The sequence below is a fragment of the Cyanistes caeruleus genome, chromosome 3 (assembly GCF_971803275.1).
Source record: "Cyanistes caeruleus chromosome 3, bCyaCae1.hap1.1, whole genome shotgun sequence".
In the NCBI taxonomy this organism is placed as follows: domain Eukaryota; kingdom Metazoa; phylum Chordata; class Aves; order Passeriformes; family Paridae; genus Cyanistes; species Cyanistes caeruleus.
This window is the reverse complement of record NC_141703.1, coordinates 47,248,621-47,320,709: the sequence shown is the minus strand read 5'-3', so window position 1 is coordinate 47,320,709 and position 72,089 is coordinate 47,248,621. Positions and strand designations below refer to the sequence as shown.

General features: G+C 37.4%; 1 protein-coding gene and 2 long non-coding RNA genes across 4 annotated transcripts in view; 1 reads left to right on the top strand and 2 right to left on the bottom strand.

Moving 5' to 3' along the window:
• Nucleotides 1–31,279: 31,279 nt before the first annotated feature.
• On the bottom strand, nucleotides 31,280–47,955 carry LOC147654135 (uncharacterized). Its single transcript, XR_015284512.1, has 4 exons — nucleotides 47,763–47,955; nucleotides 45,433–45,505; nucleotides 36,249–36,296; nucleotides 31,280–35,679 (listed from the first exon to the last, which is right to left on the bottom strand). It is a non-coding gene; the product is annotated as an uncharacterized LOC147654135 (long non-coding RNA).
• LOC111926378 (uncharacterized) lies at nucleotides 47,509–49,558 on the top strand. The gene is made up of 3 exons (XR_002862899.2): nucleotides 47,509–48,176; nucleotides 48,364–48,569; nucleotides 48,679–49,558. It is a non-coding gene; the product is annotated as an uncharacterized LOC111926378 (long non-coding RNA).
• Nucleotides 49,559–71,077: 21,519 nt separating this feature from the next.
• SPRY2 (sprouty RTK signaling antagonist 2) overlaps nucleotides 71,078–72,089 on the bottom strand; it is a 6,670-nt gene continuing 5,658 nt past the window's right edge. For both annotated transcript variants that reach the window (XM_023922668.2, XM_023922730.2), the window contains exon 2: nucleotides 71,078–72,089. This exon is cut by the window's right edge and continues 765 nt beyond it. In XM_023922668.2, coding sequence (XP_023778436.1) covers nucleotides 71,868–72,089 — 222 coding nt within the window. In that variant the 3' untranslated portion in view covers nucleotides 71,078–71,867.

Genomic DNA, 72,089 nt, shown 5'->3' with positions numbered 1-72,089 from the left:
ACATTAGAAAATAGCTGCACACATTTTATATGATTTTTTAGAGGATTTGCTCTTTGATAGCAATGGAGATATTAATCAAAAGGAGCAGACAGACTTTAACTGCAGGCATGAAGGGAAGCACTTAACAGGGTATTTTTCCATTCTGCAGCTCTGTGGTTGCATGAAAGCAAAATGTGATACTTGGTGAGATCAGAAAATCAGAACCTGAATCAATAATACTGCAGTTGTTTCGGGGAGGGCCAGTTTAAAGAAACAGCACTAAATTAAGATTTAATGGAGTTAAGGGAGAAAAACTGCATTGTATTTATAAGAAAAGGTTATTTTATTGTTAGTAAGCATCCTTTACTAATCATTTGGGAGAAAACAGATAGATTTTATCTAAGTGTAAATGCTGCAATATTTCTAAATGCTATAAAACAGTTACTTAAGAAAAAATAGGTTTCTCTAAAACCTCCTTGAAACAGATTTCTCTAAAGATTACTCTAAAATAAAGTAAATTTGTTTACTGAACTCTACAAATAATGAGGAAAGCACACAGGCAAAAAAAGGGGGTGGGCAGAGAAAGAGAGTAAAAATTTCTAGAAGTGAAATTCAATTTTACTTTCACATTAAAAACCTTATTATCTAATTCTTTGGCCACCTCTATGCAGAAATCAGTCTAGTGGGGGAAAAAAAGGGCTGTATTTTAAACTTCACAAACAGTCATCCTGAGATATATCTTCCAGGCTAATGGGAATACCACATTCACTCAAGGTGCAAATGGTCTCTGACAGAAGTGCCACTCCTTGCTGTGGGTCACCCTCTGCCAGACAAGCTGGTGGTACAGGGTGTGCTTTGCCTCCTGTTCTGGTCACCAGTGGAAAGGTTTGAAATGGGAAGGTATTGCCTTTGATGTTAAGATGATGAGAAATGGAGCAAGAGTGGTGTCCCCTTTTACCAGCTCTGGCTGTGGGAGACCAATATCCAACAGCTTCAGGCCTGAGCAACTTCTCAGTGAGTCACTGCTGGAGATGATTGGTAAGACCAGACAAACCAGACAGAGTTGTTGCTTGTGGTCAGTGGTTTCTGCCAGAGATTCGCTGACATCCTGGGACCTTAACCTCTGTTTCAGTCTGCAGACGGCAGTGTGTGCAGAGGATGGAATTTTCTGCCCCATCCCTACCAGCTATCTTCCTGTCCCTGTGATCTTTTCACATTTTGCTACCTTGTGCTTCACCTAAATAGACTAATTGTTACAGTATTTCCCCACTGGTCCATTCACCTGTCCCCACCCCACCTTCAGTTTTTAATTTTTTTTCCCTCCCTGAGCAATTTCCATTTTTCTCTAATGAGACCTTAGTTTGTCAATCTATCCTGATTCTCATAATAATGGAAGCTAAAGTATTAAAGGTCTATTTATCACTTGCGGACCTTTAGCATTTAGCATCTCATATTCGAGGTCATCCTTAAAAACTTAATTGTGCTTTTCTCTGTGTTTTAGGAGCAGGTCTTTAGTGTGGGATGCTGAAGAAATGCAAGAGCTGTAGGCTCTTTCTTTACTTCTTTGTGAGCCATTTCTATTTATCCACAAAGGATAACATGAGGTGACTACATTGAAAACTAAAGAAAATAATATTTATATGAAAGGAAAAATGTTTCTGTCTATAATAGGACATCATAATTAGAGAAATACAGTTTGAATTATGATATTATCTCTTTCCTGGACTTTCTGGTGACAGTTTTGTTTTAAAATCTTTTGATAATGATGAGACACTATCAGGTTTTAAAGTGTGAAGAAAAGGAGTTATCTGAACACAATGATCAATAATAAATTACTAAACTGTATTAAAAATGAGCTGAAATATTAAATGACTGGTTAACTAGCATTAGCAGCAATTTGTGTTTACAAAGTGCTGTTTCAGGAAATGAGGCAAAAGTTTAGATAACAAATCACTAGTGATCTATCTGCATAGGCTTTGATTCAACCATTACTCTTTCAGCTTTCCCATATACCCTTCACATCTCTGTCCTCTCCAGTTTTCTATGGTCATTTCCCTTGTTCCCCTCCCATTTTCACTGAAACCAAGAAAGCAACAAAATTTATTAGTAACTCAGTGTTATTTAAGTTACCTAGGACAGGTAGATACAGTGCAGAAATATGAGGAGCTTTAATCACTCCAGGATAAGCAACACAGCTGAAAATTACATTTCATGGTAAACAAACAAACAAATAAATAAATAAAATCTAACTATGCACTTTCTGGAGAAATACTCCATTGTTAAGGCCTTCAAGTTTGCATGTTTCCAGAAGAGTTGGTGGTGTCTGAGTAGGCAGCGTATGATCACAGTGCTCAATGTCTGTTTTAAAAAAAGATGGGGGTCAAAATTGGGTTGAGGATGTGAAAAATTGAAATGGAAAGGCCCAAGCAAATACAATATGACATACTGCTGAATAGAGTACTAGTCAGAAAATTCAATTAATTCTAGGTAACAAAAAGGGGTTCTGTCTATTGCAAACTATTTCTGTGGTCCAGTCACTGCTTCACAGTGTGGGGCAGTGGGTTGATGGTTCAGGGTAGCGTTTGCAGTTGGGTTTTCTTATATATAGATAGCTTCATGTTTTATATCCAGTAGAAATTTAGGATAAGAAAACAGAAACATTTTTATTAAGAGGAACTAGACAACATAGAACTTCCTTAAAATTTTGTTTCCCCTAAAAAAGGGATGTTCCAGAGCCAAGCTCTTCCTTACCTGCTGCTTTTCTGGCTCTGTGACTTGTACATTCCTGTACATGTTCTCACACACAATCTTGTTGGTTCAGATTTTCAGGGTACCTGAGAAACAGCTTTGGGCAAACACCCCTGGCTGCAGATCTTTCCTCTTAAACAGTTATTTGAACAACTAGGATATTATATATATGCACACATACATACATACTGAGACACACACACATCTATATCTATATATACACACGCTCCTTCCTTCACCTTGAGAATACCTTGTCCAGCCATGAGCATTAGTCTGGAGATGTTAGGGTGCCTAATTCATTGGTTTGATTTCACATAAGATTTTTGAGTTTTTCATCTATAAACATACCATCTCCAAGTTTTATTAAAAACAGCAAGGTGCACTGACCCTTCTGTTTGTGCAAACTGAGAATGTTATGTAGTAGAGAAAATCAGAAACAATACACCTCCTTCTGTCTCCAGCCCTCTGACATGCTCAGAGATCTCAGTGACATGAAGAATGTATAATTAATCAACAACCACTCTCTGAATACACTTTCAGCATGTTTGCCAATGGGAGTCTGCAACCTACTACTAAGCAATTTCTCATGGCAAGGTCAGGGATCAAATAACAGGTGGCTTAAATGATACAGCAGTCAGATTAGAAGACTTGCTTCAAAAGGACACGCTACTTCTTTCCCTGTATCTCTAGCTGTGTTGACAGAACAGCTTATTTGATGAAGAAAAGCTTATAAAGGTGACCTGATGAAAAATTTATTGGGACAATCATCTTCAGGGCAAGAGTTTTATCTGAAAATATTTTCCTATTTGATTTATAGAAAATAAAATGGATATATCTCTTGATAGAGATAGAGATAGAGATAGAGATAGAGATAGAGATAGAGATAGAGATAGATAGAGATAGAGATAGAGATAGAGATAGAGAGATAGAGATAGAGATAGAGATAGAGATAGAGATAGAGATAGAGATAGACAGAGATAGAGATAGAGATAGAGATAGACAGAGATAGAGATAGAGATAGAGATAGAGATAGAGATAGAGATGATAGAGATAGAGATAGAGATATGAATGATGATTTTATGATATTTTTCTTTCCTTTCAAACACATGTATAGTCTGTTTTCCAGTGAAACACAGTCTTAGAAAATGAGGGCTCTGTATTGAAATCATATCCATACTAGTAAGGTTATTTATTGAGGTTTAAAGTATGTTAAGTCTAAGATCACATCTTCAACAGTAGCTGGGACCTTCTAGTGACCTCCCAAGAGGTCCTCCACCAGAAACCCAGTTATGCCTTTCTTTGAGCCCCAAGATGATAGAAGGATGTGCCTCATTCATCTCAGCCCATGGAGAGCCCACACTAGTGCAGGGAGAGAATGTGAGTGGGCAGGAGCAGAAGAGAGAAACTGCTGTGCACTGACCATACCCACCTCTTGCCTGGACCTGTGGCACTTGGGGAAGATAGAGGGGGGCTGATGCTGAGTCTGGGAACAGGATAAAGAAGAGATTTTTAATGTTTGTCTTTGGTTCTCACTACCCAAATCCATCTTTGTTATATCTTGCCACTGAGTGGCTGAGCCTGTGGACAGCTGAAATAGCACTCTTAGTAAAGGAAAATAAAGAGGGTCCTCAGCTCCCTGAGGAGCTGGTATCCAGGATCTGCTCAGCTTGGAAGAAGAGAGCATTGGAAAGGCAGTTTTGTAATAATGGAGTATGTGTTGGAGACAGACTATGCAATCCTAAGCCAAACACTTTAACAATTTCTATAAGGTCCATATTTTCTTCACTTGGCTCAGATATACAGTCAGGCACTGGCTTGGAGCAATTAAACCTTTATACACAAATTGGGAATCAGTGGGAAAATTGCCTAGTAAAGGTTGCTTGAGAGAAGAAGTATAAGGAAACAGGAAATATAAAATAACAGTATTCCATTTCTGCAGTTAAGGGATTTCCTGAGTCAGAGGACAAGCATCCGTCCTCCACAACTTTTTTTTAACAGTTGCATCCAACTGCACATTTTCCTCCTTGTCTTCTTGTGGTGATGGAGAATGGAAAGGGGAAGGGGAAGGGGAAGGGGAAGGGGAAATATTTTTTAATATTTTTCCTTGTATTTCATAATATTAAAATTACATTTCCATAGCCACTAATACTTAAAAATTATTTTAAATCTGTCTGTAATGACTTCAGTGTCTTCCTGGGTGATAATATGTAGTTGAAAGTGTATATTTAGTTAGGGTTATTTTTCTCCTTCTATATTTCTTTCTGCTTACTCAGATGGAATTTCACCTGATGTTTTGCTCCTCAGAAACCCTATTACCCTGTGATCCTGCTACATTTCTACTCAGTCAGCTTTGACTGTCCTCAATAATTTTGTGTCATTGGCAGCAGACTGTTACCTGACTGTTCATCCACTTTTTCTGTCAGTCCTGAATATACAAAAATACAACACACCACTGAGTTGATCCTCTATTTACACCAAGTGTATCCAAGTTCCTGAGTGGTTAGGGATCTATCTGGTAGGGGTCTGAGTTGTGTGAAAGGTATTTCAGCTTTGCCATTGTTAGACTTCTAATAACTTTAGAGGCTTCTCATATTTTGTCTGGAATTAGTGACAATCTTGGAAGCATTTTCTATGCCCTTAGTCATGTGAATATTAATTTTATAGCAAACACTGCCTCCACTTACAGCTCTTGAGCAGGACACTATTCTGGTTGACATGAGAAGCAGTTCTCTTGTGTAGTTTGCCAAAAATCTAAAGAAGAGAAGAAATCTAAGACATTAATGCACGCATATATTTATGCATGCATACCTTTATTTTTAGTTGTTTGGTTTTTTTTTCCAAAACATATGGTTTATCCTTTTGAGGCACCTAAGTGACTGTGTCCCCACATCCCAGAAGGAGAGAGATTGAAATATTTTCTCTTTAGATACATAGAAACAATGGAAAATCAATGTACCTCAAGACCTTCACTAGGGACAGCTTTATTCTCTAGTACAGGCAGTATAGTAAAAACAGGAGAAAAGGGATTTTTGTGGTGGCTAAACAATGTCTAAGAAAATTATAGTCACTTTTTTCCAAGATACTGCAGCTTGGTGTATTGCTAAAGTAAGAGTCTTTAATTTGTGGAAGCTGGCATATGTAAGAATCTATCCCAGGACTTGTGGCATTCACCCGCACGTAATTGGGCCTGTAAGTATTAGTGAAAGATTTATTTTTGAACATTTAAAATTAAAGGTCCTGTCTTCCCTGAAAATTATCAGAGTAAACTATGTTCTTCCCAGAATATGCACATTGTAGATACAGAACTTCCTGAAAGGAAATATTTTATAATAACTATTACCAAAATTGTAATTCTGTGCTTTCATGGAGCAAGAGAGTACTGGAAAGAAACCAGTTTACGTATTGAGATATTTTTCACACTCACCAAGGCTGAATTTTTTATTTATTTTAAATGTATATATTTTTATTAATTGTGAGCATTAACTTGTGAGAAGGTAAAAATCTTCACTGCCTTTTGTAAATTAAGGAAACTCGGAGCTGCTCAGCAATTTGCAGATTTGGATTCCAGTTATGTGGAGTATTACATAGACAGCTACTGAGCTGAAAAGGCTTGTTTAGCTGAAAGACCAAGCTGAAAGAAAAGACTTGTTTAGAGGATGCCAAAGAGGTAAAATGAGGAGAGGTTTTGAGGAAGAGATTATGGATGGGTATAATTAGGTGAAATATCAGGAAAACGCTTTCTAATTGTGAGCATTATTAACCTACAGAACAGTGTCTCAAGGGAACCAATTCAGAGGCAAAGGAATATATTAGCTGAAATAAAAGACTTAGTCTTTGCTTTCCCTATGATTTGTCTTCCTTACCCTTTAAAAATGTGGGTTTTGCATAAACTGGCTTTCTATTTAAAATATTTTATATATATAAATAGATAATATAAAAATACCTGTATATATGCCTTTAGTCTTGTCTTCCCCTCCCCCCCCCCCACAAAAAAAAACAACAACCCAAAAAACAGAAGCTACAGCATTTTATTTCTGCTCACTGTGAGCAGAAGTGGGACAAGATCAGTGCTGGATGGTCTTGACCATGCAAACATACTCACATAGTTTAGCTTACTCTTACACTCAGCCCAGTTACTCCTTGTAGGAATCATCAATGTGTGTGGAAGTCCCAGTTTTGTGGTTGTGATTGTTAAGAGCACCAAGCTCTAATATTGCATTTTATACTGATTAATTAAGGGACCTGTGGGCTTGGAACTGCAGTCAGCCATACTAGAACTGCTTCTGTCATATTTTATTCTTGTGACAGAATCCTCCAACAGCTTCTGGGCCTGATTGGAGAGCTAGAAACTCCCACAGGTGAGGGACTGAGTTTTAAAGAATTGAGTTTTAAAGAATCTTGGCTTCAGAGTCAAGGAATGACCCTGATGTTTCCAATTTACAATTAGTCAGTCTTTAGTTTTGAAATCAGTTAGATTACAAAGCTTTTTAGTTTACAGAAATGCTTATTTGCTATCACTTGTATCAAAGATATTTTGTCTTCTTTGCTACTGAAGTTAATACTTCAGAAAAAGATTATTCACTAATACTGAGTCCCTTTTTTCAGGGCTAAGTAAATTTTCAGGGTGGAAAGCTTTCATAGTGATGATCTGTTTTCTCAGAATTCACTTGATGAGTTTCTAAACTAAGTTTATGTGTAAGACCAGACCATGAGATTACTAATAAGCCTCAAATAAAGTATATGGCAAATGGAATTAATTTGACTATAATAATTCCAAGAGAAAACCAGCAATTTTCTGTTTATCTGTTTAATTTCAGCACCATTTCTTTAAAATTTTCAACCAGTTTTCCTTCTTAATGTAAAGAAATTCCTACACGAACCTACATGATTCCTACAATTCCAATGCCAATTCCTAACAATTTTTTGTGAATGCATCCTGACAGTTGTCCATTCATGGACAGATTGTCAAAGACATGTTATTGTTGACTTGTCTTGGAGTGAGAGTCCACAGGAAGAATTTTATTTGTTTTTTCCACCTTCTGTATCATTCTGACTCATTAATTATTCTTCTTTTATGGAGGTAAAGCCACTCTTCTGTGTTTACTTCCACTTCTGTGAGTTTTGTTCACTGTTTTCTCACTGATACCACCCATGTCCTGAAGACAAAGACCTAAAAGTAAAAATAATTTAATGTTTGGTGGGATTTGTAGTCTTTACATTTAGTATTTTAAATTTAAGATACCTAATGTGAATGTCAGCTGATAAAATGTAGTCATATACAGGGCAGACTAGTTTTCAAGATTCCAGTTATATAATTCTTTCACATGATTAATTTTGTTTTAGAGAACATATCTAAAGCAGGCCAGATGGATTGAGTCTAAAAAGTGGTTACTTCTCTCTCAGGTGATGATATCACCAGCTGGACTTACATAACTGTTATTCATTATACACACAACTTATTCTACCTTCTTTTCTGTGGTAAGTCAATAACTGAGTGAAGCACTCTTGTCTAGCTTTGACACTGACCAGGGTGGGATAAATTGTCCTGTTGAGATCCTTGTTCCTCTCTGCTGACAATTAGTGATTAAAGTGAGTGGAGATCAATGCACCTGAGACCCTCAATCCTGTGTCCAGGATGCAGTGATCACTTTTTCCATGGGAAGAGAGAAGAGACAGCACAGAGGAGGTTTTCATCCTTCAGGTTTTGCACAGCTATTGCTCTGATCACACACATGCACATCAGCTGGCCTCACTGAGCTGATGTCCTGATGTGATAATCCATGTGATCTCTACACTGGAGCTGTGGGGTCCTCTTGGATTGAAACCTGCTTTCAGCCCCCTAGTTGTGCTGTGAGAACCCTCAAATCCTGTCTTACATAAGTGGTGTATTGCAAGTGTTGGCGAGCTTTATCTGAGGGGATAGCTGCCACTGCTTTTAAACAATGTGCTGGATTTCAAGGCTGTCTCTTGTCAACCTATCACTTCATACAGTGCTGAAAATCCCTCCTCTATAAATGGGACCTCTTTAAATCTTTAGCAATAACACACAGTTTTCAGTTCTTACTTATTTGTCCTTTTTCTGTATTTGTCTTGTCTCTGGTGCACGCTCCCTCCAATGTAATAACACATTCTTCAGGTGTGGATTCTGGGCCTGGACTCAGTGTTGCAGTAACAGATGCACCAGAGGTAATTTGATCCCCTTACAGCTACTTCATATTTACTGTTCATGAATTCCAGAATCATTTTAGGTCTTATTGTGGTCCTTTCTCAGATGACAATGACTAAAATTATTTCTCGTCCTTAAATAGTGGCCTGAATTGTTTGCCCTGGTATTTCATAATATATATTATTTCTGCTTGACTTCTATCAAAGGAGACAGGGGACACTTTAGATGAACTGTACTGACATTGACCATTTTGTTGGCTTTTTTTTTTTTGACCTACAAAATTCATTAACAAACACTTGACTTTTTTTACAAATTATTATAAAAATATTTACTGCTATATCGTACAGAAACATTTTCTTTGGAATCTCATTTTAAAAATTCTCATTAATGATTTTTTATTACAGTTGCATTTAATTATGGAAGAAATTATGAAAATAAATTTCTTTTTTTTCATGGAACTTCCCATTTTTTATTTCAACACAATCTCATTAGAAAAAATCATCCTACCTGAACTAAATAATCGATTAATGCCAATAGAATGAGCAACATAAGACTCTTTCTTCCTGTATTTGATGTGCCATTTTTATCTAAGTTGGCATTTTCTGAGTTTATAAGTTGAAATATAAAAGGCAAATTTGAATAAGAAAAATATAAGGTATACTAATTTTCAGAACTTGGTTAAATTAGCTCACAGCTGGTGGAGGATATTCCATAGCAAAAACAGATTAAATCCATGTGGCAGTTAAAGAACAACCATACTAACATAGACCTGTTCATCATGACAGCAAATGTCATCCTGGTCAGAACATGGTGCAAATAACACCAAGGTTGTGGGCTCAATCCCTGTATGGGTCCTTTACTTAAAATATGGACTTGGCCAAGTGGATCCCTTCCAAATCAGAATATTTTGTGAAATCACCAAGCAGATTCATCTTGGGAAAACAGAGAGAGTCTAAAAATACTTTTCTACATGCCCAAAGTACTGTCAGTAACTATTTTGTTTGCAAATATACTGGCTCTTTCCTGGCACTGATGCATTTTCCAACACAATTCTGCTGACTTTGTAGCATTCAGTTGCAAATGGACATTAAGATATTATTGTTATTGCTATTGTTATTTTATTATGCAGGTAAATATAACTCTGAATTTATAGATATAAATCTTACATGCTGAGGAAATCATGTTTTTGTACATATAATTGCAGTTAATTGAAGAAAGATGCATTTCAGTCTTCTCAGACAGTGCTAGCCATAAAACATAGCAGAAAAGCTATAGTGTTATTGATCCACTTACTGCTTGAGATACAAGCTTGTGGGTGAATTTTGAATTCAAAATCTGACCCTATTCTCCATTCCTTGAGTGACTTCTCTCTGTTCTCTTCCTCTTTAAGTATATAGACATAGTATATACTGCATTCCAGAACTTTTACTCTACACATTCCCCATGAATGGCTATTATATTTCTGTAACGACCCTGAGACAAACTGATCTTTTTCAAAATGATTTTATTAAATTCCCAGTTTGATCTAGATATCTAGTATGAGTCATAAAAAAAAATGAAATTACTAGTTTTAGTGTTCATAGCATAATTCTCCAAGAACGCAAACGAAACAACACAGAAAACAAGTCCCGTAAAAAGAACATTAAAAAATATTACTTCTTGCTGGAAGCTCAAATGAATGATTCACTTGGATTCCTAGGGATTTTCGTAGTATAAATGTCATGGGTTTAGTCTAAACTTTTTTAAAGCAAGAAATCACAGTGATGCCAAATGTGACTACAAAAGCTCTGTTCTTTATGGAGAAATAATTATTCACATTTACTATCTCCCTTCTCAAAAGAGGAAGAAAATAAAGAAAAAAAAGTACCACAAAAAAAGCCTTGTGAGAAGTCCAAGGCAGAATGCCAAAGACAGCATTCAAAATTAGAATTAGTTAAAATGAGAGGGACTGAAGTTGCATAAGTAGAGACTTAGCAGCATGACAGGTCACCCTACAGGCACATGTGTCACTATTTTTTTTCCCTCCTAAATATAGAAAAGAAATAAGGAGAGTAATTATGGTTTTGTGGCTTGAGTATTGACCTGGGTTTGGTTCCTGTTCTGCTTCCAGTATTACTTTGAAGAAATCACTGAGGGTCAAACCACATTTGATGTTAATGCAGCACAGTCAATAAAGTCATGCTGCTTTAATCCTTCTGAAAATCCTGTTGGTAATTTTTCTGTGCCTCAGCTCCTTACTTGTGGCATTATAGCCAATACTATTTCCTTTCTCCATCCGTTTGTGAATCTTGCTTATTTATACAAAAGGAAAAAAAGAAACCAAGTAAAAAGCCCTGTACAGGAATACACTACACTTTCATTAGCAGCTGAACAGATAAAGTCTAAACCCTGAAAGGCGTGGAAGCTTTGTAGGTATTTTCTTCCTTTCATATCTCCCATGGTGCAGGCTGAGCATCCAGCTGATCACTGCAGTCATGATTTGCAGTCTTTAGGAGGTTTGAGGTACCTTGCACTCTCCTTGACCTCTACAGAGCCAGATCCAGGTTTATAGACAACCATTGCGCAGTTCCGAATGTCTGTTTTTCAAGTTCCTTTGTGATTCAGCTTCCAGGGATTTTCTCATTGCTTTTCTTCACTGAAGTAGTCTAGTGATGCACATACCAAACAACTGAGGTTGTAATTTCTACCCCCACCATAAATAGTTCTGTTTTCTTGAATTCTGAATGAATACATCAAGGAAACAGCCTTCTCACAGGTGGTTTGGTTGGTGACTTTGTTTGTTTTATGAGAATGTTGTTGGTTTGAGGTTTGTTTTTTTTTTTCTTGTTTATATTTGGGCTTTTTAGTTTGTTGTTTGTTGTTGTTTTTTTTCTCCAGTTCTACTTCCATCTAGGAAGTAGATGTACAAAGGTAGTGGAAATCAGATGGAGTTTTGTTCAGTTTCATTAATGTAACTCACTTCCAAGAGAAGGAATATCCCTCTCACTAGGCAGAATGGAGGAAGACAAAAGGTATAGAAATGTATTCAGAGCACTTACATAAAACCTGCATATTCTTCCCTAGGAAAAATTCTTTGAATTCTTTACAGTTTTTGTAAAACGCAAAGGAACTGATGGACTGCTTTCTTCAGATCTAATTGTATTGGCTACCAGAATATAATTTCTTATCAAAAGTAAAGATTTCACAGTAGCTGGTCTGTTTTTAAAATTTTATTTATTTTGTTTGCTTGTTTGTTTTAATACAATGACGGAAGTTCCTTGTCTAGAGAATGCAAAATTAATTTTCTAACAAGTGACAAGTAAATATAAGGAGAAAAAAAGATCTCCATTCATTAGAAAAACTATAGACTGTACTGCACCACAGTAGTCAGCTGTGCCAGTAATTTTGACATTCCTTTGCAAATTAGCCAGGCTTTGTGAGTACAGGTCTACTTTACTGCACAGGGGGGCTTTCAGCTCTTGGAATCTGGCAGGGGTTCAAGATCAAAGTGTTGCTTTGAACCCACTTGTTAGCCATGCAGAATAAACACAATTTACCTTGCAATAAAAAGCATCAGCGAGGAAAAAAAAAAAAAAGAAAAGAAAAGAAAATAACATTTTTGAAAAACCTTCAAATGCAAATTCAATACTTATACTATTGCTACTGACTTAGAATAAGGAGAAAAATTACTAAAATATTGTAAAAAGTGATCTGCAGGTAAAAGTCTTCTACAAGGAATGAGAGTGAGTTTGTTTGTTTTTTTTCAGGATCACAATTGCAGACAATGCTTTAAAGCACAGAGAGCATCCTGATGTTGCCATAAAAAGTTCCATGGCTAATTATTTGCCAGTACAAATGTTCACTTCCTGTAGTGGATTTATGCTAAATCCTGTTATTAGTCTTGCTCTGCAATTGCCATTGTCTGTGACTGGAAGCAAGGCTCAAAGGCTACAGTCAGCCTTTTATTACAAAACATGTGAATGGAGATTTGACCCAATGTTCGACTACTTCCCCTTTTGGTTTGATGTAAGCTGCTGAGCCTTTCCCTATAAATCACGATGTTGAAATGAACTTTTACTCTTGTTCTTCTCTTGCAGCCCTGTTGAGTTTGGGGTTTTGGTTTGTGTGTGGGTTTTTTGGTTTTTGGTGGGTTTTTTTGTCTGTTTTTTCTTTCAAAATGTCATCTTATTTCATTTATATTTATCTTTTTTTTTTGTTTTTTCTTTTTATAATAAAATTTGAATTGTTTAATTACAATCCATCAACAAGGTTTTCCTACATTATGGGGAAAATACCAAATGCTTCATGTCTTGAGAACAATGCAGTTCTTGAATCCTTTTGAATTTAAAAAATAAGCAAAAGCCCTCCCTTCTAAGCATACATTGTTTAAAGCATAATTTTAAAAATAGTTTACTGTACAAAAGAAAAACTCCCTGTCATAATACTGGCTACATATTTCTCTGTGGTATTTTATACTTTATGTGTTCAAGCAATATTTGGCATACTTTTTTTATTGGACAATAAAAGTTTGTAATGTAACTATATAGAGATACAGGGATGTAAACTAGCTGTGAGACTGAAAAATATCTGAGACATTCAGTCATTAGAGATGGAGGACCTAGTCCTGAAGACATCACTCAGAATAAAATTCTCATTAAACTGATAGAGTTTAATGAGAAGCACTCAGTAAAGGCAAAAGTAGATTTACTTCTGTAACTATGTCCAAGGTACCTGTTTTTGTTGGCGCTTGAGTCACACAACTGTTGTTCTTTTTCATTAAAATTAAAATTAATATTAAAATTAAAATTAAATTATTTAAATTAAATAAGCTTTTAGAACTAAAACTTACAGTAAGTATTATTTGCATCTTTTTTCTCCTCTAACTGATATAAATTGGAAAACTCTAACTTAAATTAATGTGATTGAAATCTCTTTTTCTCTAGTTGTATTCATGGAGATTTTCCACTGACTGCAAGAAAAGTAAACCCAAACTTGCAAACAACTGAAATAGAGGTGGATTCAGGGAACCGTCATTCTAATTCCCATTTCCAAAAAAGTAAAGGAAATCTTCCAATGATATCTAAAATACTTTTTACTGATTTGGTAAGCAGTTGCTAACAAATAATACGGTAATAAGTTGTGGGGCTTTTAAAAAAAAATGCTAGTGAGAGCTCTAGCTCTCCAGTGGAAAAAAATTAATAGCTAATGGCTATTATGCCAACATGAATAAAGTGGCAAGCTGTGAGCACTTCCATCCAACTTATTTCCCCTAGCAAAATAGCTTCTTTCTTTTAGATCCAAAATCTGAAGCACCTTGTGCATGTTCTTACAGAATGCAACACCTTTGTGAAGGCTGTAGGATGGATTTATCTGTATTTGTTCACCCAGATGACCACTAAGTGTGCCTCTGACAGGAGACAAGTTCATATTCACCCTCCAAACTCTAAACACCCCGGGAGCCGAGAGTTCAAACTGCTAAGTTAGTGTTCATGAGGAGTTTATTAATAGTTGGCTACTACTGGGATTAACAGTTAATTTGTCATGTTAATCCACTCATGCATCCTGTTGAGCCAAATCCTGTCTTCCCTGACCCAAGCCTAAGGAACTGGGTTTTGCTCAGGAACATGACTCAGGCAGCAGGAGGGTTTGATTGCTTTTTTTTTTTTCCTCTCTTTGCCACAATGAGGTATTGAAAATGCCGTGTCTATTGCCACCACTATAATATCCCCACTAATTTTTCTGTGGGCAAAGCCCACCTCCCAGCAGAAAGAGGAGCAGGACATTTCCCTTTCTTTTTTTTTTTTTGTAAGTTCTTTGAATTTTAAGTTCTTGTTATTTTATTTTTTTCCTTTCCACTTGCTTTGACTTCTGTTTTCTTTCTAAAGCAACTTTTACAGATGTTTTTTCCTCTATTTGATAAGAAGCAATGTATAAAATAAATTATATTGTGCAAACCGCTGATCTAATTTGAGGAGAATGTATTTAAGGAGAATGTTTTACATATGACCTTTCTGAGAAAGTCACAATTTCTTCATGTAATCTGAAACGCCCATCATAATTTCTATAGACTTTGTTGACATCTCCTGCTGAGCATAGAGCTGATCAGCTCCTGACTTCCTGGGAAAGAGCCCCGCTAACAAGGCTGGCCCTATTCCTTCACGTTAGCCGATGTTTCTGCCTCCTGGGCTGAAGCCTCTGCGCACTGAAGACAGCAGCAACTGGCCCTGTTGCTGTCAGTGTGTTGAGGATCACTGTGCCTTTGTCTGTGGGAAGCTCACAAAGAGTCTGTACCTCCTCAATCCAAAAACAATCTGGCAATTTGGTAAATCTGTCAAATTGGACAAATTTGCTTTGCTACACTGTCCACAAAACTCCACATTTCTTTGCACAAAATATTAGTTTGCATGTTTAATGTGAAAGGAGGATGTCAGTCCTTTGTGGAAAGTGATGTTTAGTTCCTAATTAACAATTTATATCCTGTTATTGTAATCAACTTATTAAATGAACAGTGACCTGAATTTTAGTGCGTGCAGAAAGTGAGGAAAAGAAACCATTCAAAAATCAATTAATTCTACACAGTTTATTCCTTCCTGGATTTAGAGTTTTGTTTTGCAAGTTTAATGTAACTATTTACAATGCCGTTAAAAATAAAATGAGTTGTGATTTAGGATGAAATTATTCTGAAACTTCATCATGTTTTCACCAATAACAAGACCACATATAATAAAAGCTATTAACAATCAACATTTGCCAATAGTTAGAGCACAGTAAGTATTTCCAAATATTTTTAAAGAAGTGCTATATAGCACCAAGTGGTAATTGTTGACAAACGTTAGTTTTTATAGAAAACTTGGAAGATGGAATTTACAGTAGACGTATAGAAAAGATACTTTTAAATTAACATTGATTATGGTTTCTATGAAAGGAAACATTATTTTTTAGATATCTTTTTTATTCCCTAGTTGTTTTTAAATTTTATTGATGATAAAAATCCCAACCCTATAGATTGCTGCTCATTTTGCAAGGTTCTGTTTTGGGACAAAACCCCTTGTTTTTTTTTTTAAAAAAAAACAACAACAAAAAAACCCAAACAAAAAACACCCCTCAATAAAACCCACAAAACGAACAAAATATGTAATGTGTCTCATTTTATTCTGGAAATTGCAAAAGGTAGAAAATTATATAGATCTTCCTGTTGCAACTTGTTGGGCAGAAGAGAAAGGAATCTACCAATAATTATTGCTATGCAGAAAAAGCTGATGGAAACAGTTCAGTGGAAGGAAATGCTCAGAGATTTTCACTTCTAAAGATTAAGATATTTGCCATGCTGCTGATGTACCCAGATGTGAAACAGAAAGCTAAAAAATAAGTGGGGTGCCCCACACTGTACAGTTCTAGGTTTTGCAGGGGACTATTTGCTTCTGCCAGAGGAGAAGGCTATCAGGTCTAAGCTACCTATGTGGAAAGGTGGCCCTATTGACAAAACAAGAGTCAGACCAGATACCTGCTCTGGGCTCTGTTCAGACAAGATTTCATGCACTTCTCAAAACAGAGACTGCTCTGTGAGGAACAAGCCTAAAAAGAAGCAAAAATCACCCAAGTTACTACTGAAGATGGGAGAGATTTGCTGCTGAAGTGAATCATCCTTACAGTATTTTTACCTCAAAAAAAAAATAAAAATAAAATGCTAGAGATGGCAAAACAAAACATTCCTAAATAATATATTTTTCCTTTCTGAAAGAGTAAGGAGGGTATGAAAACATTTTGCAACAATATTGAAGTTAAATCAGGCTCCAGCTGACATTAAATTTGAGACTTCAAAATGGTCAGAGTGATTTCATGTACTTGATGAAATTAATACTGCAGTAAGAGACCACAGTAGAATTTTATTACAGAAAGTCCAACAACAGAAGCTGAAATACTTATATTTTTATGGAGACCTCTAGGCTATGTCCCAGCACTCTTACAACCAAGTCCTTGGAATAGCTTCGCACCTTCTGTGATGCTACAGGTGTAAAAAATCAAAGGCCTGTGTCGCTAAAGGACACAAAATGATTCACACAAACGCTTCTCAGTGTTAGAAAAGGAAAGAACCAACCTTTATTCTCTGGCTCCAGTATTTATAGATTCTCGACAATGACCAGGGATTGGATAATTAAGTTATCACCTTCCCAATCACATTGGTCATGTAAAATGTCCATCAAAAGACATTTCTTAGAAGGAATGTGATAAACAACTTATGTTTACAGAACTTTCATTGGAAAGTAACTAAAACTGAGAAAACATTATCAGAAGGCTTCAGTTTTCAGGGCGACAGACCTGCATCTCTTCATTGTTTCTTTTGAGCTTTCAAGTCCATGTTACCTGTATTGTGTTGTACACCAGGCTTATGGGTCTTAGGCTGAAATTTGAATTACTGAAGTGCAGACATCCTTATCTTGACACCAAAAAATCTTTTGGTTCAATGGGAAAAGAATAGGTAGTTCTAAAATACGATTCATCTTATCCCAAAGCAGGTGTCTAAAATATGTCAGATGGACTATATCTTAAAACTGTTTATTTCTGTCTGCTTGCTATAAGGGGAGCCTGGGATAGATAAATTCAGATGCACACAAGTCAATATTTGCTTCAGTGAATGCCCCTCTTGAGAAAACGAGTTAAATATACAGATACCATGTTTTCAAAAACATAAGGGTTTCAATAGCTGCCATTGTTTTTCATATTTCATTGGGAAGTATTAAAAACTTCTTTACATCGTAAGATGTTTACAGTCTATAGTACAAGCACACGTAAGTAGATTCTGCTTGTGTTCCAAGCTGTAAAAAGCCACATGACAAAGGCAGCATATTGCCAAACCCCAGCTAAAACACCCTGGAAAGCTTTCCTAATTTAATTCCCAAGTTCTATGAATTCTGGTAAAGAGTAAAAGAAAAACACTTTATGTACTTGAAAATCAGGATGTCATTTGGTAGTATCTTTCCATTTCTATTTTGCAACAATGTTCTTATTCTTAGTAGCTCAATTAGGATACTTACATTGTTTCATAATTGATTTAATGAGGAGGATAATTTAAATGCAATATGTTGAGACAAATAATTAACTACTGTGGGATTTTTTTGGAACGATGATTAATGATGCTGTCCTAGATCCAAACGCATTTTCACAATGATGCATTCATAGGGATGTGACAGGTGATTATAAATGTGTTAACATTCAACTATTGTACTCCCGTATGATCCAAGCAGGATTTCCTCTTGTTATGTAGTTTATAGTAAACTTTACTACACAGCTGAAATAGGAAAGACTGCTCCAGTGATTTGTAGACTGCTGTAATTTTTTGCTGTCTTGAAACCCATAATTTTATAAATTCCATCTTCCACCAAAATGAGCTTTAAGAGAATATAGTTTAAGGGAACTAAAAGGATATTTTCGCTGAAGGTCTTTAGCCTCACAAATGGAGTAATATGCATTTATTTTAGGCTAGCTTTAGGTGCATTTAGAGTGCCTTGCCACACAACATGCATAATTACCAATACTGTACTCAGTAGAGCCTCTTCCTGTCTTCTGCAAAAAGCCTAAAGTGTTTTCAAGCTTTGCATGGGAGACTTGGGAGCCAGGGTGCTATCTTGGTTGGATAAGGGGTTTTCACTTGTTTTAAGGATAAATTCAAATTCATTTGAGAACTACATGGTGATCCAACACTAATAAAATCATCCAAGAAGTCATAGGGAGTTTTCTTGTTTCAGAGCTGCATCAACAGATCCAGGATAAAGTTTCAAGGCTGAGTGTTGATCTACATGAAAAAAGATGGGACATGAGGGTTGTTCTGTTGTCTAGAGAGGACAAAAAGTATGAAGAATAAAATACAGATACAGAAGCATCTATTTAATGTCCAGTTGCTGTAAACAGGCAGATGAGTCTGTTGTTTGCCAAGTAATTACACTGATTAACAAAATGTGAAGTTTCTGAAGCTGCAAACTGTTGATAATTTTCCTTAGAATATAAAAGAGGTTATCTCAAAAATTTTTTGGTTAATTAGTGCGGGATGGTTTTTCTGGCTCTGTGGAGGATTGGTTTTCACAATGAAATTAATTTACCCTTTCCATTTATTAACATATCTACGCACTATTTAATTATATATACTCACAAAAATGTGTTGTATATCTCTGAGCAGGCTCAAGGCCCAGCTTTTGAAAGAATGCTTCATACCCATATGAATGCACTTGAATTGTATAATAATGCCTATATACTTTAAAGACGTGCACTGTAGCCAAAACATGTCTGCTTGCATTCCTCATTTTACTTAAGTGGCTTTTCTCATGAAAAGGTTTTGTTTGTATTCCTGCAGTTGGTAAAAAAAGGAGCTGCATGCCAAAAAAAGCCCCTAAAACACAGTGGAAAGGGTCCTGAAAAGACCTCTGCCACCTGTTTTAGTTCAGATATTAAACTAATGTTTAAAATACTTAACAAGCCTTTAGAATTTAACATCACCAGTGTACAGTTCAGGAGCTTGTGATTCCTCTGTGCAAGCAAGGAAACAGCAGCAAAGTAATTGCACAGAGTAACCATTTAAAGAACAAATGTACAAAAGTGACATTTTATCTCTTCATTCAGGAATTCTGTAGAGTCAAACTGAAGCAATATGGTCCACCACAATTTACTTGGTTTATTTATTCACTACTGTAAAATTCCTGGTGCAGTTCTTGTTGGATTTCCTCAGGAATGTAGAGTTCAAATATACTAGAGAAGCACAAACGTAGTCTTAAGTAACTTCAGTCAGTTTGCTCAAGATTTTTTAAAGCAACTTTTTTCAGTTGATTTTTCCTGCAACTCTAAAACCTGTTGATTTCAGTTTAACTCTGCTAAATTTTTGCATTCCTCTGCAATCTTACAAACACATCACAATCACTGTAAATGTTTTCACACTGAAATTAAAGATGTAAATGAAGTGCTTCGGTTTCTGTCTGGTTTTAGTTACAATGTCTGTTTGTTGACATCTCACATGAAGGCCTGCTGTGTCTCTGGCTCTGTCTACTTCATTTCCCCTCTAATTAGGCTTTGCCCTCAATTAAGTTAATGATGCAACTTTTCCTATAGATCATTTGCCCCTTCAATCAATTAGCAGAATATGAAGGGTGCATCCCTCTTTGGCTTTGGATTTGCTTGCCTCAGGGCAGAGTGTTCAGTTCACAGGAGTACTTAGGCAAAGCAAGCTGTTTGCTCTGAAATGTATAACCTGACTAAATTAGGGCTCACAGAAGTACGATCTTGATTAAAACAGAGGAACCAACCAACCAAAAAAATCCTCAAATCCCAAAACTAGACAAACCTCAATTATTTATGACAGTATTGAGATAGTTACAGCAATCTGGACCACCAGAGAAATTATAGAAATTCATCAGATATTAAATGGCAAACATTTTTGAATGCATGCTTTCATGGTCGAAAGAAGAGCATGACTAAGGAGTGGCTCCCCACATGCTCCTTCTTCTAAATTCCTGCCTTTCTTAGTTTCCATCACTGAGTCCTTTGATGAGATCCTCCCTTCCTAGAGTATTTTTCTACGTCCTCCACAGTGAAACAGCTCAGTCAGCAACATTTATCAGCAGAAAGTAGTCCACAGTGTCCTGTGCTACCACCTGCTGCTCCCCTGTGAGCATGGTTCATGGCCACATTCCATTGGGTTTCCCATGGGCAAAATCAGTCCACCCCTGGTGTGGTGTAATCCCATCTTGCTATCCTAATGCAGTCACGGGCTTGCTGCTCATGCTTGCTCTTTTAGCTTCACCATCCAGTGCACTTCCAAATGCAGCCCATCTCATGTTTTTCCTTACAAATTCCTATTTTTTAAGTCCCACCAAAGAATATTTGTCTCTGAATCAGTTAGTTCAACATCATTACTCTACCCTTCATTTCCTTGCTTTCCTACCTTGTTTGTCCCCTTTCCTTGTTTTTTTGCATTTTTTTGTCTAAAACACTACTATGAAGTAGTTGTAAATATTATTCAATCACACCATTTCTGCAATATAGAATATATTATATTCTATATATATATATATAGAGAGAGAGGCAGAAGCTTCTTGTGGCATTTCTAAATTTCCTTTTTCCTCTTGAGGAAGCAAAATAAGCCCTGCATCTCCTCCTTTGATGTCTGTATGCCATATATCAGCTCTCATTTCTTCTTATTTCCAGTCTGTTTGCTTCACAGACTTAGCTTTGGTGATAAAAGAAGGTGTGATTTTTACCTTCAGGTAACTAACAAGCAGGAGCTGTCCTGAGGTGAAAACAAAGTAAAGATCAAAGCCTGTTAGTTTTACCACAAGGTAAACTTGCTGAGGTCAGCCATACACTTTGGCCAGGAGCTGACCTCAGCAAGCTTACCTGGTGGTAAAATGACAGAGATTGCTCTTCGTTGTGTTTTCATACAGGAATCTACTCTGCCTTTTAATTATTAAATTTGGGGTAAAAAATATTCCCTTTTCATTAGGCAAAGAAAACCCTTCTTCTCTTTTTCACTTTTTCTTAGTCATATCTCTTCATATGGCATAATTCTGTTTACTCATAAGGAACTTTTATTTATAAAAAACACTCTTTCTAAAACCAGATAACTCCTAACTAGCTCTGGCCTTTTTTTTATTATTATTTTTTTCCTCAGTTGCTGACCTCCAGCTTTTTTGGATTCACTGATTTAGAAGACAATTTTTGGGTGAATGATCTGCTTTAATCTGTGCTTGTTCACAACTATGCACACAACCCCCCATATCACATCCCCCACAATCCCCCTTATATACAAATGATCCTTAGGACAACAGAGAAAAGAGGTCCTCGCTTAATGGCCTCTCTTTTAGCACTAGTTAAAATTAGGATGTTTACATTGTCTAATGCCTGTTATAAATTATTTTTCTTTAAAAAAAGAACCCAATAACTCATAGTTATACTGGGAATGTGCACTGAAGAATCTTGAAATACGAAGACTGTAGAGGCCACAAAGGCAGCTCTAGCAAGGCAAACCCAGCAGAAAACAGGGAAGATTCCTACCTTGCAGATGCTGGGACACACGCCAACCAGAACCTTGTAACCCTGAGGAAAAGCTTCCAGAGTCTTGTCTTAACCATGCTGAATTCAACCTAGGTATCAGAATATGCTAGCATCAAGCCTTGTAGTGCAGCACACCAGAGCAGGAAGTTTTCTTCACCTGCCCAACAGCCCTTGGCAAGATGTTTCATCAGATAGAAAGCATCAGAATTTCCACCAGTCAGAAATATTTTATACTGAGAGGTGGCAGAGTCATGTTTTATGTTTGATTGTTTAGCCTGAAGAAGAAAAGAACAAAAATCCTTGGACTGTATTTCAGAACAGAAAATCAAGAAAAGCAGTTTTACAATATCTTTATTATCTAGCTTCCCTTACACCTTCATACCTGCCCTGGACACAAATGTGTTCATCTTTAAAACTGAGCATTGTGTAAGTGGGTCACTTTGCCTTTCAGTGCTCAAATGACATTCTGATCCTGCAGAATTACCCTGCAGAATTATGGAAGTAGGCAAATCTAAATTATACCCATTTTACTAAGAGGGGGAATAAAAATAGATCACAGAAGATAACTTGTCTGAGACCACAAAACAGGTTGTTTGCAGCACTGGCACGAGGCCAGAGCTACTTGTTGCCTGTCTGTATCCAATCTCCTGCACAACTTACACCTTAGGATCCTACAATGGTTTCAGTTGAAAGGAAACTTAAAGATCATCTATTTCCAAGCCTCCCACCAGGACACTATGGCAGGGACACCATGTGAGTGCTTCAGCTGACTTCAGTTTAGAAATAAAATAGAACTGGGATTTGGCTTTTTGGGTTTGGTTTGGTTTTTTGGGTGTTTTTGTTTTGTTATTTGAATGTTTTTTTTGTTTTGTTTTGGGTTTTTTCTTGTGAAATATATTGTACGCACTCTTGAGGGCTTGTATGTGCCCTTTTGAGTTGTGCATAGAATGACATCTGACTCCTCTGAATTGCTTGGTTTTATTAATTTGCCACCTTTGCAGCACACGTTTCAGTATACTCCTAAGCATAGAATGTGTGTGCAAAGTTCACTTTGATATAGCACATCATTCTTACAGTTGTAAGAGTGTTATCGCTCTGTTGGTTTAAATCTAATTTGCATGTCAAGAGACAAGCAAAAGAAGACAATGTTTTAGCATATTTTGAATAAGCAGATAGCCAAAGGCTCTTTTTTTCCAAATAAATAGGAAAGAAGTAATTTATTTATTTAATATACATAGTTAAATAAGGTAATTTTTATAAAGCGTGTCTTTAAATTATACCAAACATACAGTATTTGTTCTTATCATAGCCTTACAAAGAATGACAGGGGCATGTTCTTAACACTTATATACTGCCCAAAAATTTCTTAAGGGAAATTGAATAAAATGCAGGGCAGCATTTAAACTGGATGCCTTGAATCAGCAAGTCAAGAGGAACCAGTATTATTTAACATGCATTTGAACATGGATTTGACATACCATGTCCATGGAACACGCAGCATTTTGATGAACAGATGTTTACTACCTCAGCCATCAGCTGGCTTAATGAGCTGGGTGAGCAATAAAGATAATGCAATCACAGTAATTGTTAAAGTTTTAAAGCAATGGGGTCAGAAAGGCAAAGGATAGGATTCATGTCAACCAAAATAAGGTATCAAGTCTGAGTTGGATTTTTTTAGGCTCTTTATGTCTGAAAAAGGAAGCGATGGACATCTCCAAAGGGCAGATCATGCCTTTGGGAGACCAACGATTGAGAGTAGTGGAAAGAATTGCTCAGTGAAGGTGGCTTTTTTTCTTAATTGATTATTGAGGGCCCCTGCGTGATTATACCATGATCCTTCTTTCCACATGCCTTTCAGCAGCAGAAATTCAGCTTTGACCCTACAAGTGCTAAACACATACACAAATTTAAACACTTGGCTAACCCCAGCAAAGTGAAGGATTCTTTTGGAGCATTTGCAGTCAAACATGTAGGACTGATTGTATGCTAAAATAAGCCTTCATCAACATGTTCTGAAGTCTGGCTTGCCATACCTATCTAGATGAATCTAGAATCTCAAGCAGATCTGTGATTTTCTAATTTTATGATGTAAAATCTAACTGGGAAAAAAAGTTTTAATCTGTTGCATAGACACAATCCTTTAAATTTCTAGTAGCATAGAATCCTTTGATCTGAGTAAGAATTTGTTTTAAATGACAGCTGGGTTTATTTTTTATCTAATCTACTCTGGAAAAGCAACAAATTTGAGTTTCCTCAAGCACACACCTGAAAGCAAATTTTGCTTATAATATGGAATAGCTCTCTTCAGAAAACAACTATGTGGACACAATGGGAAGGATGAAAAGTAAACTTTTGCACTTGTTGTATCAAAAGAAAAACATAATATGGTGGATGTTCAGCCAGGTAGATAATGGTCAACTCAGCTTCCCACCCGCTTCTATTCAGTGCTGTGATGTAAGGAATTATGTAATGATGTAAGGGAGTTATGTGTCAATGACAGAGCATATACTTCTTGGAGGAGTAAATTTTATTGATTTTTCTTGGTGACATTTTTATGTCATTACATTGGACTGGTTTTAACTTACATCAAGAAATCAAAAATGTATTGAGTTACAGCTATTAGATGTAAATGGAAAGAAGATTCCACTACTAAAATTAAATGAGAAGGAATGTTGAAGAGTTTTTAGAAAAACTATTTCAACAGTTTTCATATTTCTTTATATTTGAATATTTCCTTCCTCTTACAGATAGGAAACAGAAAGAAGACGAGTGAAAGGATATGTATAAAGAAAAGAAAGTATATGAATACTGAGAAGAACCTTCACCATATGACTACGTATGAAAGCTTTTGTAAGAGGAAAAAAGTGCATTTCCACCCTCAAAATAACCTGACATGAAAAATTAATATATAAACAACAGGAATCTGTTTTGATCAAGCAAAATTTGAAAGTTTTATTGATTGAAATAAATTCAAAACATTTGATGAGTAAGGAATGTGATAGCTGATTTCTTGTCCTAGGACAAAGGACCTAAAATTGACATAACTTTCCTCCTGCTAGCTATTCTTTCATCTGTGTAAGGAGTAATTCATTTCAACTACACTGCTTTGTTTTATTCTCCCAATAATCATAAAATCCCTTCTGTATTTCCCTTTACCTTCCTATTCAAGAGGAGAGATGTGCTCTCTCTCATAGCTAGACAAGTCAGAGTTCTTTACCTGTTTTTCTTCTTTCCTAGCACCTCAAAGAGTGCTCATGAAAAAAAAAAAAATATCACTTTCCTGTGGAACAGGGAGTTGGAAGAAAGAAAAGGAGTTTTTGAAAATTGAGCTGTTATATATTTGAGATTATTTCTTCAGCTTCTGTTGCTGTATCTATGGAGAAGTAACTCTTTGTCTATCGTTCCTGTCAACACAACATTCCTTCCAGAGTCTGAGACACGTTCTGTGTTGTCTGGACTTGGGACCCTGAGCACCAGCATCACTGACAAAGAAGGCTATCACTGTGCTTTGTGCTGCCATGTGCTACACCACACATCAGAAAGCCTAAGACTTGGCAGTGACATCCTTCACCTCTCCCAGGCAGATTCCACCGAGGAAAATGTGCAGAGGTGACAGAGTGTACAGATCACAATAGTTAGGAAAGACTCTTTGTAGAAGAACAGATACTAATAATGGGTGTCTGGAAACCATAATGAATGTAAAAAGAAACAAAAGCCGAGACAACGACTTTGATGTTATGAGGAGGTAATGTTTGTGATTTGGGCTTTTTTCCTCTTTTAAAAAAAACATATTCTTCTTCCCACCATATCCACATAAGTATTGTCTGGGTTTTGTTTCAGTCAGCTATTTGGCACCTATCTTCACATTTCAGCAATATACAGTACTGTATTCCTTTCTGCAGCCTTGTTCTGTGGGACTGATGTTCAAGTTTTGAGCTGTCCAAGGAATTGTGTCAGTAATTCTGGACTAACACCTAGGATCCAGGCAGCAGGCTACACTTTGCATTATAGCTCCCAAAAACCAGAATGGCATAATATAAAATGGAAAATAATAACTAGACATATATTTTCCACCACCTGCAAGAGGACAGTAAAAAACTACTTTCTCCCATATTTTTGAACTTTAGGAAAAGATTAGTTGCAATGGGGCAAAAGTGAGGAAAAACAGGAACAGCCTCAGCACCCAGAGCCTCAGTGGGGTGCTTGTCCCCAAACACTGAAAACTGTGTTTTCCAAGAAGTTTCCTGTCCCAACCAACATAATTCTTATCCACCACAGCTCCTTTATAGAAAGATTGAAAAGTTGTAGGCCAAAACAGGAATTATTTTTTCAAGCTGTCTGGCTGAGAAGAAAGGACAGTTTACAACAATTCCCTTGAACAGTGGTCACTGAGCTTATGAATTATCTGTGGGCAGGCTCAAAACAATAGTTTTATACTGCTGTTTAAGAGAGCAAAGACCACTTACAAGAGAAAAATAGTATTAATTTAGAAGTTTTTATTGTAAAGCTTATTTAAAGTACTTTATTTATTATTGGCCAGGTACATTCATTCTGAAATATTCATAAAGATTTTTCTCATGAACTCAGAAAAAATGGAGGGGATTTCTTTTTATTATTGTTGTGTTCCTATAATTCCAGTTCCACTTACACAATTTTTGTTGCATATCAGAAAGGCATAATGATTTTTCAATGTAAAATCAGTAAAGGAACTTTTTGAACAGTTTTTTTTCACCTCCAGACCACTCTGCTGACATTACCAGAATGTCACCAGGAAAGATTAAACACACAGCTTTGAGGAAAATGCATGCAAACTTGACTGTGGGATTGAAAGAAGAAATCAGACACAAACTATATGGAGAATATTGAAGTTTTTAGGCACTTGTTGATGGAAAATTTTTACTTAAGTTAGTACTGAACTACTAAAGAGAAAACAGTGCCAATATAAATATCACCTTAAGTATGGTTTAGCACATTTTCAGGACAGTTAAGGTATCTCTGTGAGACAAAGCATTGTTGTAGTTCTGGAAGAGTCATGATGGTAACCTTTGATCTTTATTACCTACAGTTAATACCATAATAATTCCTTTTATCTCATCGTGTACATACACATTCCTAGGACTTAAAGCCAGTGGTTGTGCAAGAAGTTATTTGTAGTTGAAATGAAGTATTTGGATGGTAAATCAAGAGGTTTTATAAAATACTAACTTGTGATAAATCATTTTACTGCTGTTTTACTCTCTCCAGTACTGTTAACTGCAATTCACGCCAGCATATAAAAGACAATGTATGGACTATTGTCTGCTTATTTATTTAAATAAATTGCAACCTTTTGGGTAAAAAAGGCCATTTCTTGTGTGTCTGTATGGCACTAAGCACAATCTGAGTATTGTAGTAGTAAGTAAATGGAAATTTAAAAAAGAGAAATGAAAGAAAGACTGACCAGTTTTAGCTGGAAAAAAACCCCACTTTTCCCTAAACTGGAAAACCACAGGTGGGATCAACCTCATCTAACTTTCATCCTACCTTTAAAATAATTGCATATAAATAGGTCAGCAGAATCATTGTCTGGGAATGTTTCCTTGTTGACAATAAAAGGAGCCTAAAATGGCTAGGCTAGATGTAGACATCAATATTATAGATAAGGAAATGTTTCCTGATCTAAATTATTCCCTACAGACCACATAGGAGTTTTAATGTTATAATGCTGAAATTAAAATAGTTTCCTCATGGTACTTGTGTTCCATAAAGACTGATTACCAGACATGCCAAATGTTCACAATTCCTGCATATTTCAGAATTTAACTGTGCAAAGTAAGTGTGAAAATCAATCTCATTAGGGCCCTTTTTAAAATGAGATGTACACGCGTACCCGAGGGCAAGCCTGAAGCCCAAGACTGTAACCAGGAGTGATTTGGCTACAATGGCAGCTGTTTGTTTCAACACTGATGAGGAGGAGGAAGAGGATGTGGAAAGGGGCTGTGTGACTATCGTGAGACCCTCGTGAGACACGGACAATTTCTCAACTTTATAGGAGCACAATGCATTTAAAATGGGGTCTTTCCTCTCCTCTACACTTCCCACTTTCCTCCCAACTGGCAAATTTTCCCCCTGCATAGGTCAGTAGAAGTAATCCTTTTCACAACAGTGAGTTTTAGATAGTTTCCATCATTATTCATTTAAAGAGGTTAAAAACTACAGAGGAAAGTAAAATTAATCACATCTATTAACAGGGTTATCTCTAGAATGCATTCACTCTTATGAAAAAGGGTAAGCACTTAGAAATAGTCCTTAGAACATGAGATACATAATCACGGTTCAGGCACATAATTGTGCCTCTGTTGCACTTTGATAAATTATTATACTCAATAAAGCCATTTTGCTCTTCTGTGAATACAAGCCTGATGTGTATCTGTGAATTATCCTTCCAGAGTATCCTTCCAGAATAAGAATGCAATCAAAATCAATTTAATGCCTGATTAATAACACATAAAGTTGTCCAGCAGCCAAAATAGTCTCAGTGAGTCCATATACTACATGCATATATAGAGACATATGCAGATACACATCCTCGCCTATTACTCTTATCATATTTGTTCCTGTTAAAAAATTTATGAGTCAGTACAGGAACAAATAGACAAGCGGAAGAGATAAATCAAATAAAAACATGAAATGTGTTTCTTGTACAGCTAACTATGCACAGTTAGAAATTATACATATTTCTCAGGAAGGGCCATACATAACTCATGTCACATATAGCATTGACATTTATTCAAGTTTTGGACAAAAAATAGCAGTAGATGACAATTACTATGAGCCACATTTGTTTTTGATTACATTTGCAGTGCCATTTTGATTCAACCCTGAATATAAACTATGTGTAAAGAATTGTTTTAACTAAATATGGACCAAAGGTTGAATCTTGCAAACTTTCACAGCAGAATAGTGCTACTGATAGGCATCTGATCCTGGTTAACTTGAAGTGCAAGGCAAGCTCCATGTCCACAGGAGTTTCCTTAGCAGTAGGTTTAGGCATCCTAAATTTAAATCAAAAGTGAAAAGGTACTTTGGAAAAATTCTTCCCCTGATGTATTTCTCTCTCATGTCAAAATAATGTTAAATCCAGGACTAATTTGTTCTGATATTATACTGTAATATTTCCCTTGGCCTGTGTCCCTTTTTATTTAATTAAATGTCATCAAAGATTTCATTGTTAGACTGAAACATTTTTATTCTATTTTTTTTGTATCTTAATGGAGTCAGTGAAGAACTAAAAAGTGGAAGTGCCATAAGGAGTGCTTTCTTCTAAACATTTTATGGCTGTGGACTGTCTGTAGGTAATCTAATATACTCTTTGCCTTTCTTGGTATATTGTGTACTAAAAGATCACCAAGATTAATTTACATTCAAATGAAATATTGGATCCAAAGCAATTTTTGTTGCTCTATTTCCATTCCTTGCATTATATGATTACCTTGTGCATTACTGATTTGCATGTAAGTCAACCTATTTCAAATTAATTCCGTTGTCTTAATGGCGGCAGAAAAGAAGGAGGCTTTCACTCAGCTGCCCAATCTGGTTTTCTTTTATCCTCTCCAGGATTCACTGTAGGTATGTGTTTGCAGCTAGAACAAGCTTTGCAGAGATACAGCATAAAGCAAACAGCATGTGTTTCCTCACATCACCCTGTTGGTATCTTTTTACTCAGGGGTAACATTACCAGCATTGAGGAGATCATTATTTTACTCCTGGGGCTGCCTGTTGGGACAGTCAGAATGAGTGCCAAGTAACATCCACAGTCCCACCACACACACACACCTCTCCACTGGGATCATAGTGACATTACCTCCTTCCATCACTTCATAAACCCAGCCTTACAAGATTCATATTCTGGATTTGAACTGGCTACCAAGGACTAAAATGTTTTTTGTTACCATCACTGATCTCACAGGTAATACTGAATGTTGGAAAATGGCTTTAAATGGCCATTTGAGTAGCATGGCAGGAAGAGTTTTAGCGGTTGCATGCAGCTGTGACAAGACAATAATCTAGGGCATTTAATAGGGTGGCTGGGCCCTTGGATAAAAAGACTTGTAAGTATTGAGAAAAGCAGGGAAAATATGCCTTCACAAATCTAGTACTATTTAGTCCATGTTCTTGCTGATGAGATCAGATGCCTTCACATGAGTAGTTCTTAACTAAAGTGAGCTCAGCAAAAATGGGGAGTTGTTAGGAGTAACAAGAAAAAAAACACTCAATGTCATTTGTACTTAGGGACAAACAAGATAGGATCAACTGATTCCCAGGGAATAAAATTTGGTTTGACCCAATCCAATATGCTCATGGTCCTCTTTCCCTGCACTCCTTCCTGTTGTCACCTCACAGGCTCCATTGCCTCATTTTGAAGTCAGGTACCTGCAGCTCACTTTCTAAAGAAAACTATTTTGTTTCTTGATGATGGGTAAGGAAACAAACCATGAGATTGGCGGTCACGGCAACCTCAGGTAGGGTAAAGGAGTAGTTGTAGAGGTTGGGGAAAGGGAAGTAGGATGAGAAAAAGGTAGTACTGACCACAAAGAAAACTGTAAAATTAGCAAGGGAGAGTGTTGGTATGCTTTATTTTCCAAAACAAAAAGCAAAAGGAAAGATAAATAAATATATTTAAATTTCATCAGACAGATTAAATGTCAGTGGCATAGGTCAATGCTGGCCTAGCATTTATGTTTTGAATGGCTGTGGATTCAACTTTCCCTTTTTTAACAGATCTTTAAATCATCTACAATGAGAAACAAATTCACATGAATATTGCTTAGAACCTCAACATTCAGAAAATATGAAAATGAATTAAGGTACAGACCATGTTGTTTTACTTTGTATTAAATGTTCAATGTCCGTTTCAATGACAGAACATAAAGTGACATTAAATTTAATGTGAGAAATATCAAAATTTATCTACCTCTTAACAACAGAATTCAAGACATTGAGGTTTTTGTAAACATTAATGGAGTCAGGATAAAGGATACTTTTCTGTATCTGTCACATTATTCATGGGCACAGTCTCATGGACTGTTTACTTGAGCAAATGTACACATGTGGATAAGCATTTAGAGATCAGAAGCCATTAGCAATCAAAGTTCCCAGCAAGAAGATTTTTATATTTCTGGAGAAACTAACTTTAACACAACAGTGCACTTTGATGGTTTGGTTCAGACAGACAAGTGATTCAGAGCATCTTTTATTTATTTATTTTCTTCCTGCTACTCAGTAAAAATAGCTGGGCAATTAGCAACAGTTAAATAGCTGCAACATTACCAGCACTGAATAATTTACTAATTGGCAGAACAATTCCCATCTCGTCCCTTTGACCGGATATTTATTTTATGTGTGTGCTTGATATGCAATATTTACTCCTGATAAACTGGGGGAGGCAAGTGTATTTGCTTTTGCTAAATCACGAGTAGCAAAAATTGTGGTTGAAGTTATGATTATTATGAATATGACATTGAAAATGGAAATAGAAAAACATTTCCATACTTTTTTTTTTCTTTTGTCAAATGTAAGATGTCATTTGTGCTCTGCACTTTTAAATCAGGATTATTAGCTATTCAATGAAAAAAGATTAAATGTTAGAGGTCTCAAAGAGGTCTTCAAAGACTTTTTACCCCTCTGTTAATTTTTATTGTAGCTTTTCTGCTTAAGTAGTTTAAAACATTTTGGAACTTTTTTCTTCTTACCTTTTTTCTCTTAAAGATAAGAATTTAAAAGCGAAATACTAAAAAAGGGCTGAAATGATGAGCTCTTTGTAAGAACATATTTGTAATACAACTTCTCCTGTTTTTATAACGCGGGCAACCTATATTCTGTTCATGTGGTTTTCAAAGAGGAAACTTTAATTTTTCTCATTTTGTATGAAAACAATATCAAAGTGAACATGTTTTACTCTCAATTTCTTTGCACTATCTGATCTTTGTAAGTAATCTATAAAGACTTAAGCCATAGACATGTAGGATACTCAAGTTACAAGTGCCCCAGGGTCTTAAGAGATTTTTTCTGTGTCGTAGAGTTGAAACAGATAACATGTGAAGTTTAGTGATTTAAATATTTCAGTTCTGGAATTTTAAAGGTAGCAGTGCCATATGAGTAGGAACAAAATTTTATCTGCCTTCTTACATCAAGATTTGTTTGCCATCATTATTTATGTCCTCAATTTCTGGTCACACTGATAATATCCCAAATAGAAAGAATTCCAAGTGATTCAATGACTGATGGAGTTCTATCCAAATAAATAGATCTCCTTTTTTAACATTAAAATATGATGCCAACAATCAGGAACAATTTTAAAACATTTTTTAAAAATATTAAATAGAAAATAATAGAAAATAATAGAAAATAATTCAGCAGTGACAGAAAGCAGTTCTGAGAAAAGCAGCAAGTTTATTTTAAAATAATACCTCAGAAGTATGTTTTTTGTTTTCAGTGGAAGAAGTTTGATTTTTTCTCCAGTTGTAGATGTATATACCTGAGAGGCTTGAAAATGTCACAATGAGAAATGTCACAGAGAGAAGATAAGCTGGTACAAATCAACAGGATTATTGAAGCTGGTGGAATGATAGGAGGATTTCACCTCCTCAGCATCTGGTCCTCCTACAAAGTGAACAGCTGATGATTCAAAAGGTACAGAACATTTGTACAAGCAAGGGAGACACCTTCTGTGTGCATCTCGTTAAAAGTTTGTGGCTTTGATTAAAGTGAACTCAATGTCTGCCTGACAGGCAAGATTGACAGAGCAGGAAACCGATGTCTTCCATTAGCCCCAGAGTAGTTAAAAGCAAAGGCAGGAAGATGCAGCTCCCCCCACTCAGGAAGCATTTCCTTTAGGACCGAGCAAGCCATTAGCTTTCAAAGGTTTTCATTCCTTGTGATGAGAATGCTGAATGTCAGACCAGTCATACATTAATGTCTCTTTATTTCAGTATGCTTTTTGATGTTGTTGGTAGGTGTTTAAAAAAAGGAGCAAGGAATGCAGGTAGAAAGAAAGCCATCCCCTTGTGCCCTTCCTTGCTTCTGGCAGCAAGCATTTTACAGACTTTCTTTGCAAGACACAGCATCTATGCTGCCAATAATGTATCCCACTATCCATCTTGCAAACTTGTGAATTTAAGATATTTCAGAGTTTAAACAAATGAAACTGAACCAACCATCACTTAATAGTATATAAATGTCTCTGCTTTTTTAGCATGGTTTTATTTCCTGATAGCTGTTACTCAGTTCTGAACCCAGTAGGGCCAGTGGGGTCTCTTGCAAAGCCTATTCTTGTCAGTACTCTGGGTATCTGGGGGATTTGGGGACACAGAAGTTCTCAATAAACAGAAAATTTATTGGTCTCCACATGAGGAGAGGATCAGGTTCTGCCTGATTTCTTATACCTAGCTTTCTAGAGCACATACAAGATGCTAGAGTTAAGCCAAATTGCTCTGAAAATTTTGGTGTACTTAAAAGTGTAAGAAAAAGAAGATTTTTCATCTTGAAATGCTGTTTACCATTATATCTAGATTTCTATACATAACAAGAATTCTGCAATCACTTAGGAGAAAAATGAGAAACCCTGTTAACAACAACAAAAGCCTGCTATTACTTCTTTAGCATTTATAACCTAATTTTAATCAGGTGTTTTCTACACAGGGTTTTGGGGTTTTTGGCATGCCTAGCAGGTTAAAGGATAACACATACTGTTCTGAGAAGGCACTATGAACGTGAAACCTAATAGATTTTTAAAAGGACATTTAAATAGTATTTTTTTTTTGCTACTTTGTTCTTTCAGTCAATTTTTGTGTGTTTACTATTGCTTTCATCTGGAGTGTTCTCCATGTTTTTTTTCCCCTTTCTTTGTTATCATATGCAACACTAGCACAAACAACCACAGCAAAGCAGCAAGGACTTTTGCCCATGTAATGCAGTCCAAGTTAGACACAGTATCATGAATAAATAGAGCAGGACCAGTAACTGGGGAGCTGAGGAAATCAATGACAGAAAAGGGAAAACAGCCCTTTTCTTCTTGCATGTACACTGTAAATATTTATTTTGGTCTTTTATCTCCTGATATAATCACAGGTGTGAGGAGAAGTGGTTGGTGCCAGCCTAGAGCATATTGACAGAAAGGTAGCTGCTGAAAGTGGGGCTTTAAGGAGCAATCTTAAGGAGGCAAGCCAGCGCTGTGGGGGCTGAGACACACTGGGGTTACATTAACCACAAGAGCTCAGGTAATGACTGTGTCAGGATGGGGGAAGCTGTGCTGAAACCACTGGGCCAGGGAGAGAAGGTTTGTGACACGGAGCTGCCTGGTGCTGCGGACACACCATAGCCCTTCCCAGCATGCAGACACCAGCACCATCAGTGCCCTGCGGGAGGGAACAGCCCAGGTACCAGGAGGGAAACTCCATGAGTCTTACTGGAGACACCGAGAGAGGTAGGGGAAGAGAGAGACTGAAACAGAGGCCGGTGGGTGATGGTTCAGAGACTACCGGTGGAGTCCCTGACGAAAATGAAATTTGACTTCTGCCAATGTGGTTGCAAGTGAGCTCACTTTTGGACACATTTGGATGCTACTTCTCACTGCAGACCAGAGGGTGCTCCTGAGGGGAGGAAGGAGCTTAGCATGTCTGGGCTTGCACTTCTATGATACTTGGATATCTCAGACATACATGCATTCTTAGGAAGCTATTGTTATAGCTTCCTAAGCTATACAGTATTGCTAATATACAGTATTGCTAATATAGCATTACTATAAAAACCCTCAAACAAAAACAAACAGCAATCCATGAAAAAAAAAAACACCCACAAAAAACCGCCACAACTGAAAAAAACCTTTGGAAGTTTTATATTCTCAATATACATGAGGACTATAGAATATATAAATTGAAGATAGAGGTGTCAATGCCAAGACACAAATCTGGAAAACTGCAAAGTATGGCTGTGGGAAATTTTCCAAGAACTTCAGATGCTGAAAATAGAGTGGGCAGGAAGAGTAGGTTAACTCTACTTAGTGTCTTCTGAAGAACATTTTATAAAATAAACATAATAAAAATATTGCTCCTACCAAAGCATTAAATAAATAACATTTTCAGCCATATGAACTTCAAACTGATCACCAGCAATGTGGGACATCACTATTTTTTTTTTTATATGGAGAGTGGCATGGTCTTTTCTATTTTCATGAAACACATACCACCACCACATACATATGCTCTTAAAATAGAAATGCTATTCATGAAGAGTATCCACCTGTTCCACAAAACAGAATTTCTCAAGAAAAGAATGGAAACTGGAACTCTCCATATCCTAATTGTTTGATCTTTCTTGATTGGTTCATAAATATATTTATGTTATACATTAATGTTATACATTAATACATACAATACAACTTATATACCACACAAATGTAAGGCTTCCCCTGTTTTTATTTTTTACAGTATACTGTAATTATTTACTGTAATACCAGTGTAAGACATAGATTCCATTACAGTCACCAACTAATTTATGTTTTGACATTGGATTGTATCAATAAGGCTAGAACAGCTTCTGCCTCTGCATTCTTCCTTTTAACAAATCCCAAATGACATCCCATGTTATGCTTTTGCTTCTATAAACAATTAAATCATATGTTCACATATAACTGTAGCTCTCTGTCAGAGGAAGATTTCTCAGTGATGGAAGAATTTGCCATCAGACTTGCTTCTAGTATTTCAGGTCCGTTACTAATCCAATCAATTATTCTGCATGTAAAATATAATGGGCACCTGATTAGATCTTAGTCTCATTTATTTCTTATTTTTCCCAGTTTCTTTTGTATTGGAAGTATGACATTCTCCTAAATGAACCTTGTTATTATGCTTACTTGAAAACCAACATAGGTGGATGTTATTGGAAATAATTTCACAGAATATAGACGTCAGTATCTCAATCACCATAAATCATAGTGTAGATGTAGTTAAGGTCTGAAGTAGTCTCTCTGTGCTCTCATTTATGTTCAGAGAAATAAAATAAGCACTTCTAGAGTATGATTCATCCCATCCTAAAATAGATGGTGAAAATAGGTCAAATGACTCCTATCCTTAATGCACCTTTTTCTCTCTCTTCCCTATAAAGGGAATCTTAGGTGACTGCCTCACACAGATACCTGAATTCTGTGAATCCCACCTTGTCTTGCTTACCAGTGATGTTTACAGGCCAGGATAAGGCTTATTTATTTAAATCCTGAAAATTCCAGAAATTCTTCAAGAGGTCTAGGTACTAATATATGTGGGTGTCTCAGAATAATTTATTTATAATCTTCTTATCATACCTGTGTTCCTCCAAGTTCACTGTGATTGCAGCTTTTCTGTTAAAACAGCTGTATAGAAAGAAAGGAAAGAAATAGGCCAGTAATGAATCTCCTATTACATCTGAACCTGAGTATTTCAAAAGGGAATTCAGATAAAATTAAGCTGAGGTACAATCCTTTTTTCTTTCATATGACTATTGTAGAACATTCTCCCAAGCTCTATGACCCATGAAGTGTTTTGCACTTTCAGGGGCAAAGAATCAAGATCTTTAACAATGTTGTGATGTGTTCTTACTACAATGCCAGTGAGTTTACACAAATGTTTTACATGGCTTTAGCAAAGGATTTGCTCTTTTAATAATGTTCAGTGCCTGATTACCTTGGCCCTCCCAAACCACACCCTTAATTATATGTAAATGTTAGAACCCTTGTCCAGCCAGGGGCTGATAATTGTATTTCTTATTGTGTTTTGCCCCAGCATGTTACTGGGACAAGTTTAGGGAAAATGCCCTGTGTCATCTGCAACAGATAAACCTGAATTCCCCTGCAAAGCTGTGAGGTTCAGCCCATTCTTGTGTTCAGAAGGGTGCCCATCTGGAAGTGCTTTACAGTTTTCATTAACAGAGAGATTTATTGAATGCAGTAATATAAAATACAAATAAGTAAATCAGAGAAGCATTCTCTATGTTATATACATTGATCTGAAACTCAACTATATATTTTCATGCTTTACATCTGACTTTCCATATTTTTTGCTGTGACAACACATTTAACACTCTGTTTTGGATGATGCATGAAGCTCCATATGATGGCCTGTGTGAAAGGCAAGCCTTTCAGGATGCCAAAGGAGGTGGGTATCCCCACTGGAACTGACTGTGGAGGGACAGCACCATAGGACAAAGCTGCTTTTCAACTCATCCTACATGCAGTGGCTGACGCAATCCTTCTCTGGAATGCTTGTCTCGGAGAGAAAATCAATATGTCTCGGGAGAAAAACAGAAACTGTATCATCCCTAGGAAAGAACTGCACACAGCTTAGTCGGAGACCCATGTTTTCAAGCCCAGAATTTAACAGGACTGACATCCACAAAATCATAGAATGGCTTGGGTTGAAAGGGACCTTAAAGGTCATCTAATTCCAACTCCTCTGTCCTGGGCAAGGACACCTTCCACTGGACCAGGTTGCTCTGTGTTCCATCCAACCTGGCCTTGATCATCTCTAGGGATGAGGAACCTTTTCTGATGCTTCACTACCCTCAGTCCAAAGAGTTTCTCCCTATAATCTAATCTAACCCTACTCTCTTTCAGTTTGAAGCCATTCCCCCTTGTCCTGTATCTACATGCCCTTGTAAAAAGTCTCTCTTCATTTTTCCCTTAGGCTCCCTCTGGTACTGAGAGGCTGCAATTAAGTCACCACAAGGCCTTTCCTTTTCTAGGCTGAACAATCCCAACTGTCTCAGCCTTCCCTGACCGGAGAGATGTTCCATCCCTCTACTCACCTTGGTGACTCTTTTCTTGACTCACTCCAACAGGTCCATGCCCTTCCTGTGTTGAGGATCCCAGAGCTGAATGGGGGTAGGGTCTCACAAGAGTCTCACCTCCCACAATAACTGCCCTGAAGAGGCTGTTGGGGAAATCTGCTGGGTTTAAGGAGCTGGGCTGTTTGCACATAAAACTTTTAGCATTTTTGAGAAGGATTTTGTTTTCTTCTGTCACCTATGGATGGGAAGGACTTCAAAAATCTTGAATGTCTATACAGCCCTTTGCATCAACATCCTTGACAAAACAAATTTCTTCCTAGATCTTTTTGCCTCGTTATCTGCTGCCTTATGCAACTATGATTGTTAAGAACTGCATTTTTTTTAATCTTGCCAAAATGGTAAGTGATATGAGATCTCATTCACAAAACTAGGTGGCTGAGTTTTAACCAAGCATTAACTCTGTAGGGATAGATTGCCCCTAACACCCATGTTCCCTCTATTAGCAAGAGTCACTGCAATAAAAAGGGCTTTGAAGATGCTTAAGTTGTAAGTACAAATTTGGAGAAAAAATTGGGTGGACTGAACTGTAGCCTGTAGTTGTAAGTACATTTATACTGATGTCTTTATAACTCCATTAGAACCACATCAGCAAGAGACTATATCTGCTTGGCTGTAATGCATACTTCAGATCTGGGAAAGCAAAACCATAGTGGTTTATATACATTTTAGTTTGAAAGCTTTTTTCCTGCTGTAAGAATACATGTCCAAATTATGCTAATGCTGTTTACAAAGTAACACATGAATACAATTGAATTTCTTTTGATGTACAGTGTAATTATCTCAGAGATCAATAACTGTGCTAAATGTGCCTTTTATATTAGCACTGTTGTATAGTTCATTATTTTGTCTATTGATCTATAGTAGATACAAACTTTTTTTTCTCCTTTTAATTCCCTTGAACATTTTTATGATATTGCATACTCTGAAACACATTTTCTAAGACACATGATTACCAGTCTCTTATCATTACCAACAGTTACCAGATGAAAATTTTCGCAATTATTTTTTATTCCATTAATTCTCAATCAAATACTTCAGTTGCTTTGGTCTATGTGAGACATTTCTCATTCCACTTGCACATACTGCATCAAATCTCTAGTGTCCTCCTTCACCTTACTATGAATCCTTTACATTTCAAAAGTGAGTATTATGAAGAAATAAAGTTGTGAAAGAGTCATGAGTATCAGACTGAAACTGGGTAGTCTGTCCTACAGTTAGGTTTCATGGAGTTGAATTCATAATATAAAACCATGCTGATTTTGAGACTATTTGTGGAAAACTTGAATGATTTTTCCTGTAATCTACCTATAAGTTACCAATGTCCAGCTTTTGGTATTTGATATATGCTTGCTGTATTCCATTACAGTTGCTGTTGAAGCCAGGTTCAACAGAACAAAGGGAAAGACAGTATTTGTATTGTCCACATCTGCCCTGTTTTGACTCTCCATGTTTGGAGAGTCATAAACACAACACCTGTGTGAGGCATATCTAACAGGTCAACTGAATGTGATACACTTAGGTTTGACCCAAACCAGGGCATAGTAAGGCACTGCATAGTACAAGCCAGTTAGCCTGTTCTGTGACTTAAAGCATTTAAAGCTCTGGGGGAGAAAAGTCTCTCCCTCTGAATTGGGTTACATTCAATTCCACATTCTTGTAGCATGCTGTCATTCCTAAGAAAAAAAGTGTCACTCCAAGTTTTTGCTAAATCAGGGAGTGTCTGTCTGTGAACTCACACCAAGCATAATTTTAACCAGTGTCACCACTGCCTGAACATCCTTTCCTCATGATCATGCAGCACCAAGTGCCCTAACATTTTTCTGAAAATATCTGAGATTTTTATTTGTGGGCCATAAGCAAATTGGATTGATACCATGCATGAGTGTCTGGCCCTGTAAGCTGGACATGGTAAATGTTTTCTTTAGCATTGCTTTTGCATATAGTAACATTCTAAATTTTACTTTCTGATTCTGATATTTCAAGACACATGTGTACTTGTGTGCACCAAAATGGGTTAGAAAAAGAGTGTGCCCCCTGCAATCTGATTTCAGTGGTACTGTCTGACTTTGTGTTTTGGCCACACACCTCCATAATAATGCTTCTTGCAGGAATATTTTGTGTAGATCCACTTGGTAAATCTTTCTGTATTATACGTGGATTCTGTTTTGTAGAGTCATAAACTGAATTTATATTTAGGCCACTTAGCCACCTTTTGCTTACCCCTTTACAGGAGAAAAAGAAAACTTATGTATTCCTATACTCATGACATCTTTACCAGAATTTTTAAAAAATTTCTTTACAATGTCATTGTGAAAACTTGTCTAGCTCAGGAGAGGTTCAGTTCATCTAATGCAAGCACAAAACTGATAATTTCAGCTGTCTGCTGTCTGCTAAGCCTCAACTATTAAAATCTTTCCTATGTGCTCAGAGCCACTCATTCAGTTCTGTTGACTGTGTCCTGACATAGTACATATTATCTTTGGTGCTACTACTCACCTTCATTAGTTACCTAAAGCAGAGAGACAAAGTACGCGTTCCATTACATAGTTAGAGCCTCACCATGTACTTCGAGCCTGGGAATCCTAACATATTTTATGACTGGATTTTAATATAGACTTTATATTGCACATATGCACAAATATAATTTAATTTTTTATTTTTTTTTTTAATAAAGCAGGCTGATGCTTGCAAATGAGCTGGTGAGTTTGGGCTGTACTTGGTCTTTGATGCACAATTCTGATGGACTTTAAAGGAGATGAACTTTCCCAGGGTGGATTTTCACTTCTATACTCAGACCTTTACAGGTTCTCAAGCTTAACACTGTGGTGCTAACACCCTCTGAAAGCAAAGGCCAAAATCATTGTCTTCTCTTGTCTGGTCTTGAGTTTTTTCATATGAACATCTTAATATTAATCATATTTTATTAAGGCAAAAGTAGGATTTTGTTTCTGTGTATATTATAGGGAATTGATGAGTTCATCAGAAGTTACTAAAAAGGACAGAAACAGGCTTGTTCACTTGTGTGTCATAAATACAATATTCTTTCCTAGCCCAAAGTTTCTTTTCTTTTCTCCAGTCAAGCTCTCCATGTTTTTAAACTTTCTGCTGTTAATAATGATTATTATTATTGGATCAAGTGCTGCTATACCTGTACATTTTGAACTTCCATATGAAAAAAATCAGCAAAAAGCAATGCAGAGCTTATTAAATTGATGAAATGACAATTGGGTACAGAATTTTTGACTTAGGATTCTGTAATACACTTAAATAAAAGATGTTTCCTGAAAATACTTACTTTAGCAAAGAATGTTCACTGAAAGATTCCCTTAGCACGGAATCATTTTGTAAATTCTCAGTATTTCTTTGTTAATATATCAATATTTTTGCTAGCTCATTTTCTTACTCTACCATTTAAAAAAAAGCATGCTCTCTATTTTTTTTCCCCTTGCACTGATTGTTCCATGTTTTTCTTCCTGAAAGAATGAATTTGCCATGTAGTTGTGGTGAAGTCATGCTTTGTGTTCAGAAACAAAAATGCATTCTACAGGAGAAACAGGACATTCCAAAGTGTCCTGTCCCTCAAGTGTTTGCAAAGATCCTGGTTTCTAAATACAAGTAGACAGGAAACAAAAATAGGTAGCTATTAATAGCATTAATTTATATGATTTGTCTGTACTTCAAATGCAGTTTTTCCTACCATCCAGATTAGATTCCTTAGCAGCCAATCTAAATGTCTAATTGAAGAGTAGCTTTCTGAAGAGTCTGTAACTGTCGCTTGGCTTCATCCTTCTCTGTTTGTTCCTAAGGTTTCTTTCCTCTCTTGTTTTCCCTCTGAAACAACAATGCACTCTATTTTGGGGTTGCTAGTCATGATTCCAGGAATGGGAATCCAACTCTTGAGTACAACAGGCTTTACATAGTAACTTCTTGGCAGAAATTCAGAAATGCTTTGGCCAAAGGGAATTAAAAAAAGACCCAGAACAAGGGTAACTTGAAATGAAAGACATTCACAAAAAAAAAAAAAAAAAAAGGCAAAAAAATAAACAACCAAAACCCCAAAAAGTGTGAAAAACCTGACAAAACCTCACACAAAAAAGTATCTTCAGCATATAAAAGACTGAAGAACTGAGATAAATTGTGATATTTGTTTTTCATGTTTAATTGAAAGCTTTTTGCTACTCTATCACCAAGTATCATGAATACTAAGATACTTCTCTTCTAAATGTGTATGTGTATATGGGAACGTTCTAACTCCAAGCTTGCCAAACATGAAGTCCTTCTGTTTGCTCTCTTTTTAAAATTAACTCTTGATGGAGGATTGCTTCCATTCAGCAAGGGAAGGAGTTGAAGTTTTCCCTAAGTCTGGGGAATTAACATAAGAATGGTCCTGGAAATGATAAACTGTCTATAACACTACTCTGTTCACAAAGAAATGGTTCGCAGTTCCAGGGTTCCTGTCTGGATGCTGCTTCTCTCTCTACCCCCCGCCTATGCCCACTGCAACAAAGGAGAGACATTTTTGGGGTCAGAGCCACAACAGGAGCTTTGAGATTTGGCACCTGAATATGTCTCTTTTTATGTTTTCCCTCACAAGTTCCTTTCCCTCTTTGTGGTTATGTCTGACTTATCATTTGTCCCACTGATCATGTCCTCCTTTTGAAATGACTGTCCCAGCTGGCAGGATGTGGACACTTAATACAGCCTTTCCATCATACCTCAGAAAGCTTCAAATAGTAGGTGCTCTATTCAGTTCTTTCTTTAACAGTTCCTTTAGGATTTGAAAACCAATAAATTCCCATGTTATTTTGCTCTGCTTTTCTGCTTTTATCATTACCTTGCCTCCCTCCATCCTCAAATCAGTTAAGAGAGAGAAAAGGAGTGCACAGGTGACAGCCAAATACACTTTTCCAAAGAAATGACACATCTAGTTATTGCCAAGGAGAAACACCTCTCTCCTTTCAACATTTATTTATCTATTGTTAAATGTACCAAAGCATCTATCATACTTTAAACAGAGTCTTTTTCAAGCTATTTAATAAAGTGTACTCGCACTTATGACTCCTTAACCAGCAAACCATACCCTAATGGATAGATTTCAAGTTCCTGACCCAAAACCCTTAATTAACTGTAAACCAAACATTCTTATTCTTCTTCAGAGGAGTATTATGTTAGCAGATTTGGAAGTTAGTTCTGAAGGGACCTGTTTTTATAGTACCACAGATCCTGAGGGGGGAAAGTAATTTTCTATTCCAAGAACACATCTACCACTAGTACCACTGAGAAGAAGAGCTCCAGTTGTTTGGGGTTTGTTTTTTTTTTTTAAGCCCTAATGACTAGTTTTTATTCCATAATCACAGAGAGACCCTTTCACCTGATGATTTTTGTTTGGTCTTCAGAACACTTCCTTTTCTTCTTCATCATTCATCAGCTATGAGGTCATTAATTTTAAATGGGAGATTCTCAGTAACCAACAGAGAATTTCAGTGCAAATCAAAACTTCTCCAGCTGATAAGCTAATTTGTCAGTGAGGCAGCTAAGCACCCCTTTTGTTTTGTATGGAATTTTCCAGAGAGTCTTTTAGGCTGACTCCAGAGAAATCAGGATCACAATTTGCCATGGGCCTTCAGTCTTGATGGAGGTCCTCAAAGAAAACAGAGACGTAATTTTCCTTGTGTTCCCAAGATCTCTATACCTCTGTATACCTACAACTATCTCCGTTCTACTGTCTGCTGGGATATGCTTGATCATACTGCCAATGTATGGATGCGTGCCAAAAAATTGTGTACGGCCATTAAGGAACACTTGTTCTCTGCCTGAAAGGGCCCCATTACACATGTCTGTCCTGAAAAAAAAAACTTGCACAAAAGCTTAATCTCCAAGATATGACAGCTAACAAACTCATTAGAATCCATACGGGGGAAGGGACAAGTGGGACAAGAAACCAAAGCACCTCAGACATCCACTGTTTTCACATCAAAACAGCAATGAGAAAAAAGCAATGGAACCAGCTTTTTATCAAACTAGGTGTAGATTATCTGTGCTGAGGAAACTCCACAACACAACGTAGGATCTAGTATGTGGGAATTCTGTTAAAATTCATGTGCACCCTGGCGGAACTCAGCAAATTGAAACATGCTGAATTAGCATTAACTTCTCTGTCCAAAGAAATTTTACAGGCCAGATCATTGCCTCTGTTATGACCTGGGTTTGCCCTATGCAAGTTGTTAGGTCAAGGAAAGGGAGAGGAGCAAGCACGTACTTGCTTCATCAATGCTCTGACTGCACATAGGCTGTGCGGGTTAGGGCAGCTGGGCTCCAGTGTACGTTGGCTGGAGGAATCAAGAACATGATGTTTTCTTCATTCCTCCTCCACTTTGCAGAGCTTTGATACAGAGAGGCATTTCATCTGGCATGCATGCTCCAGAAGCATGATTTTTTTCAAAAATTAAGCTCTAATACCCAGTGTATGTGGGCAAAATATGTGTATGAGGTGAAATAATGGCAAATCAGTCTTCTAGTTGAGACACTGTGTTATGACAGTTACGTAATACAGTGTTCTCCAGTGTTCTAATATCCTTAAAACCAACTGTTGCTCTATTTCACATTGCATTATATGCAGAAGGGAATAACAGGACTTGCCAGTTTTGATCATGCCATCCCCAAAGCTGTCCTTTTTTCATTCTCTTTTTCACCTTCAGAACAATTCAGTTCCTTCTTCCAGGTGACTTTTCAGGCCATCTCTTTGATTTTGATGAAGTATAAAAGTGACCTCTATTCTGACTGCCCTGTCCCTACTTCCTCTTGGCCTGGACCATTGGGATCACAGCCAAAGCAGCCAAAGATTAATTACAGATCTGTGCAAGAAAGAAGATCCTTCGTACTGGGATTATTGATGAAAACCCAAAATATTTTGATTGCTTATAGCACCAGGGCCTGATCCTGTCAGCAAGTCAGATGCAGACCTCCCATTAGCTCTCTGCATGTCCTACAGGCAGGCAGCTGGGGCAGCCAGCCCCCTTCAGAAATGCCTAACAGATCTGCACAGGAGTACGAACCAACACATGATTTTCCACATGTAATGCAAACTCAGCCTTACTGCCGAAGCATTGTGGTAGTTGAAGGAACACGTTTCTCAGATCCTTTCCCAGACTTTTATGATTCAGGGTAGTTAACTGGAAATGCAAAAGCCAGCCGAGTCTCTGGGTGGGTGCTCATATGGAATTTTGATGCATCAGTAAAGGAGAGAGAAGTCATCTTGTAGCACATTTTGTGCTATCAAAGGTGTGCTGGGCAGTAACGCTAATTGCATTAGGCTGTGTTCAAATAAAAATGCTTGAAAGAAGTTCTGTCGAGCTTTGTGAATATGTGAACAGAGCTTGTGTATGTGACTGTTGCAATAAAGTGAAAATGTCTCTCAACAACAAAAAAAGAGGAAGAAAAGAAAGAAATATGTCATTAGTACCTCAAGGGAAATTTTCCCTCCAGCTTGTAACCAGTAATAACTCATTTCTCCTATAAGACATTTTCAAAGAGGTGGTTTCTTGATCATAAAACAAATCATGACACCAAAAATCCACCCAATCAGAACAAGACACTCCATTGCACATGCTGCATCTCGAGGGAAAGGATGAGACAATAAACAGCATTTAACAGATGTTACTCACATTGCTTCACACACTGTTGGAAGGCTCAGACACCGTAGTTCTGAACATGGTGAAAGCCCATAGAGTAGGGTCACTAAGAACATATTTTATTTAGGAAGAGATAAAAAAAAAAAAAATTATTATTTATACATGCATAAGACAAGGTCTTAACAAAAGTAATAATCTTGAATCTTTCCACCCCACTGCTGCCCTTACAATAAGATCTTTCAATAATACAGAAATCAGTAAAGGTTATTTAAATTTTTGTTTATCAGTAAAGATTATATATCAGTAAAGATTATATAAATCAATAAAGAGTATTTAAAGTTCTGAACTAAGAAATAGATATGCTAAATAACAACCTTGGTAGCATCTTATAAGGACTATCTGGATCTGTGCTAGCTCTGAATCATGGGGTTTCAAGGGAATGTTTTATTATAGTTTTGGCTTCAGTGTACTAACACCATGTGGGTTTTTGCTTTAAGTTCTGAGTTTGAATGGACCAAGTACTTCAAAGCAAGACTCTAAATCAGGAAAATGCAGTGAGTTTCATATGCTTTCCACTCAAAACCATACCTTGGCCCAGATTCCTGTACAACGGAGCCCAGCCTCACTTGAAACTCAGCCCACATTTGTTGAAAGCGTTTACAAATCCCACCAAAACTGGCCCAAGTTTCAAGTTTGTAATAAAATCCAAATTCAAGAGCTCTTCTTGGCTACAAATTACTCTCTGTTCTAGTAATTCCTACTTGTTTCCATTAAAAGGGAAAAAAATGGTCTCATTCATGCTGATTTCTTGCTGTTGCACTGACAAACCTGGAATAATTCCATTAACTCATCAAGGTTGTTTTAGATTTGCACCAGGATAGGTGTGAGCAGGTTGATCAGCGGTTTTATTAAGACAAAAGTGGGCAGCTGGGTATACTCCAAGGCCACAATTTCTAAAAGCAACCCATGCCTTTCTGTTGAAGTTAACAAAATGCAACTGCAGACTGTTGGCTTCCTTGGGTATAAGCAAATGTTTCTGGCTACGACCATAGCACTTGAAGTGTCTCAGCATGATGCCATGCCAAAAGGCAATATCCACCATTCCGAGCCTAAGCTGTGGCAGCTCCCCATTCTGCCTGCCTCCCCTGCTCCCTCCTGCCCTTTCTGCCAACGCCGACCTCTGTGCAGTGACCAGGGGATCAGGCTTGAGGACTGTCATTTGTTTCCACCTGTGTCCACGCCTTGCAAACAAGCAGGACTTGAATCAATAACATTGACCACAAGGATAGTTCTGGAACATGCAGCTGGGGACACCAGCAAGGAGGGTAGCACTGCAGTTTGGATTTGAAGTCACTTAAACCACCGTGAAACCATCCCTGTGCTTGCAGAAATAGCATTGTGTAAGTATATGCCTCTGCATTTGCCAGGCTTTACTATCTCACTGTTCATTGCAGATTTGCAGGGCGATATTACCATCTATTGATGTTATTATCGGTCATGCAACGTTAAGAATGATATCATTGACACACCTAATACCTGAACCACACTGAATCTTATTGTCTGAGAAAAGCCCACCACAAACAAAACACATACACACAAAAAAAAAAAAAAAAAAAAAAAAAAAAAAGGAAAAAAAAAAGGCTGCATCTATTGTCATCCAGCCACCAAACCATAGTAGGGGGCTATGGTCACATTTCTGTAAGAACAAAATAGGCTTCATAGCAAAATCCACACTGCAGTGTTATGGTTGCCACCTGATTTGAGACTGGAAGTGCTGTAACCTTGCAGGGATGTAAGAGGGTCAGGTAAAATGCAGTGGCAGACAGATTTTCGTTCTGGATGTTTAGACCAGTTACCCTTTCTGCACTTCCTCTGTCAGGAATCCTCAGGAGAACTCACCCTGACCCCGTAGCATTACTACAAGCCAAGGCCAGGCTTGCAGCACTCTGCCTCGCAAAACCAGTCCATTTGGCCTTGTTTTTCATTCTCTCCTGTTCTCTGGGGAGAAGAGGGAGCTAACTGAGATACAGACGGGGGAATCAGAAATCTACATTTTTGAACGAGCCTCTTTCAAAAGGCAGGTTTGCTCCTTTGCAGCCTTTCCCACCTTTGTCAGCCCGAACGATGAATGTGTTGTTAAATAGCCCCCAGCTCCGAGCACGCCTTCTGACGGTGGCACAAACACGTCCTAGCACTGGGAGGACTCCTCACAGGCTCCCACAGTTTGCTCCCACACCTTCTTGTATCACCCAGGCAGACCAGAGGCGGCTTTGAGCAGCTCCTCCCCACCTGCGGCCACCCTCACCCCTCCCTTCCCTGACCCCCTTCCCCCGCAGAAACGCGGAGGGCTGCGGAGCGGCTACCTGAGGCCCTGAGCCGTGGAAAGATGTGAAGGAGCGCAGGGAAAACAAAGTGAACGCCATGAGAAGGCCGTCCCCCCTTGCCCCCCTTCCCCAGGCGGGCCCACCAGAAGCGGCCGGAGCGGGAGCCGCAGCCGGGCCACAGGCCTGTTTGATTGCCTAAGCCTGGTGGCCAGACAATAGGACCAGAAAGAATGGCTGCTTCCTTCCTTCCTGTCGAGTGTTCTGCCTGAGTGAGCAAATTCAATAGCACTTCGCTTAGCAGCAACACCAGGCTCTCTCGCACAGGCGAAAATCAACAAAGAGCCATTCTCGGGCATTTCCAACTGCACCTAAGCCAAGGCACTGAGCTGTGGAGCCATCCGGCCTGGGGAGGGGAGCCGCGCAGGCATTGCTCTCGGCACAGTAAACATCCAGGTTATTCTTTATCGTGAAGCACTGCTTTTCCCCCCTCCCCCTAATGTCAGGCACTTTGGTTCCCCATCCTACCCCCAACCCCTGCCACTTACTCTGTTTGTTGGTTTGGGGGATATTTTTTTTTTTTTTACTTTATTTTATTTTTAATTTTCCTGATTAATTCGGTGCTTTAAACCCCTCCATACAGGCTGCTTGAAGGGTGCTAAGAGGTATTCACACGTAACTAAACTAGCTGAAGGTGATGCTGTGTAGAAAATCTAAGCCTGCTGCCTTCTGCAGACTCAAGTGATTGCGCATTTAAATCGCAGACTGGCTGAAAAAAAAAAAAGTAGGTGTCAGTGAATGAATATATTTGATAAAAGTGGGCAAGCAGATGACCGTGACTATGCTCAGGTGGGTATAAACTGAAACACCAGTCCCTATAATTTTAATAAATTAGAAAGGAAGATAATAATTACGTATTGAAGTTTTTATTAGTATAAGGCTCTTTTCTGTCTTCCAGATCCCATTCTTTATTTCAGTGTTGTGCCAAAATAAGGAGGAGCATCGTGTTGCTAAAAAGACAAGGACCCAGGACGTGCACCCCCAAAGCTGACAGAAGTCACAGTTTTTGTAAGCACTGAATTTCTACATCTTTGGGACTCTGAAGTGGGTTCAGTCCATGAAGCTTTTCCCATGCAGAAATAAAAGGTGCACAGTGTTTGTACATCACTTTGTAGCACGGCAATCAAACAGGAGGAATTCCTGTGCATCTGCAGTAAGGCATCTCCCCTTGCACTTGCATGGCATAGGATGTGGGGGATACTGAGGAACACAGTGTATTCTTGTGAACATCTGGGTTTGTTGATTGGGGGGGGGGGGGAAGAGAAAGGGGGAAGTACAGAAAGAATCTCAAAAAAATAAAAGTTTACGTGGAATTTTTGGAGTGATCTGTCTCTCTCTGTTAAAAAGCTTGTTTTTTGCTTTTTCTCTTTGAAACAAGCAGAGTAAGATTTTGCACTTGCCTGCTGCATCTGTTTTCTCAAGCAAAGACCTGTTTGTTTTTCCCATTGTGTGTGAACCATATTTGAAACAGACCACTGAGCCAAGTTACATCAAGCCTGTTTCTTTTCTTTTCTACTTCTGAACTATGACAGATTATCCTAACCCATCTGCAGACATGATTAAAATATGAAAATAATTTTTACTTTTCTTTTGAACTGCCTTTGATATACTATTCGCTGTCAGATAATCTATAGAGTTTTAACATCTGGTAATTCAAAATGGTATGTTATTGCAGCTGAAGAAAGAACTATTTAGAAATTTTTATAGCAATTTTTTTTGTGGCATCCAAGATTGCAATTGTGGCTTCAGTTTACAATAAACTTGTGGTGGTACAATTATGACTAAATTATTCATTTTTATGCATCAGAACATAGTTTATAACACAAAGGAAACTCAAACCCAGCACAGAGGATCTTTATTAAGATACAGATCCTGCTTACATGATTTGGATAAGTGACATTCAGATATGTCATCACCCAATCTTATGAAACTAGCTCAGACAACTTTCTATTAAGCAATAACCTATAAGTGACAAAACAATATCTATTTCAGTCATTGCACAGTGAAGACTAGATTACTGTAGTTGAAAGATTTTTCTCTTTCTCCAAGAGCATCCAGAAGAAACATGCAGAGAAAAAAATAGCAATCACAGTAGGGCAGCTGTGTAGACTTTCATCTTCTAGAATTTGAAATCAATACAATTTATAGATAGAGCTGATCTATTTAGGCATTCATGTTCATGGTCTCTTTCCCCACAGAAAGATATTCACTGACTCACTCCTGGTAAGCACAAGACCCGCTCCTGGTTTGATTCTCTTGGGTTTCCTTTGGTTGTTTTAACCACTGGAAAAGCTTATGATACCATGCAGTTGGTTTACTCCTAAAAAAGTAGTAATCTAAGGGGATGAGGTATGCAATGTATATTTTTTAACCTAATTCAGGTAAAGTTTCCCTAAGAAAACAGTCTTCTGTTGCTTGCCCTGTAGAAAAGAATTTGTAACTAAGGATGAAGAAACTGATTTAGATCTAAGAACAGCACCACCGGGCTGTATTCTGAATGCCCCAAATCTGGTATGTGTACAAATTTTATTTTTGCTGCCCCTTACTCGATATCCTCTGGAAGTGATATGCAGGTAGGTACCTTTCCCACTCCCTTCAACCAGAAGTGTGCAATACCTTAAGATTTCAGAGTCAAGTCTGAAGATTCCACACGTTCAGGTATATCACATTAATTCTGAGCTCAAAGCGAAACAAACTATCAGATTCTAGCATCTGTGAAAGTGGTTGCTGGCCATGAGCTGCTCATTATAACACAACCTCTTTTCTTTTAACACCTTCTGTTCTTTTAAAATGGTCTGGTACTTATTTGGTTTTTTTTTAATCCCCATTGTAGTCAAGCTAGAGAGAGGTCAGATGAATCAGACATTGGTTAAACCAACAGAGCTGAGATAATTTTTGACAGTTATATAACCTCCCACCTTCATTTTAGGAGGTTTCTCATACATCTATCCAATAGGGCTTCCCACAAGCTCCTAGGGAAAGTTGAGAAGATAACTGCTTAGTGTATTTAAGACTATATATTAAGTATATATATTTATTATATATTAAATACTCTCATTAACCCTAGGCATCTGCATTCCTCAGACTTTTGATCATTTATGGTCAGATTGCACCTGTGAGGTAGACTGATCCTTTTAGAGTTGAGGAGCTGAGGCCCTGTCTTCACTGCCATGGGGAAGTGTGGCAGCAGCAAGGACAAGCATGGCTGTGTTGGTGGCAGTGACCAACTCAGGCACTCAGGCACTCATGGAAGCATAGACAAAGCAGCCTGGGATGCACAAATCTGTCTGAGACCATCAGCATTTAACCTTCACTGAAGCCATGCCATTGGAGTGATTCCCATCTGCAATTCCCAATTTATAGTAAGTGATTTGCTGAACCATATAAAACAAAGTTGTCACAATGGTGCTTTTGATTAAAATTTTTATAGGGGGCCACAGTGGCCTTTGAAAGCAGTGGGGGTTGACAGTGGTCTAGTGGTGCTGCTAAAAAGTTCAGGAATGCTGAACTTTAAGGTTAGGTTGTCTGACTGCAGTGCAAATATATGCTAAGTGACTTGCCCAAGGTCATTTGTATTATGATATCTATAGTAGAGCAGGCACTGAACACTGATTTTCTATAGCTGTGGTTAATGCTCTAATCTCTGCTATGAAAAGAAAAAATATTTTCTAATCTGACTAAGTATGTTCAATTGTATCTTAGGCAAAGTTTAACTGGCTATACAATATACATAAGCAGGCTAATAAGCATATCAGGAATCTCCATCTTTACTTCTTCCCTATGTGAACACTTGAATTGAAACAGCAGTTCATTTTAATTTACGCCTTCTGATATTTTTGATGCAGACTCCAACACAAGAATTGAAATGGGACACACTTGTTCCCAAGTGAGAAGAATCACAAACTGGTTTGGACAGAAACAATGAATGACCTGGCTTGAAATCACTTTTTTTTTTCTTCCTGCTGGAGAAAGTTGCAGTGGTTAACTAAAGGGACAGCTTAAATTAATCTAGTTAAACTACACTAAACGGTGGGTGGAGGTCTGTTACATATATTCAGAATAAACAGTTTACAGCAGTTTAACTGGGTCATTCTTGAAAAACTGTGCATGTCTTTGTTCTATAGACAAAGTCTGCCATTATTGGGGTGGATATTTCTTTAGAACCCAAATTTCAGAACTTGGAGTGAGCTTTTCTCCTTTGGGTTTATTTACTGCTGTACCTCATGAAATTGTCACTCTCCTGCTTTCCAGAGACTAATAAATCATGTGACAGGCTGTTCTTCTCAAAGAGTTTAATGGCTTGTACATATTGCTAATAGGCTAATATTGCAAGATTACTTATTATTACTGTAAACAGTGTTTAGTGTCTTTTCCAAAGAAGCTGGCAGTACTGATTGCAAATGTTTTGGAGTATCTGAGAAACTGAAAATGCACATAAATGCATATTATTATATAATACATATTAAAGTTTTTTTCAAATGGAAGAAAACCCTTTCTCTAGATGGCTGTATTTTCACTGGATCTTATTGAAAGAGAATTTAAACATTTCAAATAAGTAATAATTTTGGAAATTGTCACTAAAGAAAACAAAAAGTAATAAGAGCAGAAACAGTAGTGGTGTGTGGAATTTCACTCAGGGTATATAAGAGTGTAAAGGAGCAGCCTTTTTCATTCCCCAGAACTGTTGTGCAGACACTAGTGGAAGCCTATGCAGGGGGAAATAGATGGTATGGAGACTGCAGTAGTTCTGTAAAAGTATGTCACAAGCTCAGAGAGACGGGGGGACATAAGTGGGTAGGGTCTCTTTCATTTTTATGCAGAAAATTAATCATGGACACAGATCTGAAGATTTAGTATGTCTGTGCTTAATTGTATTGCAAGCAACTTACACCTGCAAAAGAAAAATGCCCCATTTGCAAATCCACCTCTTGGGTGTGGAGTTGGGGTGAGAACTACTGTCATGCAATAATTCATGAAATGGAAAATGACTGCCTACACACTTGGTTGCATCAGGTGCTTTACATAGTTGTCTGGTTTACAGTGTGACAAAGTGTAACAAACTGATGCACCCAGCAGCATGACGTGAAAGTGCTTCACATTAAAAACTGTGAGCAACCAAACCATTTTTAAATACAGGCAGAATCTATAATAAGCAGCAAAACGCCCATGCCTCTCATGGCTAATGAGAATTCCCATCTGTAATGGTCTGCCACATCCCTGGTTAATTAGAAACTAAATTACTAACATCGCTAATTATTCATAATGACATTCTTTTACGTCTGTTAAATTAGTTATAAAAATGATTAGCATAAGAAATGCTCGGCTTTGAAATACTAGTCAGTAAGTCAAAAAGCCTCTGTTTGCCTATTTAATCTAATGAAAGGTATTTTATCTCACATGGCATCTAAGCACACAGGCAAAATTAACCCTGTGAAAGTAAAGGGTTTTATCAAACAAAGCAGAGCAGGGTTGCACTACTATCATTTACATGTACATATACAGACTGTTTCCATTAATAAATGTATTTCAGAATGCTGTTCATACTTTGAATAAGTTACATAATTTTCAAGGGAATATGTAAAAAAAAAAAACCAACAACCAACCAACAACAAAAAAAAACCCTTTGAAAAATGTATGTCATGATTTAATGTATTAATAAAAAGATGACCCAACTGTCTCTCAGGTTTTCCAGATACTTGACTAGCCTATTTGTTTAAAAGGTGTATATGAACAGGCAAGTTTTCACAGGGTGTCATTTTCCATATAATCAGAAGGGCTTTGTACGAAATTGTATAAGAAAGCATTCAGGGTTAAAATTCAGCATGACTCTCCCCCAAACAACCCTTCCTGCACCTTCACCCCCACTCCCACTTAAACCCTTTTGGAGGTTCCTGCCCTCCCCTCCCTGTTCTCCTCTTAGAAGCAAACTCAGCACCATTAGCACACAAATGCAAAATAACTAGCCTAGGCCTCTTCCCAGGAATACAAATTAGGGGCAGGTAGTTGAAGAGCTTAGAAAGCTGAAATAGCGAAGTTCACAATGAAAAGGATGAATAGATGAGAGACTGAAAGTGGGGTAAAGTGTTCAGCTTTTGTCATTTAAAGTGACGTCTTTAACTCTTTGCCTTCATGAAGCTGCTCTTCACAAAAATAATAATGAATTGCAATTAAGACCTGAAGGACAAAAGGGAATTATGTGTGAGAAAAAAAGAAGAGGAAAAGAAAAAAAGAAAAAAAATTATGATGACAACAAGATTATTTTTCCCTCTTATGCAGCATATGAATATCTGTCAGGAAAGCAGAGAGGATAGTTTTAGAACTGTCATTGTTTAATCTGACAATGGTGCCACTGTAGATAGTGAAATCAATGATGTCATCAAAGCAGCTGGAGAAAAGTTTGAGATGGCTCATCAGATCTTCTAAATTTATGTCTACACATGAAGCCCCGTAGCTACTTCACGTTCTGTTCTGCTTTTGGGGACATAGTACTGCTTCTTAACTAAATAGGAGATATTTTAGTTGTAATAGGAGTTATTTAGTTGTAGTTTTAGCTGTGTTTAAAGTTATTTGTCCTTCAATTATGCAAAGCCTTTGATTCAGCTGCACCTCTGGACTTGACTGCCACCTGTTTGTCCCCTGCTAGAGAAGTTCCGTTTTATGCCATAGACCTATGACTAAAGTCATGGTGTGAGTTACAGCTTTAAAAGACTTCTTTAAAATGTATTATTTGTGAATATAGTTTCCTGCTGGCAGTGTAAAATGGAATGGCTCTTTGATCACACTGAGGACAAGCAGTTCCTTAAACCAGTCGTCTGGTCCATCTGAATGTGGGGAATGGATAGAGACCCAAGTTAGGTGCCAAGGCTCTAGTCCAAATTTTCTCTTACCTTTAAGTTATTAGAGCATCTCAGAAAAACTGGGAAAGGTGTCTGGAAGAGTTCCATAAACCCCTCTCCCATTTATTACTGCTACAGTATTTCCAAACAAAATGTGTTCATCAGTCTTCCATATTCACCCACAAAAGAACAAAAATAAGCCATCACTGTGGCACCTTGTAGCAGGCGATGTAGGATGGATCCACAGGTTAGGGATTGCAGTGATTGGCAGAAGGCTGCATCAGTACTTAAACAGCAAAGTAACCAGTAGAATCTCAAAAAGATAGCTTTTGAAGACAGAAAAGGAAAAAATAAACTGGCAAAATAAAAGTAAATAATAAACTCAAATTTTAATAATTTTAATAAACTCAAACCTCAAATATTTATAATAAAAAGTTAGATGAATAGTATTAGACAACATTTATCTAAATGACCAGTGAGGATTATAGATCCATCTTCCGATTTTACCTGGGATGTTCTTTCTAATTCCTGAAGATGTAAATATTTTTTCAGACACTGTAATGGCCATTTTACATTGTTACATTACTGAATTTAATAGCAATATACTTTGGGAAATTTTTTCCAACAGACCCATTCATGCAACACTTAAAGCTTCAACATATGGAGTCTTATCCAAAGTTTACCAGGATCTTTAATTTTATAAAAGAAAACTGAACATTTTACAGGTTCTCCTGTAATTCCTGTACTAATAGCCAGTATTTCTGGATCAGATTTTGGAAATACCAAAATTCTTCTTAAAATAAGAAGAAATATTAAAATAAGAGAATAATTAACAAATTAAAAGTGACTGTGCACTACTAAATTAGCTTTTCAAAAAGGGTTTACGTCAATTCCAGCTATTGCACTTGCATGACAGTTTATGGGTGTAGGAGGAAAGAAAATCTCATTTTATTTGCATTGTTTTACCTATTTTCTTTGTTAGGGATATTTCAGCTCTGTGGTGATTACTTGACATTCCATATTCATTGTTTACTGTGACATTAAAAAAAAAAAAAAAATCAGCTATTTAGCAGCTTTAGGGTATGTCTCCAGGGACAGGTACAGACAGATGCAAGCTTGTCTGTCTGCTCTTCAATTGGCCAGACATGAGCCAGCTCTGATCCAAAGTCATATAGAGACATTCACATGGCACTTGTGTTTTGAAGTAACCAGCAGGGTTGAGCAACCTGAGTGCAATTACTTGATTTTGGACAGGATCTGGCTCTGTCTGACCAGGTCAGGGCACAGCCAGAGGACCTTGGATTTGTGCTTGTCCAAGTAGTCATGCTTCAAAAACCTTCCAGAACAAAAAGATGGACAACAGTGACAGCTGAAAACAGACTTTTCAATGTCATTATAATGTAAAAGGAAAAAAATCTTAAGACCAATTTTCTTTATGGTAACATAAATTTGGATGCTTTTCAACAATCTCACCACAGTAAAAAATGAGTTATAGCTTTATGTTTAATTACATCTTAGAGATCATACATCTATTGTGAGATGTTGTGATTAACTAGTTCTTAAAAAGACCCTCCAGACAAGAAGTTTTTGTGGCTTTCTTCATTTCACAATTCCTTTGACTTCTTAAGCATATTTTAATGATTTGCCTCTTTCTTATATTAAAAAGAATCAAATTAATGTGCTTAAATTCTGTTATAGTTGATGGAAATATTAAAAATTATTCTGAACTACTCATTTTCCTTAGCATGCCTAAGTAAATATTTCCAACACTGTGGTCTATTCCAGCTTGAAATCCCCCAATGAAGTCAATAGGAACTGAACACGTGTATCAGAAGTCAAACTTTGCCTCTTTATGATTTCTAGAGCATTTTTTAAAGTCTCTGAAGGAACAAGTATATAAAATATTTTTTGAGGTAAGCCCCATAAGGAGAACAAAAGCAGGTATTATTTAACAGCCTCACCAAAATGCAGAGGATCTGGAATAAATCAGGAAGAGTTTGGAACGGATTTATTGGAAGGGGGATGCTTCTGTTTAGCTTTCCATTTTTTACGGGAAGAATTAGAAATGTCATCTGGCAGATGTCTATAATGTTTTTGGAACTGGAAGGAAATTTGGCTTTTCCATTTGGTGTGGGTGGATGTTCCTCTAGGCCACATTTAACATGTAAAATGAGAGAGGTGGGTTTGAAACCCTTCCTAAATTGAGACCTGTAGCTGCATGTTTTGCAGACTTACCTTAGAAAATCCTCTGCCAGTAACCTGCGTACCTGATCCATATATTACCCCCAGGGAGATGGCCCTAAGCATTAGTTTCACCCTTTTTGCAGCATAAAGATTCAAGCCAAAAAAATCAAAGTATCAGGATTCAGAGCAACAAAAAAATCAATAGACCAGATAAACTGGTTTATCCTCCTTGCTGCTGTGCAAAGGAGTTATAAACATGACCTAACCAGCCAGATTCCACCAGTGCATCTAACCTTATCTACATTTCATGCCACGAAGTACATTTTAGGTTTATGCTTGACATTATATATAATGGGTGTCCTCTCTATCCCTCCTGGAGCAGGATGTAATCCTAATCCTTCTGGATTTAGTGAGGGTGGGAGGGAAGGCTACTGCTGATAATAATAATCCTGATAATAATAACTGACACAGAAACAGTGAAAGCCCTCATATATCTCAAGAGACTATGGGAAACTTCAGAGTACCACACTCTTAGTGCTAGATGAAAAAGCTGAAAAGATACAAACCTGAAGAAGATACAGAAGGACTTGAACATTTTACCAAACATTGACAAGAAAATCTAAAGTTATTATGTCCCAATACTGAAGTATGTTTCCCTCCTCATGAGAAGAAACTCCCAAGTTATAACTCAGCTGCTATTCATGCATTTGCCTTACAACAAAACAATGACATTGCCATGATTTTTGTACCCTGCATCTTTCTTGATAATTGCTGCAGTAATTTGAGCTGCAAAGACAAGGGAAGCCATCTGGCAATATTTCTTTTCCATGACTTAACAAAATCATTAGCAACCTAATAAATGTCTGCAGAAAACAGTGAAGCTTGGTGCAGGGGCCCTAGAAACATATGCACCCAATTAGAGGAATTAGCTTTGTGCTGCACCTGAGGGCTCATACTACAGGTAAAATGCTGCAATGCAATCAAGGAATTATAGATCAAAGTACAGATCAGTCAGTGTGTCTTCAATACTTGTAAAGGTACTGAAGTGCATCTATAAAAACCAGTTTGCAAGTCTTTGGAGTGAAATAAATTGTACCTTCTTTGGTCAGCTAAAAGCTAGATTTAGAGTACAACAGTGGAATTCCTTGCTGAAGGATATTGTGGACAAACGTGTTAGAATGGCTTGAGATTGTAGGCTTTACAAGCAAACAGAAAGGTCATTAAAAACCATTAAAACACTAGATTGGATGCAGGAAGTTTCTGGGTTGAAAAAGTGTTTTATTATTCCTTAAATATTGATGTATCAGTGGTTATATCTTTTTTCTGGATGTTCCAGTGCTGATCTCCTGGGCATGAAATTTTGCTAGCATCACCCAGCCAATTTGCTAACTTTTGCAAACCACCCATAAGATTGGTGCTCATGTCTGTGTTCACATTGTTGGGCCTTCTGCAGGATAACAGATGCAGTGTCTTGACTTAAATACTTGATAAGCTGAATTTTAGTGAAAAATCTTCCCTAGGGCCACTGTAGGGAATTACTTTATCAACATACTTAGGAGAAGCTGCCCAGCGTCAGCTATAGCCATTCACATTGGAAAAAGAATCATAGATCTAGCACCACGCTGTGAGGTTTGGTTTTTGTGGTTTTTTCATTACTTCTACACATTTTCTATGAGAATCCAGATGGAGATGCTGGCACCCATCGAAGCCTTGATAGGCTGTAGTGGACAGCAGCTGACACAGAGGCAGTTGCTATAATTCCCCTATAACTACTTCAGGAAAACCCAAGATAGTTCTGACTTTGTATGGATTTCTGTTTCTCAAAAATGGCTTAAGAACACAGAGACTTTCTATGGCCTCAGAAGAGCAGTTCATATAGCCCAGGATGTATTTTATGATGGTGAGAAGAGAGATGCTTCTTAGAGGTAGTTTTCAGACATGGCCACTGTCTAGTCCATTCCCTTCCCACCCTCTCACATCCACTGCTATTGTACTGGGACAGTAGACAGTACACCCAAGCTCCCCACTCATTTCACTTTCTGTTCAAGGATCTATGGTTCATAAAGCAAAGAGTTCACAGATATACTCAAAGTGCATGTCTTACTTTTAACACCAAATGTACCGAAGTGGAGGAGGTTAAGGCTGACCCCGAAGCAGATTGCAGTCGGGCTGTGGAAGCTGGTTATCATTATGGGTGTTGATGAGACTGTGTCTAATTGTGAAGGCTGTTTGTCCCTGAAGATTACCTTACCCACCTTCTCAAGCAGCTCCTGATTATGGATGCAACTCAGCCTGGCTGCCACTTCTTGAAAATCTCTTATGAGGTACCTAAATTAACCTATCACCAGGCTCTTCCCTCACCAAATGTTCTGCTCTTTCTAGTGTTTATCTAGCAAGGGAATACAAAATATTAGCTTTTTACAGACCTTACAAATGTATAACTCCTGAAAAATCTGTTGTTATAGTTCCTGTAAAATGGGGGTAGTTGAATCCAGGTTTTAACCATGGTCAAGATTCCATTCTGTGCAGGGCAAACAGGAATCTGATAGCCAAGATGGCTCTTCACAATCACACCGAAAAGTAAGATCAAAAAAAAGTAATTACCAAAAATATTTGCAGTCCTGTGGTAAGACTGCTTGCTTACCAAAAGGATGTTTACTCGTCACATCATTTAGGATGCACAGTGACATAGGCTCCCACTATTTCTTCCTCTCTTCCAACCAGGAGGGGGATCTCCTGAAATGCTCTGCCTGTCCTTCCTGCTTCTAGACCAAAAGTCAAACAGACCTTGTTTGGGCAATGAAGTGGTGAGTAGCTGTAAAAACTCCTTGCAGCTGGTCAGGAAGAGAAGAAATATTTGGATTTATGAAAGCAAGGTCTCTTGCATTTTAAGATGCAGATGTGAAATGCAAGGTGGTTAGTAACATCTTTTTGAGGGCGTTAACCAGAAGCTCAGGTTTTATCTTCTCTAGAGAAAGTTGGCTGGGCAATGGTACTTAGTTGCTCATGTTTTTTAAACAAACATTTTCTACTTATCAAATGTTAAAATCACAGTGCTAAGAGCATGACTGTAGCTTTTGACATGTATTGGTAGAGATGGTAAACATTTTCTTGGTAGCGTGAATGACCAAACCACATGCACTGAAATTCCGGCAGCTGTAACCACATGAACATTTTACCTTGTGCTAATGATCATGTGTGAGCAAGCAGTTGGTAAAAAACACTTTTTTTTCCCTTATAAATGGGGACACAAAGACAACAGCTTTCTTCACCTAAGATAAATGAATTGAGTTGACAGAACTAAATCATGGACTACTTCTTGCTTTTGGCCTCTTAAGAAAGGGAAGAAAATGAGAATTTCTGAGGCATCAAAGGAGGATGGAACTAATTTCCCTCCATCAAAGAAGTCCACAAATTATTTGAAATATTTTTAAAGCTGTGGAAATATGGTGACAATCTAAGCAGTGTAGGTCAGTAGCCTCTCTGACTGAAACAGCAAAAGCTTGGTGGTGAACAGCAGCCAATTACCTAAAAGTCATATATTCTCTGGAAACCAGGCTCTCAGTTAAGTCTCAGGAGCTATTTCTTGTCCTTGAAATGAACTGAACTTTGGGTATGAGCAACAAACTGTCCTGGTTTTTAAACTGTGTTATATTCTTGTTTTTAATTTTATCTTCTTGCTTTTAACTACACTCTAGATCAGTCTTGTTTGCAAAATTATAAATGAAGTATAAAGGAACCAGGATATTGCTTGTTGCTTCTTCATCTAATGTCTAATGTAATTCAAATGTTTTACATGAAAAAATGGGAAGTTTGTGTATAGGCCATTGGTTTTACATAGGTCTCAGATTCTCATTCTTCTGTAGTAATGTAGTCCATGGTGGGTGAAGTAGTCCACCCACTGTTACACTGAACAATAGCTTTCATAACTCCACAGGTAACTACAGGCTTCACATGCTCAAGAGCTGTACGTAGCTTTCTAGCACAATTAACCCATTGACTCTTCTCAAGCAGAGCTGATATTGCCTGAAATTACAGATCATTTCTAATTCTGAGTCTTGCAGAAACGGCAGAATTATCCCCAGATAGTCCAGCCCAACAAACAGAGACCACATCACGCCAGTATGAAGGTTTCCATATCAGCAGGGCAGTCTCAGTGGTTGTGCAGTTTGAAGTCACAGCCCCCAGAGATGCTGTTTCTCATGGATCACAGCTATGTGAGCCTGCCCACTAATCTCCTTCCAAGAGCCCAGGTTTTTCTGTCTCCTTATTTTTTGTTTTGCATTTGTCAACACCCCACTATCCCCGTCTAGGAGGTAGAGGAGCTCCCTTTTGTTTGATGTAGCTGAAGGCCCGGGGGCACTGAAGGGGTTAAGTGGAGGAAATTCTTGTCAACTTCAATAGAGAATAAGGCATTTTAAAGGATTTTCTGTAAGAAGAACCCAGTATGTCTGACATCAGAGCCACAGCACATCACAGTGAAGGAGTAAAATTTCTGCTTAAAGGGTTTTTTATACTTTCAGAGTGGAAAATATTCATATTGTGGTTTCACACTAAAAATAAATTCTTCCATTCACAGCCAGCAACAGGTAGCTGAGGTTAGATCAAACCACTAGCTTACTAATGACTGTGAATTGCAGTATCTATAGAAATGACCAGAATTCAAGGCAGCCTCTAAAATAACCCAGATGAATCATTCTTGAAAAATATTATTCACTCCATAATAAATAGACCCAGCATAAATGTCCACCACACAAAGCATGCTTTAAGTATTTTATAAAAACTTAAAACACTCTTGCATGTAAATTGAAATGATCAGTTTTCTACCTTTTGCAGGAGTTCTACTTTTTCTCAACAAGTCTGGGAACACTGAAGTGATGCCAGGATCCTAAAGTTAAGTGACTGAATTGAAAGCACTTCTTTTGTGCAAGCATCTTGAATGTAATCAAAAAATAGCTCTTAAAGTATTATAAATAAGGAATCTGAACTGTCTTGAGTTACAGTGAAAACTATTGTTCAACAATGGTGCAGAAAGAAACAAAATCTGATAAAATCTTAAGATTATTATTCTACTGTGCAACATGGGGTTTTTGGTAGTGAGTTATTGGCCAAACACTCTGCTCCTGGAAGTCAGCAGGACATCGCTATCATTAGTGGTGCCAGGTTGATTTACCCAATTTGTAAATATGGGCCCCAGTTAAATTATTAAAAAACAAAACCTAAAAATCACAAACTCCCCACAATGACAGCAACCACTGTCCTGCAGTGCTGTTACATAGTTTTAGACAGGGTTATGTTTTCATATGTCATATCCAGTGTTTTGTCATTAAGGCAAATGCGTGATCTGTGACCATAGGACTGGCAGACCCTAAGAGGGCTGAAGAAGACGAGGACTGTTAGGAAAAAAAGACTGAAACAAACAGTGGATAAAAATCACCACCACAACATACACACCCCTCCAAGGAAATAAATACCAAAACAGTACAAAACTTTAACTTCAACCTTAAATTTTTTTTTTTTGGTTGCTGGCATTTCCTTGTCCCAGTAAAGATTTTTGTACCTCTCTGAAATTGTTGGGAAGGGAAGGGAAGGGAAGGGAAGGGAAGGGAAGGGAAGGGAAGGGGAAGGGGAAGGGGAAGGGGAAGGGGAAGGGGAAGGGGAAGGGGAAGGGGAAGGGGAAGGGGAAGGGGAAGGGGAAGGGGAAGGGGAAGGGGAAGGGGAAGGGGAAGGGGAAAGGGAAGGGGAAGGGAAAGGGAAAGATTGAAGAAAACAATACGCTTCATGCCCTCAATATGATATGTCTAAATCACATATGGACAAATGCAGGTTTAAGTCCCTAAATTTAGAAATTTAGAAATGAATGCTCTTTGTATCTACTTAGTGTCTGTACTATTGTGGGACTGAATCTCCCAGTAAAGTCCCACCAACAGTTAACCCACTGGTCATTATTTCATGGCCATTGCTGCTCATGGTTGGTTTCTGTACCACATCACATCTGTGCACTCATCCTTCTCTTTGTCACTCATCCTGTGATGATACCTCCTCCCAAAGTAGTAGTTCTGAATATCTGTGCATTTGCACAAGAGCTGCCTATCAGCTGCACTGGGAATTGACAAAGGCTTTGAAAGTTGCCATATTTGTATGGTTAGTAATAAGAAAACCCATATTTGCGTCACTTGCTTGTCAGTGAAAGTACAAAGTGGAAAAAAGCTGTTCTGTTTACTGGACCATCATGCCACGCCTGGGAGATTCAATATGCAGAGTACAGGGTAGGTGCACTCCGCTCTGCAGATGGTCTCTCTCAGGGGAGAGAGAAAGGAGCACCTTTCACGGTCTCCTTTAAAAAACACAGGAAAATGTTATAGCAAAAGCTGATACTCTGGAAGAGGAATATTGGTTGCAGTGAAATATGGTAATTCAATTCCTCATTCCACCTAAGGAAGATGTAATTGTGGTGTGCATATATCTATTTATCTATCTCTCTATATATCTCTATCTACAGGTGATACAATGCACAATATAGAAATGTAACTGTAACAATATTTTGCCCATGTTAATGGGTATCTCAGATGAAAGCAATGCTAGGACACACAGACACTTCTGTCTTACAGCAGCTCACTGTACTTTACTTTAAGCAGGCTTTCACTCATGTAACTTCAGGTAGTGCTCAGAGCTGATTTAGTAACAGTCACAAACACTGTGCAGATACTATTAGTATGAATTAACCTATTTCAATTAACCAGACTGTCAGCTAAACCAAATGAATACTCTCCCTAGACTTTTTTTTCTCAAGAGCAGAGCTAAATTGAATTCAAATTGTTGTAGCTTCAGTATACAAGAATGGTTTGATAACAGTAAGCTGAAATACAAGGAGAAAGTCCTTTTTTATAACAAATTTTTATCAGCACAAGTCTGTCAGCAAAAAGCCTAACAGGAATCTACAGCATCCTTAATGGAATTAACCCCCCCAAACAGAATCTCTCAGCAAAAGATAAAAGATTGATGCCTAAAGGAAGCAACTACATATATCCTACAGCAGTGGTAGGAATAAATTATCTTAGTAGTAGAGTAAGTTAAGTAGGATCAGAATGAAGGTTAAAAATCCTAAACTAAGATAGCTACTCCTTGATTCAAAAGTGTGTGTCATGCAATTATAAACTTTTTTTATTCCCCTAGGCAGCTGGGATTTTCCCAGGATACCCATTCAAGTGTATGTTCAATCAGTACATATTCAGGAATTCACCTCTTGTCTATACAGAGTTTCAAGGAGGTCAAGGAGAATTTTGTCATTGCCTCCAGTGAGGCCAGGCATTTCACCCACCAAATCTTGCAGCTGAAGTGAAGACTTTGGACAAAAACTATGTGAAATGCAAACAGCACAAATCTTGGACACATTTAATAAACCAAACAAGGTATCTTTCAGTCTAATATTTCACTTAGCTTAATTTATCGACTTAAAAAAAAAAAAAATTGTTGACAATTGATTCCTTTTTCTAAACCAGAGATCTGAAGGGGTGAGTTGTGACAGTCCTTTTCTCTCCAGACACATCTCTGAGACTGCATGTATGCAGAAATATATTTTGCACACACTTGAAATATTTCAGTAAGATCTGTCCTCTCAGATACTAAGCTCAAGTGCAACACTTTACACACCAGTTTTTCTCTATGGAAGTCTGGAAAATCACTCAGCAATTCCAAGGTTCCATAAGCCACCCACTCTGTAACCTGGAGGCTAAGAGAGCACAGGGCTGAATGCAATAAAGAGAGAACACTTTACATATATTGGGAAAAGATGAAGTTGTAATGATTACCATAAAGGGAAACTATCTTTTGTGACTGTTTTCTTCAGAGATGTATGCAATTTCCAAAAGCAAGAAACATCATCTCAATTCATCTGTAGTGTCAAACTACCACATCATACTTAAAAATCAAGACATACTAAATTATACTTTTTAGTGAAAGCAAATATAGAAAAAAGTCCTTTTTTATGACTCGTCAGTACACACTTAAGAAATAATATTGCAAAATAAAACCCAAAACCAAAAAACAATGCCATTCCCCCCCCCCAAAAATTACTAGTTCAGGTTAGATACAAAATATCAATATATAATTTTACATAGCTACAATGAAGCAAGTACCCCAGACACTTAAGCTTTGCAAAATTCTAAAAAGGTATCCTGCCAATTGCCTTACTCTTTTCATATAAAAATTAAATAGATTGCTTCTGTGCAATTAAGTTTCTAATTAAGAATTAGATTGTGTCATCTGAACTCATGAGAATTTCTCTTTGTGAGTGAATTTCCCTTGAGATGACATTTGTGGGAGGGATCTTCTTCCTCCTGGACTGCAGATAAATCTGTCCAAGAATGTTCCTGGGCACTGTGTTCCAGCTGGCCCAAAAAGGACAGTGTCCATGCTGGGCAACTCCTTTAACCTCTCAAAGAAGGAGCTGCTGGCAAGCTGACTTTTGGGAATGGCTCCTGAAATGTGGTAGGGAATAGCTTAGGAGAGTACTTTTTGGCACATGCTTAACTCACTCTAGGCAAAGTCTTAACGCTTCACTAGCGTGGGCAATTGCAATCCATTGTTCAGGAACATTTCCACCTACAGTCTGATTTACAAGCACAGAGTTGGCCAGAAACACTGTTGCACACTTTCAGACTTTGTACTGCAGTTGTGTGTGTGCAGGAGAGAACAGGTCAGGCACAGCCCTGATGGAAGGTTCACCTTTTATACCATAACCATGCCTCCCCCCAACCACAAATATTTCAGAATAACTCACACAGTCTTTTCCTTCCGCTTGGGATGAAGCGGTCTGAGGAGAACCTTCTTCCCCAAGAACAGTATTGCCCTACTAGGCAGTAGGGCAGTTAAGATAAACTTCACATGTAGCTAGCTGCTTTTTTAAAATAATGGTATTATGGGATCCCCATGCAGTAGTTTTAAGGAACTAACACAACGTTTCTCCAAAAAAGAAAAGAAGCTGAGGTGTAAAAATCTGCATCTGCAGAGCAGCAGAGCTAGAAGAGAGTAAAACTATTGGTGAAAGGTACAATGCATTCAATGAGTTCTGCAAGAAGGCATTGATGCTCCTGCTTAGCTTTACTACTTAATGCAGCTGCACTCAGGCTAAGTTCACAAAGTGAATTCTTGGTCCCTTAACTACTCTACTTACATATTTCATATTGCCACTTACTTCAGGGGAGCGACTCTGAGGGGGTGTGGAGAGAGGGGAGTGAGTCACAAAACAGCACTCCATCAAATTAGCACTCTGTCTACGATAATTAAACAAAATTCATAAATAAAATGACCCAAAGCAAATAAAACCATATCACAATTTTCTTCTCTTTGCAATGCTTTATGAAAGAGAACTGAGAGGGAAGGGAAACTGTTCACTTCATGCATTTGACAGTTTGTGATTCACCAACTTTTATATGTGTCTTACGAGAAACAACAACACTTTAAGTAAATCAGTAATTATTAAAACAGCACTACAGAGCGAGCTGACAAAGGTCTGAGTTGATATTGAGTCCTAAAGCAGAACTGTGTCTAATTACAGTAACAGTTTTAGCATAACCAATTAGTGCAATTTACTTACAGTGCAACTAATTTTGAAACATGGCTTGCTATAGCCCTAATGTTTGTATTCATTTCTGAAGATTACAGTGGTAAGTTTGGTCATTTAAAGATTTTCCATCTTGGTGTGTTTTTTTGAGGCACACTATAAGAGCATCAATACATTCTTTTATCAGTAAACATAGCAACAACACGATTTATGACTCATTCATATGCACCACTTCTGGATCAAAATAAAGTGATGGTAAAAAATGAAAGGTAAAAAACTGCCTTTGTTCAAGGGGCTCTCCATGTCTGTAAGTTGGTGATTCTTCCTAATACACCCTTGTGTACAGGCTCAGACTCTCCAAGTGAAACTTGTGCCTGCAACTCCTAAATGGCATCATGCACTATCTCTTGTAACATATCTCAGGTGCACCAAGTGGTTTGGTAATTATATGGCAGTCTTTTCAGGAAAGCAGAGCTCCTCTGATGTACAGTTTCTTACCTTTTAGAAACAGATTATCTCCCTTGGCAAGACCATTTTAAAATGTAACTTAAACCCCTAAGTATTAAAATATCCATAAATAATCCTACATAATAGCAGACTACATTGTCAAAGCTTCTGATTATTGGTAACTTCTACCAAAATGGGAACTGATCCATTTTAGTCTAGCAATTTGAACATTATAGCCCTAAGCTTCTGTAATCAGTGTGCAAAGTTAAGTCAGAGAAAAAAAAAGTTTATTACATCACATGTAAAGAGAAACTTCAGATATGTAGCACAGCCTCTGTTGCCTTCTCCCAAGGTTGAAAACACTGAACTCCTGCCCTGTTTCAAACAAAATCATTGCTACTCATGTCCAAAGCTAACTACACTGGCTCTCTGTTGAAGAACCCTTTGGCAGGGGGACAGCAGCAGTTTATGCTTTTATAGTAGCAACACCTCTGCCTCTTTCATCTGAAATAGAGAGCCAGTGGGTTAAAACAAAGACACATAAAGCCTTCCTGAATAATAAAATTCATACCAAAACAGTGAAAATAAGCTTTTTCTGAAATAGTGGATTCAATGTCACATGAATGGAAAAAACCCTTTATATTTCTGAAAATTCAGGATATGTGCAGCAAGGTAATAAATTTTTGTCCTAAACTTACAGGCACAGAATACTAATGAGAAAAGTGGGTTTCATCCTCCTCTTTCCCCTTTTGTCCTATTAGTGGCAATAAACTTTTATGCATTATGGCTAGGAAAGGTCTAGGAAAGAGATAGGGACCAGAAAGAATAAATTTGAAGAGAAATAACACATAGGAGTCTCCACAGGTTGAGATGTGAAATATTTTTAAACTCAAAAGTACTATACATATCTGCACTTTATATGCATGTGTTTTTTGAGTCAAATTGTCCCAGCTTCAACAAGACATTATTTTTCCTTTGTAAGGTTCCAGTTTTAAATCAGATTGTGTAAAGAGGAAAATACCTAAGTATTTTCATTGCTAAGGATTTGGCACGCTTTGTCACCTGCATTCCCATGCCTGGTGTACTGTCTACCTGCAATCCCAATCTGTAACTGATTTATTTAAGATGATCCCACATGACAAATGCTGACATTTTCAATTAGATCTGTTCAATAGAATCTATTCAATACTATTCTTGCAGACACTACTCAGTCCAGCGTGCTCTCATATTCAGCCAATTTCTGGGTCTCTGCTACAGTGACTGTTTGAGAAATTAGTCTCAGCAGATAAAATCATTATTACTTGCTGTACCTGCACCCATCTAGGAACATCTGACACAAGACAGACTGTTCAAATCCTTCCTTCCCAACCATTAATTCCTAGAAGTATTTAAATGTTCCAGTGTGGAACATTTAAAACACTGTGCACTCTTCTTGCCACCTGAGAAAAAGACCTAAGATTTCACTCATTACAAAAATTAATTATTTTGTGTTTTATCAGATGTGAAAAGGGTAATACAGGTACTACTGTATATTTAAATGCTGGGAGTTTAGTAAGAAAGTGTAAAAAGCCTGTTGTGTTAATGATCACGACCACTTAACTACTGCACTTCTGCACTTGGAGAATTTTTGGCTTTTGAAGACTGATTTCATAAATATGTTGAATGCAAATACTCACCTGAATATGATCTCAGATCCTTTAGGAACACATTCCATCCAAAGCACTATATATTGAATCCAAGTCTCTTTTCCTATTTTTTTCTTTTTTTTTTTACTGCTATGACCCCTGTCTCAAAAAAGATATTATAATCAAGTTTCAAACCATTTAAGAGAAAAAATTAAAAAAAAAAAATCTTGAGGATATGAGTAGAGGAATTACTAAATTTCTCTAAATTTGATGTATTTATTTGTAGCTTACATCATACAGAAAAATAATTTGAAAAAATGCTATTTGATTCCATTGTTACTGGGGTGAACTGTCAGACCAATCCTGCAAGTCTCTATGCCTTAAACAAACCTTATGGAAGCTAACAGATCAAAACTCTAAAGCAACAGCACAACAAATGGAGCAATAATAAGGGATTTTCTCTCTCTCATGACTTTCTAGCAGTCTAGAATTAAAGTCCTACATGATGTATATCAAGCATGACTTTCATGGTTATCCTCAAAACCTGTGTATGGAAAATTTTCCTTACTTGGACCTCAACTTTCCTATCTCAAAGAATAAAGTAGGCATGCTTTAATAACATTATCTCAATCCACTTGAAAAGCCCTCTTAATTCTTATTAAAACAATCTAATCTGCTTGAGGCAAGATTTTGGTTTTATTTAGAATACTAAACCTTATCTAATTAAGTGCAATATTAGGACGTTAACTAATATACACAAGCCAGCTTTTAAGAGTCCAGTGGGCACAAACATCAATTCATACTAACTGAAGCCTAGACCCCAGTGCCGTAATTAGCCCAACAGGCCATACTTTCCTACATTCCTGTTCCCAGGAGCCATACATCCTACCCAATTTCTGGTAATGGTCTTACCTGGGGTGGGGGGGATCCACTATTTTATCCTCATTAAGAACCAAGTGGAAGCTAACAACCTTTTTGCTTGGTGTTTAAACCAGCTTCAAATTTCACTGTCATCAAGAAGATGTTTTTTCTTTTCCCCTAGAACCTAACTAGGCAGACAGAGAATTTACTATACTGAAAAATGAAAACACATCTGTAATTTTAGTATTGGACTTTAGGTAGCAGGACTTCTGAGTTGCACATTCTTTGACTGCAGTGCTGCTCAGCCATCCCAATTTTCCAGTTTCACCTTCAGCTTTCTGTAAAGTTATCTTCAACTGAAACATAAATCACTGAAAAGATGGGGCTTGCCTTCAGTTTTGTCAAGTTCATCAATCCAGTTTACTGTTTACATCCATTTCCTGTTTACTGAAATCAGTGGGATTTGGGGTTTCCAACATATAGCCTAAAGGTCAAAGATTCCCCTAATGTTTGTTTTCATCAGCAAGACTAGCACAGGACAGTTTAAGCATAAGCACCTAACCTAGTTTAAGAACTACATTCAGTGAATGGAAACACTTGACAGTTATCAAACCCTTCAAGAATAAAAGAGCTAGAAACCCCCATAATTAAATAATAAAAATCTGTTTATCAGCAGCCAAGCACAATCTCACATATACACTCCAAGACTCACAGTATACTGATGCACTTCAAATATGGACAAATTACTCACGTAACATAAGCTACCTTCTTTCTGGCAAATTCCACTCAGAAAGCTAAGTATATACTGTTCGTCTTTGTATACCGAAATAACCAGCCAGCTGGTGCAGAGAGGAAAGCAAACCAGCTTATATTTTTCACCAGAGAGGTAAGGAAAAAAAAAAAAAGAGAAAGAGAACAAGCACTTTTTAATTTCACTTGATGATTGATATCTAATATGCACAAATGCACAGTGTAAGATTTTTGAGTACTACAGACCTATGTAAAAATCATCCAAACACCAGATCTGAGATGAAAATAAAGGGGCAAAAAGAACATTTACTCAATGCTCTGGTTTCCAAATTTTAGTGAGCTTTTAATTTATTAGTAATAACTTGTTTTTCTTGGAGGAGGTTCAGAAAAGGCTGGGAGACTTTTTTAAGCATCAGCTTAAAAATACTTACAACTATTCTTAAATGCCAGCTTAAGAAATGTATAAATAAAATTGAACATTTAGACCTCTAAACTTGGAGAGACATGCTTAGAACAGGAAATGATAGTTTGTTAATAAAGAAAGGTAAATCATTCTCTAGGCTTCCGGTGGGAAACTTGGCAGGGAAAGGATTTTGACCTCAGTGGAAGGTAACTGCCACAAATGACAAATCAAGCAACTTTCTTCTTACAAGTGAAGCAAATGTTTGACATAAGGCTGGACTGCATTCAGATCTATCATTCCCTGTGGCATATTCTTCTAACTTTAACAAATAATCCTGCAAGTTTTTTGCACTGACTGTATTAATTACATTTTTTTTCCTCCACTCTCTGACTGAGTAAAGCCATGCAAGCCTAACATTTTTTGTGAATGATTACTTATTTCCTATTTGAAGCACAAAAGTTCATCACTTATAGAACAGGTCAAGCTTTCAGTGCCTATTAGTCCTAGTCTGGGATGAATTAATGCATTTTCCTGCGTTCATTTTCCTTTTCTGCTGTAGGAACAGTATATGGGACTTCTCCCAACTCAAAACAATAAATGGGGGGAAAAAATGACAAGTAGCCCAGTTTAATTTCAAACGTTAATATATTTTCTATTTTATAGTGAACATATGCATCGTTCACCCCCTGTTTGCAGCAACTATGACGTCCTCATAAAAAGGGGTGACATTTGTAAGATGCCTCTTAAAATAAATATTTCTTTTTATAAAATAATAAAACTTCAAATAAATATTCTTTACACTAAACAATATGTTGAAAAAATTAGAAAATAAAGGCTGAATTTTACTGTAACTGTACAATATACATGAAGTCCAAAGGGAAATCAAAGTCTTGTAATAGAAGGTTTCCGTAAGACAAAATACAATCTAAAAACATACTGATTGATTCACATTCTTCCGAATGTACAACATATTAGTATAATATTTTGTGACTGTGCCATGTCTTATGACAGCACTTACTTTTCACAGTTGAAAATATTATTGTATGTACAAAAATATAGCACATTATCTCTGGCAGAAAACAATGAAAAAAAAAAGGAGTCATTTGCTAATTTACAAATTTTGCAAGTACTATTCACAAACAATAGAGTTGCCTAGGAGTGTCTGTGTTGCTTTAGCTTATGCAATATGTGGGTCACAATGTACTGCATCCCTTTTTTTTCCCCTGTATGCCACTAGCTGGATTCTAACAAGCGTATCAGTTAAGATGGCACACACACAGAAAAGCATTTCACTGCAAACAGCAAAGTACATCCCCAACCCTTCTACTACAGTGCCAAGACCATAGCTGCTTAGTTGGTTGCATATGTATGTTAAAATAATAATCCTTGTTACTTTAGTATTTCTGGCTAGTGATGCTATGTTGGCTTTTCAAAGTTCCTGGGGGGTACGCTGGGAACTTTGCAGCAAACGGTGTTGGAGTGTTTACAGCGGCACCCAGGCCGATTTACCCGGTCGTAACAGCCCTGGCACAACTTAAGGCAGCCCTTGGCTGGTAGGTAACACCACAAGCAAGGCAGAAAGAGGGACACTACACCCATGGCAGACCACCTAGTGCAGCAATGTGACTGACTGCAGGA